The sequence below is a fragment of the Hypanus sabinus genome, chromosome 5, assembly GCF_030144855.1.
Source record: "Hypanus sabinus isolate sHypSab1 chromosome 5, sHypSab1.hap1, whole genome shotgun sequence".
Taxonomy (NCBI): domain Eukaryota; kingdom Metazoa; phylum Chordata; class Chondrichthyes; order Myliobatiformes; family Dasyatidae; genus Hypanus; species Hypanus sabinus.
In genome coordinates this window covers 153,234,935-153,307,023 of record NC_082710.1, presented here as the reverse complement: position 1 = coordinate 153,307,023, position 72,089 = coordinate 153,234,935, and the positions used below count along the sequence as shown (strand labels likewise).

The following is a 72,089-nucleotide window of genomic DNA, read 5'->3' as shown; positions in this document are numbered from 1 at the left end:
GTAGGCACTCTACAAATTCCAGCACCAATCAGATTTTTAAAATCTACTTGCATATTGAAATCCTCTATCAGTATTGTAACGTAGCCCTTATCACATCCTTTTTCTAACTCCAACTGTAATTTATATTTCACTTCCTGGCTACTGTTTTGAGGGCTTTATATAACTCATATTAGTGTCCTTTTACCCTTGCAGTTTCTTAACTCTACCCACAAATAACCTTCATCTTTTGAACTTATCTCACTTGTTTCTAAGGATTTGATTTCATTTTTTACCAATAGAGCCACCCTACCTGGTGGAGTGGCATGGCACTGCAGTGATTAGCACAAAACTTTAAAGTACTGGTGATCTGGGTTCAATTTCCACCATTGCCTGTAAGGACTTAGCACTTTCTCCCCATAGCCACGTGGATTTCCTCTGGGTGTTCTGTTTTCTCCCAAAAATGCACAGGTTGGCAGGTTAATTGGTCACTGTTAAATTGTCCCATGATTAGGCTTGCATTAATTGGCGGAATTGTTGGACAGCGTGGCTCAAAGGGCTACTCTGCACTGGATCTTAATAAATAAATACCCTGCTCCTTTGCCTACCTGCCTGTCCTTTTAATACAATGTGTATCCTTGGATGTTAAGCTCCTAACTATGACCTTGTTATCCATGAGTCAGTGAGGCCCACAACATCATACATACCAATCTATAATTGCACTAGAAGATCATTTACCTTAAGTCCCATATTCATCTCCTTTTTAATTTTGCCCCCATGTTACACTTCAGCTCATCCCACTGATTAGAATTTTGTCCCATCATCCGCCTGTCCTTCCTCACAGTATTAAAATTCAATGTTCAAAATTCAAAGCTCAAATTAAATGTATTATCAATGCAACATACAGTGGCACTAGAAAGTTTGTGAACCCCGTAGAATTTTCTCTATTTCTGCATAAATATGAAATAAAATGTGATCAGATCTTCAAGTAAGTCCTAAAATTAGATAAAGAGAAAACAACTAAATAAATAAAACAACAATATTACACTTGTTCATTACATGTATTTGTTGTAAAAAGTATGTGAACCTTTGCTTTCAATAACTGGTGTAACCCCCTTCTACAGCAATAACTTCAAACAAACATTTCCATTAATTGTTGATTAGCCCTGTACATCTGCTTGGAGAAGTTTTAGGCTCATTCCTCCTTAGTCTAACTTTGGGATATTGCTGAACTTCCTTGCATGAACTGCTTGCTTTGGGCCCTACCACTACACTTCTATAGGATTAAGATCAAGTCTTTGTCTCAGTCATTCCAAAACACAAATTTATTTCTTTTTATATCATTCTGTTGTTGATTTACTCTTGTCTTTTGGATCATTGTCTTGTCACATTATCCAACTTCGGTTAAGCTACAGGCAATGGAATGAAATTCTGACATCCTCCTGTAAAATTTCTTGGTATAGTTTTGAATTCATTGTTCCCTCAACAATTGCAAGCTGTTGAGGCCCTGAGTCAGCAAAATAGCCCTAAACCATGATGCTCCTTCTACTATGAGTCACAGTTGGGATGAGGTTTTGGTGTTGGTGTGTGATGTCCTTTTCCTCCCAAATATAGCAATGTGTATTTCTGCAAGATGTTCAACTTTTGTCTCATGTGTTCACAGAATGTCATCCCAGAAGCACTGTGGAACATCCAGGTGGACTTTTGCAATCTTGAGACTTGCAGCAATGTTTTTTTTTGGAGAGGTTTCCACCATGGTGTCCTTCCATGAACATCATTTTTGTTCAATGTTTTTCTTGTAGTGGGCACATTAACAGAAACTTTAGTAAGTTCTAGAGATTTCTGCAGGCTTTTTGGTATTACCCTTGGGTTCATTTTCACCTCCTTCAGCATTGCAAGCTGTGTTCCTGGTGTGATATCTGCAAGATGCCCATTCATAGCAGAAGTTGCTACAGTACTGAGTTTCCTCCATTTGTAAACAATTTCTCTATCTATGGACTGATGAATACTCAAGTCTTGAGAAATGCTTTTGTAGCCTTTTCCAGCCTCATGGACCTCTACAATCCTTCTTCTAAGGTTATCTGAAAGTTGTTTTGATTGAGGCACAGTGCACATAAACAGGTCTTGCTTGAGAAGGGCAGGCTCTGTCAGTAACCTTACATTGTGTGAATTTTTATCGGACAGGGCATCTCAACAACCCACACTTCCAATCTCATCTTATTGATTGGAATATCCGATTCCAAATAGCTTTTGTAGAAGGCATTACCCCAGAGGTTCACATATTTTTCCCAAAAATACATGGAATATTGGATCATTATTCTCAATAAATAAATAAATGAACGAGTACAATGTTCTTGTGTTACTTATTTAGTTGGGCTCATTTTAGGACTTACATGAAAATCTGATCACATTTTAGTCATATTTATGCAGAAATAGAGACAATTCTACGGGGTATTCTTCTGGTATTCACAGTAAGTAAAAGAAACACAATGGAATCAATGAAAGATCACTCCCAACAGAATGGAGGAACAATCAATCTGCAAAAGACAATTAACAAAATATAAAAGGAGAAGAAAATAATAATAAACAAATAAGCAATAAATCTTGAGAACATGAGATGAAGAGTTCTTGAAAATGAATACAGTTCAGTTGGGGCAAGTGAGGTTGAACGAAGTTATCCCCTCTGGTTCAAGAGCCTGATGTTTGCAGTGTAACTGTTCCTGAACCTGGTGGCGTGGATCCTAGGGCTCCTATATCTTCTACCTGATGGCAGCAGCAAGAAGAGAGCCTGACCTGGATGTTGGGGGTCATTGATGTTGGATGCTGCTTTCCTGCAACACCACTCCACGTAGGTTGCTCAGTGGTAGAGAGGGCTTCCCATGTGAAGGACCAGACCATATCCACTACTTTCTATAGGGTTTTCCATTCAACAGCATTGCTGTTTTCATACCAGGCTGTGATGACATGCACCCTAAAGTATATATCTTCACTGTCCAGACAATATACTCTTCTACACATATGTATAGAAGTTTGTCAAAGTTTTAGATGACAAACCAAAACTTCACAAACTTCTAGGAAGTTAGAGGCACGGCCATGCTTTCTTCATAATGACACTTATGTATTTGGCTCAGGACAGATTGACTGAAAGGATAATACTGAGGAATTTAAAGTTGGTGACACTCTCAACCTCTGACCTGATCCTCCAAAGAGAAATGACCGACAGTGAGAGCTTGTTATGGTGAGCCAAAGCAATCACCTTCCTATATGCTGATTCCTTACCACCTTTTAGTCAACCAATGACAATGGTATTGTCACCAAGTTTAAGTATGGCATTGAAGCTGTCACAGTCATAAGAACGAGGCAAACAGAGCAGGGGGCTAAGCATACAGCCCTGAGGTGCACCTTTGCTGATGGAGACAGTGGAGGAGATATTGTTGGCAAACCAAACTAACTGGGATCTGCAAGTGAGAAATTGAGCATCCGGTTGCACAAGGAGCTATTGAGGCCAAGGTCTTGATTATCGATTAGTTCTGTGGGGGTTATAGTCAATGATAAGCATCCTGCTGTATGCACCTTCACTGTACAGACGTTCCAGAGATGAGTGAAGAGCCAATGAAATGATATTTGCTGTTGACCTATTGTGATTGTAGGCAAATTGGAGCACATCTAAATAACTTCTCAGGCAGGGATTGATATGTTTCATCACCAAACTCTCAAAGCTCTTCATTGGACGTAAATGTAACTCGATGTTAGTCATTGAGGCAGGTTATCACATTCTCCTTAGGCACCTGTATAATTGAATTCTGCTTGATGCAGAAATGTACCGCATACTTACGAAGTGAGAGGTTAACGATTATCGGTGAACACTGCAGCCAGTTGATCAACACAGGTCTTTAGTACACGGCCAGGTATTCCATCTGGACAGTAAACACAAAATACTCCACAGGTTCATCTTGAAATGAATGCTAACATCGCATTTGCCTTCCTCACCACAGACTCAACCTGAAAATCAACCTTTAGGGGATCCTGCACAAGCACTCCGATGTCCCTTTGGACCTTAGTTTGTTGTATTTTCTCTCCATTTAGTCAGTGATGTAGCCAGTCGGAATGCTCTCTACGATACATCTGTAGGAATTTTCGAGTGTTTTAGGTGACATACCAAATCTCCTCAAACTCCTAATGCAATATAGCTGCTGTCTTGCCTCCTATATAACTGCATTGATATGTTGGGACAGGTTAGGTCCTCAAAGGTATCAATGCCCAGGAACTTGAGATTGTTCACTTCTGATCCTTCAATAAGGACTGTTGTGTGTTTCCTTGTCTTACCCTTCCTGAAGTCCACAATCAGCTCTTTAGTCTTGCTGATACTGAGCGCCATGTTGTTGCTGTGACAGCACTCAGCTAGCTGGTATATCTCGCTCCTGTGTGCTCTCTCATCATCATCTGAGATTCTGCCAATAAAGGTTGTATCATTAGCAAATTTATAGATGGTGTTTGAACTGTGCCTAGTCACACAGTCATGGGTGTAGAAAGAGTAGAGCAGTGGGCTAAGCGCACATCCCTGAGGTGTGCCAGTGTTGACTGTCAGCAAGGTGGAGATGTTATATCAAGATTGTGCTCTTCCAGTTAGGAAGCTGAGAATCCAGTTATAGAGGGAGATAGACGTCCAGGTTCAGGAGCTTTTTGATCAAGACTTTAGGAGTGACGGTTAAAATCTGATCTGTCATCAATAAACAACATCCTGACATAGGTATTTGTATTGTCCAGGTGATGCAAGGCCACGTGCGGAGCCAGTGAGATTGTGTCTGCTGTAGAATTATTGTGGCAATAGGGAAATTGCAGTGGGTCCAGCTCCTGGCTGAAGCAGGAGTTGATTCTTGCCATTACCAACCTCTCAAAGCACTTAATCACGATGGATGTTAGTACTACTGGATGAGACTACACTGATTGACCTAATCTCAAATAATAATGAGGCAGCCTACAGAGAAGAATACATCACCCTGACATAGTGGTGTCAAGAAAACAACCTCTTCCTCAATGCCACAAAAACAAAGCAGCTGGTTGTGGATGACAGGAGGAATGGAGACAGGCTAACCCCTATTGACATCAACGGATCTGGGCTGAGAGGGTGAACAACTTTAAATTCCTTGGCATACACATCACTGAGGATCTCATGTGGTCTGTACATACTGGCTGTGTGGTGAAAAAGGCATAACAGCACCTCTTTCACCTCAGTCGAAGAAGTTTGGTATGGGCTGCCAAACCCTAAAAACTTTCTACAGGTGCACAATTGAGAGCATCCTGACTGGCTACATCACTGCCTGGTACGGGAACTGTGCTTCCCTGAATCGCAGGACTCTGCAGAGAGTGGTGCAGACAGCCCAGCGCATCTATAGATGTGAACTTCCCACTATTCAGGACATCTACAAGGACAGGTGTGTAAAAAGAGCGTGAAGGAACATTAGGGACCGGAGTCACCCCAACCACAAACTGTTCCAGCTGCTTCCATTGGGGAAACGGTACCACAGCATAAGAGCCAAGTCTAACAGGCTCCGGGATAGCTTCTTCCAACAGGCCATCAGAATGATTAATTCATGCTGATACAATTGTATGTTTATGTTATATTGACCGTCCTGCTGTGCGTACTATTTATTATAAATTGTACATTGCACATGTAGACAGAGACATAATGTAAAGATTTTTACTCCTCATGTAGATGAAGGATGTAAGGAATAAAGTCTATTCAATAATCATTAAGGCAGCTCACACTGCTCTTCTTGGGCTCGAGTGTAACTGTTGCCCTTTTAAAGCAGGTGGGTACTTCCAACTGTAGAGATTGAAAGTGTCTTTAAACATCACCACTACTAGCTGCTTGGCACAGGTTTTTGGAGCCTTACTTGGTACTCCATTGGGGCCTGTTGCTTTGTGAGGGTTCACCCTCCACAGAGTTGCATATATTCCACAACATGGAGCCTGGCTAGATCAGTTCTCTTTACATCTCAGTGAAGAGGCTTCGTGTTTCTACTCTGCTGTGCACATAGCTTCATTTCCCAGAATGCATGAGAGTGGTGTCCAAATGGACATTGATCTACAATGAGTCTTGATGAAGGGTCTTGGCATGAAACGTTGCCTGTTTATTGTCCTTCATCATTGTGAGTGTTATTCTCTGTATTTTCTGCTTCTGCAAAATGTCTTGGGTTTATTGATCATCGCCATTCATTATTGATCAGTGCCTCCAGAGTATAGTGTGCACAGAGAGTCTGGGAGCAATCATACAACTCAGCAAGGACCAGGTTCGAGACTGACTTCATGTGCTGTCTGTATGTATAGTTTGCATGTTATTGCTGTGATCCCGAGTTGTTCACTCCCCAGAGTGCTCCAGTTTCTTTTCACAAAAACATGCAGATTTGAAAACGGTTCCTGCAAATTGCCTCTTAGTGTCGAGAAGAGCCAAAGGAATGAAAGGCAAATTGTTGGACATTGAGTAGGATAAAGTATAGGGAGATCAGGAATTGGACTTTGGGACTCTTTCACTGGGAGCTGGCATAAAAAAGCAATGAGCTATATAGTTTCCTTCCAATTTGTAATAAGGAAGCTAACAGAACAATTCTGTTTCTCTGTAACCCATCCAATACCATCAATTCCAACCCGCCCCCCCAAGATTCTACCAATGATTGATACACTAGGAAGCAATCCACAGCAGTCAATTAACTTAACAACGGGTGTAGAATGTGTCTGAATCTCTGCATGTCATGAGATAAGTAATTTTGCAATGATCATAAAACATTAAAGTTCAAAGTAAATTTATAATAAAGTACATATACTGTATGTCACCATATACAACCCTGAGATTCCTTTTCTTGTGGGCAATCACAGAAAATTCAAGAAACACAATAAAATCAAGAAATAAATAGATAGATAGATAAATAAATAAATAAATAAAGCGATTGTAACGAACCCCGTAACTGGGTGTCTTACCAGCAAAGATAGAAGTGTCCGTTGGAGTCTGGTGATACTATTTTCAACAATATTTATTAGCAAAAATATACAAAATAATATCAATGCAAATATACAGAGAATATACGTTAGCAATGCTAAACTTAAAAGTGCGGGTATAATAATAATCACTAATGAAACCAGCTCTATCGTTGTCTAGGGGATAATGAATTGTCAGATGGAAATATAAAGTTCAGTTCAGTTCATGCAGGCTGCGGTAGTTGTTTGTCGATGTGTTGCAATTGTTGGAGAGAGAGAGAGAGAGAGAGAGATCAAACAGTGACAGCCAGTCAAACCTTCCTTTACGATCTTGATCTGTCGATGTGTTGTTGTGGCCATTCAAGTATGACCCCTCTGTCCTTTAGCTAGACCGTTCTTCTATGGTGGACTCGTCACCCAGGCAAGGGTGGACACACACACAAGCCCCCACCGGCCTCGCTACAAAACACTGTGAGTTAAAATCTACCGGCCCTTCGTTCAGTATCCAGTCTCCCACCGTGTCTCGGGGGGTTCTGATGCTCACTAGCGTTACTCCTGGTGCGTCTGAGGGGTGTTACCCCAGACCTCACTTTTATCCCCACTCACGGGGTCTCAGGTGTCAATCAGGTTGGGATAACGTAACCCATCAAACAGCCCACTCTGGTTGCCCCCTGAGGGGTTTCAATGAATAGAACAGTACCAAGTAAACAATCCTTCTCCAAAAGACAATAGCAGTAATCAATGGTTCCGCTCTTCTTTTGTTAGTAGGAGCCGATCCACGTTGTGTATCTCTGAGCTGTGTGTGTCTCTCTCTCATTAACTTTCATGATCTGTTATCAATAACAACTGCCCTGCCCTGCCCTTCCTTGTTAGCAGCATCGAAATAGTAGCGATTTGCGATTCTCCAAAAGGGGGGGGGGGCATGGGTGACTTTGCACCCTTCTGCCATTAGAGTTGTTCATCCTTCGTAACACAATAAATATGAAAAGTCCTTGAAAGTGAGCCCAATGCAGTGGAAACAGTTCAGTGATGAGGCGAGAGAAGTTGTCCCTTCTGATCCTAGAGCCCGATGGTTGAGGGGTAATAACTGTTCTTGAACCTGGTGTTGCAGTTCCCTATGCTCTTCCTGACAGCAGCAGCAGTGAAAAGAGAGCAGACAGGATTGGAGGGGTCCTTAATGATGGATGCTACTTTCCTGCAACACCGTTCTGTTTAGATGTACTCATTAGTCTGAAGGGTTTCACCCATGATAGATTGGACCTTAGCCACTACACTTTGTGGACTTTTCCATTCAAGGGCAGTAGTGTTTCCATTCCAGGCCATGATACAATCAGTAAACATACTCTTCACTACTCACCTATAGAAGTTGGCCGAAGTTTTAGATAACATGCTGAATCTCCGCAATCTTCTAAGAAAGTAGAGACACTACTGTACTTTCTTTGTAATGGAAGTTACATGCTGTACCCAGGACAGATCCTGAAATGAAAACATGGAGGAATTTAAAGCTGCTAACCCTCTCCACCTCTTGGACCTCCGATTTCCTCCTCCTGAAGCCAATAATCATCTCTTTGGTCTTGCTGACATTGAGTGAGAGGTTGCTCTTATGCCATAACTCAGCCAGACTTTCAATCTCCTTCCTATACACTAATTTGTCACCACCTTTTTTTGGCCAATGATACTGGTGTTGTTGGCAAACTTAAATATGGCACTGGAGTTGTGCTTAGCCTCACAGTCATCTGTATAAAGTGAGCAGAGCAGGAGGCTAAGCACACAGCCTTGAAGTGCAGCTGTGCTGAGATTGTGGAGGAAATGTTGTTGCCAATCTGAACTGACTATGGTCTGCAAGCGAGGAAATCCGGCATCCAGTTGCACAAGGATGTACTCTAACCAAGTTCTTGAAACTTATTGACTCGTTTAGTGCTTTGTTGAAACTTTTTAGATATTTTGCAAGTTTATTATAAAATAATATGGGTAAAAAAGTCAGATGAAAGGGGATGGTTTTGGTTGGTTTTAGACATTTGCTAAAACCAAGTGTTTTAAAGCATGAGACAGAGCAGGGAGCCAGGAATCTTATCTTGCTCTGTCATTGGTGGAGGATTAAATGAAGACTGGAACTGGAGGACGACAGAGATATCATAGGATTGTTGGTACAGAGAAGGTTGTGGAGGTAAAAATGGCTACAGAAATTGTAAATAGTGGAAATAGTCTGGAAGGTTGTCAGAGGTTACAGCACAACATTGACAGGATGTAGAACTGGGCTGAGAAGCTGCAAATGGAGTTCAACATAGATAAGTGTGAAGTGGTTCATTTCCATAGGACAAATTTGAAGACATAATATATTAATGGTAAGACTCTTGGCATGTGGAGGATCCGCGAGATCTGGGGGTCCATGTCCATAGGACAATCAAAGCTGCTGTGCTGGTTGACAGTGTTGTTAAGAAGGCGTATAGTGTGTTGGCTTCATCAATCATGGGATTGAGTTCAAGAGCCATGAGATAATATTACAGCTATACAAGACCTTGGTCAGACCGCACCTGTTTTCAGTTCTGGTCACCTCACTACAGGAAGGATGTTGATACAAGACAGAGAGGGCAAAGGATGTTGCCTGGATTGGAGAGCATGCCTTATGTGATTAGCATGAGTGAACTTGGCCTTTTATCCTTGGGGCAACAGAGAATGAGAGGTGACCTAATAGTTGTGATGAGAGGCATTGATTGTATTGATAGCCAGAGGCTTTTTCCCAGGGTTGAAATGGCTAACACGTTGGGGCATAGTTTTAAGGTGTTTGGAAGTAGGTACAGGGAGGATGTCAGAGGTAAGTTTTTCCCTCAGAGAGTGGTGGGTGTCTGGAATGCACTGCCAGCGAAGATGGTAGAAGCTGATACAATAGGGTCTTTTAAGAGACTCTTAAGATAGGTACACGGAGCTTCGAAAAATAGAGGGCTATGCAGTAGAAAAATTCTAAGTAGTTTCCAGAGTTGGTTACATGGTCGGCACAACACTGTGGGCCGACAGGCTCGTAATGTAAATTTCGTAAATTTCTATGTTCTATAATGAAAATTTTGCGAATAGGAAAGTTGTGTGACATGTTTCGCAGCCTGGGTTATACACAATGGAAAATCTGCTCATTTAGAGAATGTCAGTTACAGATTCTGTAAGTAATTAGAAAGTTAAATGGATGAGGGGGATTTTGTCACAATCACGGATTTGGCAGCACAGCAGATTTGGCAATTGCGCTCATGAATATGCATATTAGCTAATTACCATTTCATTGTGATGGTATTTAACTCCATTCATTCCGTCGCAGTATTTGTCGAGACTTGGACACAGCAACGCTTCGCTGCCTGCTTGCATTCCGACTTGCCTGAGAAATTAAACTCTCGAGCTGACTGACTCTGAAGACTGGCAGTATTCGTTTTATTCTTAGTTTTTCTTTTCACCTGCAGTGTCGGTTTCGTTTTCCATTTGACAGTTTTAGTTAACGGCCCTGTTTGGCCTAGCATTTATTGTTTTCTCTGTCTTTAAAACTGTTCGCATTGAAGTCTGTGAACCATCAATCTGCTTCACTGTCCCTCATTCCGAGGTTGTGCCATATCCGAACCACAGTGACAAATTTATTGCAGAGAGAATAGAACGTAAGCACAGGAAACAGTGTCAAACAAGCACCTACACTCTTCCCAATTCTCCTCACCTCACACAGCCTTCACGCTGGAGTAGAGCCAGGCTTCAGAACCAATGGAAATCCATTCAAACTGTGGTGATTACACTATAGCAAGTTGGTTGGCTGACCCCCAGTACTTAGGCTGCACTTATACAGACAAAGCCAAGCTTGAAGCCATTATCAACTTGCTCACCAAAGCATAAGGGAAGAAGGGGCTGACATTCAATACTTACAGTAACACACACAAAGTGCTGGGTGAACCCAGCACGTCAGAGAGCATCTGTGGAGAGAAATGAATAGTCAATACTTTGGGGTGAGACTCTTCATCAGGACTGTACAGACTGCCCCATTGTACAAGAAAATAAAGACAAACCCTGAAGAAGATGGACTACTTCCCAAATCCCTGAATCCACCTCCCAACGACTACAGGCATCAGTCCACCAAGGTGCCCCACTGAATGCCACAGGGGATCCTTTCTTCCTGTGGCTATAAGACTCCACAGCTCCTTCTTCCAAGTATATAAGTACTGTATATGGTTTCATAGTGTAATAGTATTTTACACTATTATATTTTAATGCACATTTTGTATTTTTTCCATAACTCAATGTATTTCAAAGTATATATTTCTGGCTGAGCAAACTTGCAACAATAATTTTCTCTGGGGTAAGTAAAGTTTTATCTTATCTTATCAGTGGAAGAGTCCACGTGTTCCACATCGCTAACTGCAGATCCCACAAAATTGCAGTGGAATCAAGTCACCATCCATCCCCAGGGATTGTGTAGGAAGAGGGCAAGTAAGGTGTGCAGGAACATTGCAAAGGGGAGGAAAAAACTCAGAGAAAGCATACAGTTGTGCTGTACTCTGACCTGTACCATTGTACAGAGAGCGATGCAGGACAGAAAGAGGCTCTTTAAATCCATGCCAACCACAACACCTAGTTGCACTAATCCCAGGGACACAGGAGATACTGTAGATCCTGGAAATCTTCAGCAACACACTCGAAATTCTAGAGGAACTCAGCATGTTAAGCAGCATCCACCATAAGCAATCCCATCTGTTTTAGCCAATTTTACCCAATTCTATTGCATTTCACCCCTTCTCCTTCCATTGCCCACCCTTCCCTTTAGTCTTAGTGCAATGTTCTCTCCTATTGGGCTGCTTCTTCTTCAGCCCTTTACCTCTTCATCAATCATCTGAGCTTCTCATGGCATTGTCTTTCATCACTCCCCCCCCCCCCCCCCATCACCGCCTTCTCACATGGACTCACCTATCACTTGCCAGTTTGTCCTCCTCCCACTTGCTTTCTCTGGCTCTGTCCCCTTCCTTTCCAATCCCCTGAGTGATCTAGGCCCAAAGCATCAACTATTCATTTCCATTCATAGATACTGCCTGACCTTCTAATCTCCTCCACCACACGGTTGCTAAACTAATTCCATTCTTATATTCTCCCTACATTCCCATCAATCCCCACCCCCAAGTCCTACCACTGACCCACACTCTGGGAGAAATTTACAGTGGCCAACTAACTCATCAGTATGCATGTCTTTGGGATGTGGAAGGAAATCGAAGCACCCAGAGGAAACAGGGAGAAGGTGCATTGATGGTGCTGGAGTTGGGATTGAACCCAACTCTACAAGCTGAGCTGCTGTGCTGCTCTGTGGGGATTACCCTGCTTACTTTCCTTTCGGAGCGTGGGTATCACTGAAGGGTTCGGCATTTAGTGCCCATCCTGGGAACGCAGTGGGGAGCCACCAACTACGTTACAGCAGCAGCTTGTGTATGCCTCCATTGTGAAAAGGTGGGAAAAGAAATCTTCACAAGCCAGACAGTCTGGATGAAGACAAATATCAAATTTACTGCACAGTATAAATGCATGTAGAAAACATGTAAGCAAGAAAACAGCACACAATATTACCAACATTAATATTTAGAGAATTTTCCAAAACCCAAACAATGCAAAATTCACAGGGAACATCTACCAGGTGACAACACATGTCTTTAGACTCCTAGGAAACATTACACTACATTGAACATTAGTTGGGCAAAATGTATTCTGAGTTAAACTCAAGTTTCTCAATAGATGTTCTTATGATAGAGTATGTACACCTACCTGTGTTTAGTACTGAACTCTCCTCTTTTGCATGACTCTCGACAGCAGATTTGAACAGGGGTGAGACCTCTTCCCTAGTGCTGTGGGGTGTGTGTGTGCTGTGCTGTGCCTAAACACTCCATTCATTTGGTTTTTAAAAATTATGGGAAGGGTTGAGTTCCTCTTGTACCTTCACTTGCTAATCTCATGCATCTCAGTGCAGAAAACTTCCAGAGACCAAAGGCCCTGTCTAATGATAGCAACATATTTGTGTTTGCCACAACTGAAGGAAAAATGGGTGGGCCATCAAAGACGCCAAAAGAAAACCGCTTCCAGCAAAAAGTTTGTTAATTCTCCAATCAGCAATCATTTCCCACTGAGAATATATGTACACTATAATGGTGTCATTCAAATGGCCGGACTGATATGGTAGCTACAATTCCACTGACCAAATAAATGTAAAGCAAGATATCATCGACTTAGATGAAAGCCAGATGTGTTAACCCTGTATCTCTATCCAATGGATACCGTGAGACTTGTTCCATGTCACCATTATAACTTCAGTTTTGCAGCAGCTGTACTATTTGCTTTTGGACCAACTTTTAAAAGTGGACATTTCATGGGAAAATCTTCCATCAGTTAGGATGTGGAGTTCCTGGAATACAACATCCTTATTAAAGTGAGGTAAATGGGGGGAACATAACTCCGAGAGTTTTCACCTGCTTATGGTATGTATTCTAGATGTACCCCCAGTTTTACCCTCATTCCCCCAAGAATATACATGATTAAGGTGACAGGTGACATCCACACTGTGGCTGAGAATTCTTTCCAGAACCATCCTCTTGAGTGTGGACCTACTGATATATTATGACAGAGCATTATCAGTACAGTTTGGCAGGTACCCATCCAAAATCTTTTCAGCATTCAACCTTCCCTGTGGCTGCTCTTTTGAGTTAATCAACTAACTCTTTTCCTTCTCCTTCTCTGGAGATCTACAGGCCTTCCCTTCTCAAAGAGCATTTCCAATACCCTCTGGAAAGTGGCGTTGATTTGGCTCTTTGGGCCAAGCTTTTCTCATAATCGCCGCCCTCAGGTATTCTTGGGCTTGCCTGAAGGGAGGGTGGGAGGTTTCTCCCCGGAGTGGGTGTGCCTGTGTATCTCCAGGGAGGAGGAATAGGTGAAGCAGCGCTGGCAGAAGTCGCACTGGAAGCGCCTCTCCCCAGTGTGGGTGCGCTGGTGCTTGAGGAGGTCTGCCAGCTGCGTGAAGCCCCTGTTGCAGAACTCACACTTCAGGGGCTTGTCCCCCGTCGGGACGCACTGGTGCTTGAGGAAGTAGGACGAGCTGAGGAAGGCCTTATCACAGGCATCGCAGCGGAACGGCCTCTCCCCCGTGTGGATACGCCGGTGGATCACCAAGTATGACGCGCTGCAGAAGTCCCGGTCACAGGTCTCGCAGCGGAAGGGCCTCTCGCCCGTGTGGCTGCGCTGGTGGATGCGGAGGTAGGAGAGGTTGCAGAACACCTTGCCACAGGCGTCGCAGTGGAAGGGCTTCTCCTGGGCGTGGCCGCGTCGGTGAATGCGTAGGTAGGAGAGGCTGCCGAAGGCTTTGCTGCAGACCTCGCAGCGGAAGGGCCTCTCGCCGGTATGGAGGCGCTGGTGCACCACCAGGTAGGCGGCGCTGCAGAAGTCCTTGCCGCAGGTCTCGCAGCGGAAAAGCCGCCCGTTCTTGGGGGCGCACTTGTGCTCAGCCAGCCGGGCCGGCGCCGTGAATGCTTTGCCACACGCCTCGCACTTGAAGCCCCGGCCGCTGACGTGACTGCGCCGGTGCACCACTAACTGGGACTGCTTGGCGAAGCTGCTGCGGCACGTCCTGCACCGGAAGGGCTTCTCGCCCGTGTGCAGGCGCCAGTGCTGCAGGAGGGCGGTGGCCTGCGCGAACGCCTGCTCACACACCTTGCACTGGAAGAGCCGCTCGCCAGTGTGGACATGACGGTGCTTCACCAGGCTGGAGGAGTGGCTGAAACTCTCGCCGCACACTTCGCACCGGAACGGCCTCTCGCCCGTGTGCATCCGCAGGTGGGCAACCAGGTCGGAGGGCTGGCCAAAGGTCCAGCCGCACAGCTCACACTCGTATGGTTTCTTTCCCGTCGGCATATGGCGTGACATTGCAGCCACCGGGCAACTGCTCTGAGAAACCGAGCGGCGTCCTCACCGGGAGCCCTGGCGTTCATCGATGGCAGTCCACTCCCAGCGACTCTCCATCCCCCAATGCAGTCTGTAAACGACAACAAAAAATCATTCATTTACTGCTGGTGCAATACAGTATGGAATGGAGAGCTTTGATGTGCTTGGCTCATCTTGAACTAGAAACTCACCTAAGGTAGTCACATCTCCAAAGAGATATCACCTCAGCGTGTAGGCATTGAGACACAAAAGATTGCAGATGCTGGAATCTGGAGCAACAGACACTGCTAGCATAACTCTGTGGAGGGAATGGACAGTTGGTGTTTCAGGTCAAGTCCCCTCATCTGCATACTGAATACTGAATTCTCAAGTTTCCTTAATTGGTCCCCCTCTGTCCCTTCAATGTATACAAAATGCAGGCCAGGCAGCCCCTTTGGAAAAAAGGACAGTCGACATTTTGGGCCAAGATCCTTCAGCAGGACTCTGTCTCTTTCGCTGCTCCTCCTGATCCACATGCCCCTCTCCATCACTCGTTCTCTTTCCTTTCCTCATCCTCTCCATCTACCCATCACCCACACATGCCTATTTCATGCACCACTTTCCACTCCTGTCAGGTTCCAAAACTTCACCTCGTCATCACTTCCACCCATTGACTCCTAGTCATTAATGCCATTCTATTTCTGCTTTTCCTTTTCCCATTTCCCTGTCACTTCCCTCCCCTCACCTGCCAACTCTTGCTCCACCCCTTCCCTCTGCCTTTCAATACTGATTGCCTCCCTTCCTCTTCCAGACCAGTTGAGGGATCTCAACCTGAAACTTTTACAATCCATTCCCCTCCTCAGATACTCTCTGACCCACTGAGTTCCACCAGTGTTTTGTTTGTTGTTCTAAATTACAGCATCTGCAGTCTCTTTTGTTGCCATTTGCTAGTGTTTGGCTTATGTTCCCCTATATCACTCAAAGGGTCCACATCCTTCTTCTAATGGGGAAATTCTAGTCACTCCATTATAGGAAGAATGTAGGGCTTTGGGAAGGGTGCAGAAGATGTCCACCAGGTACTGCCTGGATTAGAGCGATGAGTCATAAGGAGAGGCTGGATGGAAAATGCTGCAGATAGTGGTGGATATGGACCAGCTCATTACCAGTAAAGGCTTCCCCACCGTTGAGCACATCTACATGAAACACTGACGCAAGAGACCAGCATCCATCATCGGGGACTCCCATCACGCAGGACATGATCTCTTTTTGCTGCTGCCATCAGGAAGGAGGTCAGGAGACTCAGGACTCACACAACCAGGTTCAGGAAGAGTTTCTACCCCTCAACCATCACGCTCTTGAACCAAAGGGGATAACTTCACTCGCTCCATCATTGAAATGTTCCCAACCAATGGACTCTCCATGTTATGTTCTCGATATTTATTTATTAATAAATATTATTATTTCTATCCTTTTGTATTTGCACAGTTTGTTGTCATTTGCACATAGGTTGAATGCCTCTTCTCATTTTCCTATCACCTCCCCCTGGGTCCCCTCCTCCTTCCCTTTCTCCTATGGTCCACCCTCTATCAGATTCCTTCCTCTCCTGCACTTTACCTTTCTAACACACATGGTTTAACCTATCACCTTCTAGCTATCCTTTCCCTCACCCCCCCCCCCCGTTTATTCTAGTGTTTTCCCCCTCCCTTTTCAGTCCTGAAGAAGGGGCTCGGCCCGAAACATCAACTGTTGATTCATTTCCATAGATACTTCATTGATTCTGTTATGGTTCTATAGAGTTGTTGAGTATGCCTAGAAGAAACTGAATCTCAGGGTTGTACAGGGTGACATATATGTACTTTAATAATAAATTTACTTTGAACTTTGATAACCTTGGGTTGTATTTTCTGGAGCAGCAGAGCCTGGGAGACCTTGTAGTTTATAAAACTATGATAGGTAGAAAGTAGGAATCACTTCCTTAGAGAAGAAATCTTAAGTCATAGAAGGCATGGATTTAAAGTGCGAAACTTTAAAGGACATGATTTTTCATACAGAGCATGGTAGGTTCTTGGAACAAGCTGCTAGAGATAGTGGTGAACTCAGTTTCAGTAACTGCACTTTAAAAAACTGTTAGATAAAAACAAGAATATCCAGGAGTAGAGGAATATGGATCAGTTGGAATCAGAAGAGAATTAGCTTAATTCGCTATCTTGTTTTACGCAGACACTGTGCTAAACCGTTCCTATCCCTGTACCCGTTCAGGTGTCCTTTTAAGTTTATTTTACCTGCCTCAAACACTTCCTCATATAACTTAGTCTATAACACACCACCCTCTATTACCTTGCAGATCTCTTTAAAATTGCTCACCTCTCTCTATTTTATTACTTCCTTTGGAAAGAAGATTGTGTGTGTACTCCTCACGATTTTATACCTCTCCCTAAGGTCACCCCTCAATCTCTTATACATCAAGGATTAAAGTCCTGGACTGCTGAATGTTCCCTACAACTCAGGCCCTCGAGTCCTTGCACTAGAGACTGCAGGTGGTTGTATGTGAACAACAAAAAACAACTGAAAGAACTCAGCAGGTTAGGCGGTGTCTGTGGAGGGAAATGGACAGATAGTTTTGACCTGAAACATCAACTACCTGGACTATCTCCCTCCACAGATGCTGCCTCATCCAGTGAGTTCTTCCCGCAACACAGACAAAATGCTAGAGAAACTCAGGAGATCAGACAGTCTCTATGGAAATGAATGAACAGTTGATGTTTTGGGCTGAGACCCTTCTTCAGGACTGAAAAGGATGTGGGAAAACACTAGAATAAACAAGTGGGGGAGGGGAAGGAGGATAGCTAGAAGTTGATATGTCAAGCCAGGTGCATGGGAAAGGAAAAGTGCAGAAGAGGAAGTACTCTGATAGGAGAGGAGAGTGGACCATAGGAGAAAGGGAAGGAGGAGAGGACCCGGGGGAGGTGATAAGCATTTGAGAAGAGTTAAGAGACCTGAGTGGGAAATAGAAGAGATGGTAGAGAGAGAAAAAAATATTTTTACCAGAAGGAGAAATCAATATTTATTGCAGTCAGAATGCAAGTATTGCTTCTCCTGAGGGTGGCCGCATATTGCCGCAAGAGGAGGCCTTGGACCAGCGTGTCAGAACAGAGACGGGTATCCGAATTCAAGTGTTTAGCTCCTGGGAAGTTCTGCCTTTGGTGGGTGGAGCAATGGTGCTCAAAGCTATCCCCCAGTTTACGACAGGTCTCATCAATGTAGACAACCCACCTAGAAGGATTGTATGGGGCCCTGAATGGAGGTGAGGGAGGAGGTGAATGGGCAGGTGTAGCACTTTGGCCGCTGGCAGGGTTAAGTGTCGGGAGGAAGATTAGTGGGGAGGGACAAATGGACAGGGGAATCCTTGCAGGAAGTGAAGAAAGTGTGGGGAGGGGTAAAGATATGTGTTAGATGTGGAGGCTTACAGGTGGGTAGTAGGTAAGGACAGGAGAAACTAGCACTGTAAAGGCAGTCGGAAGATGGGGTGAGAACAGATGTTCAGGAAATGGGGGAATTGCAGGTGAGGGCAGCATCAATAGCAGAGGAAGGGAAACCCCATTTTTTTGAAGGAGGACGACACCTCTGATGTCCTGGAAAGCAAAACCGCATCCTGAGAACAGGATGGAGATGAATGAACTGAGAAAAGGGAAAAGCAATTTGTTTGTTTATTTATTTATCTGTCTAGCAATCTTTCTATCCACTCAGTTTTTATTTTTTGAAATACAGTGCAGCATATGCCCTTCGAGTCATGCCACCTAGCAATCCACAAATTTAATCCTAGCCTGATCACGGGACAATTTACAATGACCAATTAACCTGCAATCCGGTATGTCCTTGGACTGTGGGAGGAAACCCATGCATTCATGGGGAGAACACACAAACTCCTTTGGGTGGGAAGAAGTACAGTCAAGATAACCATCATAAAATTCTTTCTGCAGCCTGTTTTCTACTTGTTTGATGAGTGACATAGGCTCACACAGTGGTACAGAAAGCTGCCTCACATCAGCTTATACTGGGGATTTCCATCCTCTGCCCATACATTTTTCCTTATTCCTACCTGGGATTATATTAATTACCAATATTTTTGATTTCTCGTGAAAAGGATTTGAGACAAGCGGATACATTCCATTCATTACCATTTTAAGAGGTTAAATGCAGGTAGATGAGAACAGTAGAGTTGGATATTTGATGGTCACTGTGGACAAGATGAGCTGAAGGGCTTGGATCTTTATGGTACAACTCTATTTTGATTTGGTCATCTCACACATGCACTCCTGCGTTGAAGATCCCCGGTGTTTAAAATCTTCCGTCAAGTTACAATCTCACAGCCATGTTAACCTTACTCTTTGTACACAATATAGAGATTACAATTAGACACAGAAGTTGAAAGTAATAAAAAGATTGCTGATGCTGGGAACACTCTGCAGGTCAGGCAGCACCCTGTGGAGAGAGAAGCAGGCCTAATGTAGCAGCTCAGAGAATGCTCAGATCAGTCCCCTCATTTTTCAACTGGTGTTCCCTCACTTGAATAGCCAACAAGCCAACAGCACAAATGTTGAGTTTTCCTATCTCTGGTAATCCTTTCTTCTATATTCCCACTGCTTTGCTCTCCCTCCTTCTAAAATCTCCTCCAGCCACCCCATTTTCATTTCCTTTGCCACCCTTACCAACCATGTTCATTTCCTCCCAGTTTGATGCATGGGTTAACCATATATTTCACCCACTGGCTCTCACCCATCTGGTCTGGTTCCACCCACCTTTCAGCTCTCCCAATGGTCCCCATTCTTGCCTTCGTTATTCATCTGGTAGTCTTTAGTGTTCCTGCTCATCACCTTCTAACCTCTTTTTCCATCTTCACCTGCCTCTTGCCACTCACAGCTGCATCTGCCTCTTTTTGTGTCTGCCTCCATCTAGCATCCACTTGCCTCTGTCAAGACAATAGACAGTAGGTGCAGGAGTAGGCCATTCAGCCCTTCTAGCCAGCACCGACATTCACTGCGATCATGGCTGATCATACACAATCAGTACCCCATTCCTGCCCTCTCCCCATATCCCTTGACCCCGCTATCTATAAGAGCTCTATCTAACTCTCTCTTGAATGCATCCAGAGACTTGGCCTCCACTGCCTTCTGGGGCAGAGCATTCCGCATATCCACCACTCTCTGGGTGAAAAAGTTTTTCTGCATCTCTGTTCTAAATGGCCTACCCCTTATTCTTAAACTGTGGCCTCTAGTTCTGGACTCACCCATCAGCGGGAACATGCTTCCTGCCTCCAGTGAGTCCAATTCCTTAATAATCTTATATGTTCAATCATATCCTCTCTCATCCTTCTAAATTCCAGTGTATACAAGCCCAGCCCCTACAATCTTTCAATGTATGACAGTCCTGCCATTCCGGGAATTAACCTTGTGAACCTACATTGCATTCCCTCAATAGCAAGAATGTCCTTCCTCAAATTTGGAGACCAAAACTGCACACAATACTCCAGGTGTGGTCTCACCAGGGCCCTGTACAGCTGCAGAAGGACCTCTTTACTCCTATACTTAATTCCTCTTGTTACAAAAGCCAGCATGTCATTAGCTTTCTTCACTGCCTGCTGTACCTGCATGCTTTCTTTCATTGACTGATGTACAAGAACACCTAAATCTCATTGTACTTCCCCTTTTCCTAACTTGACTCCATTTAGATAGTAATCTGCCTTCCTGTTCTTGTCACCAAAGTGGATAACCTCACAGTTATCCACATTAAACTGCATCTGCCATACATTTGCCCACCACCCAACCTTTCCAAGTCACCCTGTGTTCTCATAACATCCTCCTGACATTTCACACTGCCACCCAGCTTTGCGTCATCAGCAAATTTGCTAATGTTACTTTTAATCCCTTCATCTAAATCATTAATGTATATTGTAAACAGCTTCGGTCCCAGCACCAAAATTTGCGGTACCCCACTGGTCACAGCCTGCCATTCCGAAAGGGACCTGTTAATCACTACTCTTTGTTTCCTGTCAGCCAGCCAATTTTCAATTCATGTCAGTACTCTGCCCCCAATACCATGTGCCCTAATTTTGCCCACTAATCTCCTATGTAAGACTTTATCAAAAGCTTCCAACTTCACTCCTCCTCCAAAACTTGGCTCAAACTGTCCATCATCCAACCCACTCCTCCAATCACCTCTGAACATTGTCCTTTGTCTCACCTCTCCCCTCTGTAATGCCACTACTCCCAGTCCTGAAGCAGTTTTTTGACTCAAAATGTCAACAGTTGTTCCTCCTCCATCCCTCCACTATCTCTGCTTTAAATACAACCAATGACTTGGCCTCCACAGCCGCTTGTGGCAGCAAATTCCTTAGATTTACCACCTGCTGACTAAAGTAATTTCTCTGCATCTCTGTTCTAAATGGACATCCTTCAATCCTGAAGTCATGCCCTCTTGTCCTAGATTCCCCTACCATGGGAAAAAACTTTGCCATATCTAATCTATTCAGGCATTTTAACATTTGGAATGTTTCTATGAGATTCCCCCCCCCCCCCCTCATTTGCCTGAACTCCAGGGAATACAGCCCAAGAGCTGCTTGATCTGCTGAGTTCCTCCAGCAGGTTGTTTATTGCTCCAAATTCCAACATCTGCAGTCTCGAGTGTTCTGACTCCTTGAGTGTTTAGAGCATTTGTCATGGTTACAACAACATAACAGTACTCTTAATTGTGGATTAACCATGTTTAGCACCCTCTCTGTGAGAAATTAACCACATGATGTAATACTGATGTTTTATTAACCTGCTTTGCAATGTTGAATGATTTTTGGAAGATTTACATAATTGTATCTTACTCAGCTCCATCACCTGGAATCATTTTCCAAACTGTATGTGTATTTCTTCATCTCATACTGATCATATCACCCAAGAAAAACTTAATTGTTCAAGAAAGACTTAATATTGTCATAGATATTACAGTCACGATAATTACACTAACCAAGAAGGCACCTTCCACAAAGTTTAATTTCCAAATCATTTAAGTTCGAAATAACTATTAGTTCTGCACTCCAGCACTAAGCTGTAAAATCACCCAACTACTTACTAAATGTGCCAAATATGTACTTAATATTCTGTCCATGGAGAGTTAGACAACATGGAAAAAGGCCCTTTCGCCCAACTGATACATGCTGATCCACCTGAGCTATATTTGCCTGCACTTGGCTCATAATCCTCTAAACTTTTCTTATCGATGTACCTATCCAAATGAGTTTTAAGTATTACAGCTGCACTCACCTTCCCTCTAGCAGGACATTCCATATAGGCACCAACATCTGCGTGAAAGGGTTGCCCCTCAGGCCCCCATTAAATTTGTCTCCTTTCATATTTAAACTGTGCCCTCTGGTTTTAGATTCCCCTACTTTGAGAAAAAGACTACGCCCCTGATGATATTGTCAGCCTCTAAAAGGTCATCCATCAGCCTCTGAGTTCCAGGGGAAATAACCCAATTCATGTAACTCCACCCTTTTCAGCTGAATGGCATCTTTTTTATAGCATGGTGACCAGAACTCTCACAATATTCAGTATGCTCTCAGTTCATCTACCCAAATAAAGTGAATTAATAATCTTTAGATCATTGGCTACAGTTAATGATTTGAATTATGAGATTTGCTTTGTTTGTCACATACACATCAAAACATACAATTTGCATCAACTACCATCATAACTTGAAAATATACCGGGTGCAGCCTGCAAGTGTCACCATTGCCTCCAGCAGTAACGGAGCATGCTCACAATTTATTAACCCGACCCATTATGCCTTTGGGAATATGAAAGGAAACTGAAGAGATGCAGTCACAGGGACAAGGTACAAATTTCTTTCAGACAGCAGTACGAATTGAACTCTGATCTTCCAGTCACTGGTGTTGAAAAAATATTTGCTACTTTGGGGGGGGGGGGAAAAGCAGGCTGTTTACAAGGGCAACTGCAATGTAAACCAGTGTGATCCACACTCACTCCAGCCTGCCTGCAAGTTGAGAAATACTATCCTATGATCATGAAACTGGTCAGAGATCTAAAAAGCCTTGTCTTGAATATACAAACAAGACTTTACAAATTTGCAGTGTTGCATTTTCAACCTGAAACCTCCACAACTGTGATTAAGGCAGAGAGATACAACATGGAAATGGCTCGATCTGCTGGAAGAACTCAGTGGGTTGAGCGGTATCTGCAGAAAGAAAGGAAATGTTGAGCTTTCAGGTCAAAACCTTGCATCAGAACTCAATCCTTTCCTCTCGCAGATGCTGCTTGATCTACAGTGTTCTTCCAGCAGATTGTTCCCCAGATTCCAGCATCTGCAGTATTGTTTGTCTCCACAACATGGAAACTGCCTTTTGCCTCCCAAGCCTGCGCTGGCTATTTACTGATATAAACACCTATTTACTCTAATTAATTTTATTCTCCCCATATTACCACCTACTCACAGGGCAATTATAACCTACTAGCTCACACAGTCATACAGAAAATGTGCAACCTCCACATAGACAACACCTGAGGTTAGAATTGAACTTGGTTCTCTGATGCTGTGAGGAAGTGGTTCAAGTGCTCTGCCATTGTGCCAACCATTTGCTGCAGCTTCCATTCTGGATGAAACTGAACCTCACAAAGAAAGGCAAAGGATCTGTTTGCTTGTGGAGTTGAAATTTTCCATAGCTTACTGGGGCCTGTACATGGCTTCCTTCGATGCTCCCATGACCTGTGTCCATCATCTACACATAAAGCACACTCCACCTCCATGAGAAAAATCTAATTAACAGTAGTTTGAAAATCTTCCATTCAACACCCAGTGCCTGTACACAGACAGCTAATAATTCTAGTGCCTCAGAGCTATATAGCATGGAGATTGGCCCTTTTAGCCCAACTCATCCATTCCAACCAAGATGCTAGTTCCATGTCCTTCTACATCTTTTCCATCCATGTGCCTATCTATTGAACATAGTAACTGTTCCTACCTCTACAGCTTCCTCTGGCAGTTTGTTCCATATATCCTCATCAATCTGTGTGAAAAGCTGTCCCCTCAGACCCTTTCAAAATCTTTCTCCACACCATGACCTCTCATCTCAGATTCCCTCACGATAGGAAAACAGACTGTGGCCATTCACTTTATCTATGTTCATTATTTTATGGACCTCTAGAAGCTCACCCTCAGCCCTGTACACTCCTGGGAAAGCAATCCCAGCCTTTCCTTATAACTCAAGCCCTCCACTCCCAGTAAGATCCATACCCATCTCTGCTATACCCTATTTTTAGATTCCTGACACTCTTCCTTTAGCTGCCTATCTCATATGGGAGCTTCAGGTCCCAGGTATGTCCACCCTTTGTCTGCATGCTTGTGACCACGAGTTAAAGCCCAGCCCTAGATTGGGGAAGGCAGTAATGTCTAATTGACAACCCCTCCAAGTTAGTGGGAACTGGGAAATAGTTTGCTGTTACTGATCTTTGGCACATGCCATTCACTGTCTCTGGGCTATGATTAACACAATGTGTTAACTCTGCAACCTTGTAAAGTTAAAAACCGCACACCCAGGTCAGCCCACATTAGCTTCAAAATATTTCACAAATATATCAGAAAATCATTGAAAACATTGCACCTATACTGAATGGAAAACAGCAAAGTAACAGGCCCTTCAGCCCCTAAATTCCATGACGACTATTAGTCACCCATTTACATTACTCGTATCTCATTCTCCAACTGAAGTTTGATGGCGTTGTGGATAGTGTGGAAGCTTGTCATAGGATACAGTGGGACACTCAAAAGATACAGAGCTGGGCTGATAAGCAGCAGATGGAGTTCAATCTGGGCAAGTGTGAAGTGATACACTTTGGAAGATCCAAGTGAAGAAAGAGTACAAGATTAATGCCAGTATTCTCAGCAGTGTGAAGTAACAGTGGGATCTTGGGACAACATCCCAAGATCCCACTGTATAACCCTGAACAAGTGTATGTAAATATGAAGTAACAGAGTGCCACCTGGGTGGCAAATGTGTGGGAATGTAAAGACTGTAATGGAAACATTTGTAAAGTACTGACAGTCATTGAATGGTTTATTGTACATAATTTTATTTTTGAATAAAAATCTATTTTGATTTTTAAAAATCTTGGGACAACATCTATATAGATCCCTCAAAGTTGCTGTGCAAGTTGCTAGGGTGGTTAAGCATGTGTAGTCAGGGGATTGAGTTGAAGTCATGAGGGAATGTTGCAGCTCTATAAAACCTCATTTGGAATATTGTGTTCAATTCTGGTTCCCTCATTATCGGAAGGATGTGAATCTTTTAAGAGGGTGCTGAGGAGATTTTCCAGGATGCTGCCTGGATTAGAGAACGTGCCTTACGAGGAAAGGTTGAGCAAGCTAGATTGATTTTCTCTTTGGAGAGGAGGATGAGAGATGGCTTGATCGAGGTGCATTTACCTAAGGTGCTCTGCACTGTCAACAGATAACACATCACACCTGTTCCTGCCTAATCAACAACCTCCATCAATCTACCAGTTTGCAAATAAAGAAAATGCATCGACTTCCAGATATCACATTCATTCTGCCCGGTATATCTCACAGTTCCGACCCTTTCGCGTAAGAGCAACAATAGCGGCTCCAACCATGTCCCCACACCGCTCCGGTCCATGCATCCGACCATTCCTTCCCTCCCCCATCTCAGCCTCAGCCTCACCGTCTCCGCTCCGCTCATTTCGGCTGCTGGCTCTGGAACGAAAGGAGGCCGCTGCCGCTGCAAATGGGCGGTTGTTAACTGATTGGCAGATCAAACAGCCAATCCTGTTCAGCCTGCGCCCGAGTTGTCAATCACCCAGCAGATCTCGGTGGCGCCTGCAGTCTGAACTGAGGCTTGCTGCATTGCTGGGCGAATGTCCCAGCTGCAGGGAACCGGAGCATTGGTGGTTTTAGGGCAGCAGTGGTGGATCTGCAGCTAAATGTTCATGGGTGCTTGGTGCTCGGGACGGATCCGGTTTCCAAGCTATGACTAAAGAAGTGCCCTCTAAAACAAATAGAGTCTCCAAACAAAGACCAGAAAATTGCACACATTTTGGAATCATCACATTCCAAATGAAGAATGAGGGGTTATATTTTTGAGACATGTATGATGATGAGTGCATGAGAGGGTAGATATTGAGATGGTTCCCCTAGTGGGAGTCTGAAAGGTGGGAAAGTAATTAACTCTTTCACAGTGGGTGGTGAATTCTCCATCCAGGGGGATTTATAGAGGCTGGATCACGGGGGTGGGGGGGGGGGGGGGGTAACAAAGGGGAGGTTAGTTTATTGCCATATGCCTGCATACCAGGGTACAAATGCCATGAAAATTACTTACTTTAGCAGCGTACTGCAAATAAGACAAACAGGATACAGGATATTACAAACATTACAACATTGACATCAGTAGAGTTTTGAAAGAGAGGGAAATTGATGCCACAGACCTCCAGTGAAGGCAGTCTTCATGACAGTAATCTAGTAAATTCAGACTTCTGATGAGTACAAACCCGTAATGAACACAGTCCTCTAGTGAATACAGACATAGTGAATTGAGGAATGGCACAGAAGCAGAGATGAGACCTGGACAAGATCAGTGCTGATGGTAGAGACACAAGAAGCTACAGATGCAAAAATCTGGGGCAACAAACAATCCGTTGGAGGAACCCTGCAGGTTGAGTGGCATCTTTACTTATCTATCTCCTGCAGTTTTCTTCAACTTCCACTCCCCAGACCTCACTCCATCTGCCACTTTTTTCTGTCTACCACTACTTATCATTTACCTACCATTGCCTCCCAATGACATCCCCTTCAACACACGGGGTTCTGGACCCCCCCACTCCCCCTTGAGCACATGGGGCTGAGGCCCCCACCCACTCCCCCTCGAACACACGGGGCTGTGGCCCTCCACAGCCTAGTGCCTAGTCAGTTGTAAAGATTTGCACTGATCAATTGGCTGGAGTGTTCACCAAAATCTTTAACCTCTTGCTTCGACAATGAGGTATCCATCTGCTTCAAACAGGCCTCAATCATACCAGTGCCTAACAGGGAAATGGTAACCAACGTCAATGATCATTGTCTAGTAGCACTTACATCCACTATGAAGAAGTTGGTGATGAAACGTAAACTCCTGTCTGAAAAGGGACTTTGATCTGCTCCAATTTGCCTACTGGCACAACAGGTCCACAACATATGCCATTTCATTGGCTCTTCTCTCAACACCAGGACATCTGGACAGCAAAGACTCATACACCACAGATGTTCTTTATCAACTACAGTTCAGTATTTAATACTATCATCCCAACAAAAAATCTCTAAGCTTCAAAACCTTGACATCAAGTCTTCCTTGTGCAATTGTTTCCTCGATTTGTTCACTTGCAGATGCCATTCAGTTCATATTGGCAACAACATCTCCTCCATAATCTCCATCAGCACAAGGCTGTGTGCTTAGACCCCTACCCTACTTGTTTTATATAAATGATGAGATAAATGGTGAGGCTAAGCACAGCTCCAATGCCATATTCAAGTTTGTTGATGAAACCACTGTCACTGGCCAAATCAAAGGTGGTGACGAATCAGTATATAGGAGGGAGATGGAAAATCTGGCTGAATGGTTCCACAATAACCACCTTTCACTCAATGCCAGCAAGCCTATGAAGCTGATTATTCACTTAAGGAGGAGGAAACTGGAGGTCAATGAACCAGTCTGATTGGGGAATCAATGATGGAGATGGTCAGCAACTTTAACTTCCTTCTTTAGAGGACCTCTCCTGGGCCCAGTATGCAAGTGCAATTATGAAGAAAGTTTGCTTCCTTTGAAGTTTGCAAAGATTCAGCATGACATTTAATACTTTGACAAATGTGTATTGATGTGTGGTGGAGTGTATAGACTGGTTGCATCACAGCCCATTATGGAAACATCAATGCCCTTGAACAGAAGGTCCTACAAAAAGTAGTGGATACAGCCAAGTCCATCACAGGTAAAGCACTTCCCATCATTGAGCGCACCTGTACAGAGCACTGACTTAGGAAAGCAGCATCCATCATCTGGAACTCCCACCATCTCGATCATGTTCTCTTCTCACTGCTGCCATCAGGAAGAAGATACATGAACCTCAGGACTCACACTACTAGGTTTAGGAACAGTTACTACCCCTCAATCATCAGGTACCTCAAACAAAGGGTACAACTTCACTTGCTCCATCACTGAGCAGTTTCTGCACCCTATGGATTCACTTTCTAAGACTCTTCGTCTCATGTTCTTGATAATTATTGTTTATTTATTATACTATATCTATTATATTTGCAGTTAATTGTCTTTTGCACATTGGTTGATTGTCCGCCCTGTTGGGTGCAGTCTTTCATTGATTCTACAATGGTTCTTGGGTGTTCTGTGTTTTTTATGGATAGATATAGATATAGATATACTTTGATAATAAATTTACCTTTAACTTTCACCAGCCTCTCAGTCAGTGCATTCCAGAGTCCAATCACCCTTTGAAGGAAAAAAGTCTTCAGCTTCCCTCTAAACCTCCAGCCTCACCCTAAACCCATCATAGGTACATCTGCCATGGAACAAAGTTTCCCAGTATTTAATCTTCATGATTTTGTCTATTTGTTCCTACCTTAGCCTCCCCCACCCCAAGAAATGCAATCCCAGCCTCCCCTCATAACTGAAATGCTCCATCTCAGGTGAATCTGCTCTGTAAGGCTTCCCAAATTTTGAAAAGAGTGTCATTGTATTTGATCCTTTGATAAGTAAGTCGTTCAATGAATACATATTTTTCCCTTTAACCTAAATGACATGGTCACGTGTTGCACTGAGCATTTGCTCCTCTCCACCACAAATAGCAGATAGTCAACGAGTTCTGGCACGGTGAAGTAAGGAAGCACTGAGACAGGCAGTGAGAAAGGTGGATGGCGCGCTGGACTTCATTGGCTGCTGCACTGAGTGCAAGAATTGGGAAGTCAGATTAGAATTGTACAAAATGTTGGCTAGACCACAGAGTGTTGTGCGCAGTACTGCATCAAGTTAAAGAGCACGCATAAACAAGAACGTTAGATGTACTGGAGGACTTGAGTTATAGATACCAGATAAGCGGAGACGGTTTCCCTGGAACTGAAGGCCGAGAGGTGGCCTTATAGGGATGTATAAAATGATGAAGGACATAGATAAAGGGAATAGTTACAGTTTTTTTTACCCCAGGGATAGGTAAGTCTAAAACTAGAAGACATGGGTTTAAGAAGAAAGAGGACAAATCTTAAGAGGACTTTAGGAGCATTTTTCCCCACAGAGTGATGGGGATACAGAACGAGTTGTCAGTGAAACTGCTAGAGTTGGGTACAGGTGCAACTTCAAAAAGATAGGAGCATGGATCAGAAAGTTTTATGGCCAAATGCAGCCAAATAAGATTAATTAGACAGGATTTACGCTGGGCATTGAAGAGTTGGTTCTGTGCTGTATAATTCTACAAGGTTATGAAAAAAAGCAGGAATTGGCTATTCATTCCCAGTTTCCACACTCCCTCTCACATACTGGGGACCACAGTTTGCGCCTTCTCTCCAACATACTGGAGCCCAGTTTCCCCACCCTTTCCCTATCACACCGCAATCCTGGTTTCAGAACTGGGTTTATTATCACCGGCATGTGTCGTGAAATTTGGTAACTTAGCAGCAGCAGTTCAATGAAATAAATAATCTAGCAGAGAGAGAAAAAAAATAATAAATTATAGTAAATTAATAGATTAAACATTATTCAAAAACAGAAATAACATACTGTATATTAAAAAAAAGTGCGGTAGTGTTCATGGGGTCAATGACATTTTAGGAATCAGATGGCAGAGGGGAAGAAGCTGTTCCTGAATCGCTGAGTGTGTGCCTTCAGGCTTTTGTACCTCCTACCTGATGGTAACAGTGAGAAAAGGGCAGGCCTGGGTGCTGGAGGTTCTTAATAATGAACGCTGCCTTTCTGAGAAACCACTCCCTGAATATGTCCTGGGTACTTTGTACTTTGTAGGCTAGTACCCAAGATGGAGCCAACTAAATTTACTACCCTCTGCAGCTTCTTTCAGTCCTGTGCAGTACCTTCTCCACTCCATACCAGACAATGATGAGACCTGTCAGAATGCTCTCCAGGGTACATCTATAGAGGTTTTTCAGTGTTTTTATTGACATACCGAATCTCTTTAAACTCCTAATGAAGTATAGTTGCTGTCTTTTCCTCTGTTGCTGCATCGATATGTTGGGACCAGGTTAGATTCTCAGAGATCTTGACACCCAGGAACTTGAAACTGCTCACTCTCTCCACTTCCAATCCTTCTATGAGGATTGGTATGTGTTCCTTCTTCTTACTCTGCTTGAAGTCTACAATCAGCTCTTTTGTCTTACTGACGTTGTATCATAATGGGGGCATTGGGAGCGGACCCAAATGCAAGACACAGACACTGAACTACCAGGAACAGGTCTAGGCATGAGAAGGAAGCAAGGAAGAAAGGACGCTGGACATGACACAGGCCCTGGATGAGACAAGGATTCCAGGCCTGGGCTAGGACTTGACTAGGATAGCGGAAGCAGGACATGGAACTGGGAAGTAGGCGCCTGGGCTTGGACTCCGAGCCAGAGACTGGACAAGGACCCAGAACCTGGGTCTTGACTCGGGCTTGGACTCCAGAACTAGGCGAGGACATGATAAGGCTACAGGATGAGGAGAGGGAACAGGACTGGACGTGAGACCCCTGGACAGGACAAGTGAACCCCATTACAGGATGAGGGAACCCCAGCACTGGGCTGGGAAGGTACTCCTGAGCTGGGCAAGGCACACAGACAAGATGAGAACACAAAGCCATGGCTTGGACAGGACAAGGTTCTTGGACATGGCTAGGACTGGATGAGACCCTGAAGCCTTGACTTTGTTGAGGAAGAGACAGGAACGCAGAGCCTAGGTTGAGGGGGAGACAGAAACATGGAACACAGAGGTGGGATCCTTCCTTGGAAACAGGACAAAGGACCAGGACTCATTACACAACATGCAGAATATGACGAGACAGTTCCCAACACAAGGTAGCAGCAAACAGCCAGACCTACCTAGAGAAGGCGTGGATACAGAAACAGTTCAGAACAACAAAAGACAGTTCTTTCTCTTGCACCAGTGGTAGAACTTGACAGCAGTGAATGCAAGGCTCCAGGCAAAGGCAAGGGGAGGGAAGGCTCCAGGCAAGGCAAGGCAAGGTGAGGTGAGGCTCCAGGAGGAGGGTGAAGGGAAGGGATACAGACAGGGGGCTTAGACAGGAACAATCCAGCAGCCAGTGGCTGAATCCTGACGCTATTTATGAAGCCAGCCCAAACAAGAATCAGCTGCCTCAACAGAAACTGGGGGGAAACAGAAAACCTGGAATAAGGAACATGGATCGGACTGGGAATCGGAATGCAGATTTCACAGACCAGACCATGACACGTTGAGTGCTAGGCTGTTGCTGTGACAACACTCCACTAGCTGGCATATCTTGTGCACTCCCTTTAACACACACCAGGGTTTCATCCCTTCAATCCCTCTGTCACATGAGGATTGAAATCTGAAGAGAAAAGCAAACTGCTGGATAAATTAATCATTATCAGAATCTGGTTTATTATCATGTGTTAACTTAGCAGCAATTCAATGCAATACATAATCTAGCAGAGAGAAAAAAATATAAAAATAAACAAGTAAATCAATTACGTATATTGAATAGATTATTAAAAATGTGCAAAAACAGAAATACTGTATATTAAAAAAGTGAAGTAGTGTCCAAAGCTTCAAAGTCCATTTAAGAATCAGATGGCAGAAGGTATGAAACTGTTCCTGAATCGCTGAGAGAGTGCCTTCAGGCTTCTGTACCTCTTACCTGATGGTAACAGTGAGAAAAGGGCATGCCCTGGGTGCTGGAGGTCTTTAATAATGGACACTGCCTTTCTGAGACACTGCTTTCTGAAGATGTCCTGGGTACTGTGTAGACCCAAGATGCAGTAGACCTTCCATAACAGACAGTGATGCAGCCTGTCAGAATGTTCTCCACGGTACAAGTACAGAAGATTTTGAGCATATTTGTTGACACGCCAAATCTCTTCAAACTCCTAATGAAGTACAGCCGCTGTCTTGCCTTCTTTATGACTACATCTATATGTTGGGACCAGGTTAGATCTCAGAGATCATGACACCCAGGCACCTGAAGCTGCTCACTCTCTCTACTTCTGATCCCTCTATGAGGATTGGCATGTGTTCCTTCGTCTTACCCTTCCTGAAATCCACAATCAGCTCTTTCGTCTTAAAGATGTTGAGTGCCAGGTTGTTGCTGCGGTACCATTTCAGTAGTTGGCATATCTCACTCCTGTACGCCCTCTCGTCACCACTTGAATTTCTACCAACAACTCAGCAGGTCAATCAGAATCTGCCTGGGGAAATGAACGATTTGTTTTTCATTATAGGCGGGAACTTGCTCGGCATGGACATCTGACTTTGCGAGTCCAACTGCAACTTAATTACCATAATCGCGAGCTTCAGATGTTTTCTCTTTCACTGTCTTGCAGACTGGGGTCATTGCATGTCAGGATGTAGATTTTCTTTCTACAGCAACGGTGGACACGTTGCTATAGCAACAGCTTTTGCCTTCTCCAAAGATCACCAACTCCTGACGATTCGACCAACACAAGCACACCTCACCACCCAGAGAGCTGATAGGCGGATTCATGAACCCTGCAAACAGAAACATAGAAAATCTACAGCGCAATGCAGGCCATTCGGCCCGATTTCAAACGCTGCATGAAACTTTCCCCATCAAATCCGTGGTTTCGGTGAATGCCTTGCACAATTAATTTTGCCTTCCGGCGGCACCTGCTAGAAATTCAGACTCTGCACAATCCAGCGCTGTCTTATGTTATAGAGCGACCAAACCAGCCTCATTCAAACAGCTTTCCCGTGTGTCGTGAGACTGACGTCCTGTACTCAACAGCGACAAGGTCTTTACCGTGCATATTACCTCGCATCACTGTCCACACAGGATTGTCGCGTTGCGTTCAGGAAAACTTGCGTCCCACTCGATCACCATGGTGAATGTATCCCGAAAAGTTCATTGCGGGATATTTCAGCTACAACACGTCCTGGCGCCAAACACAAAAGCCCGGGTAACAAATTCCTGAAAAATATTAATAAATGCAAAAGGCGGCATCGATTATTAAGGACGCCCATCAACTAGACCATGCCCTCTTCTCATTGCTACCATCAGGGAGGAGGTACAAGAGCCTGAAGAGACACTCAAAGCTTTGGGATGGCTTTTTGCCCTTCGCCATCAGATTTCTTAAAGGACGATGGCATGGGCATGGACATGGGCATTTGCTCAGTGTCGTCCCCTCTAATACCCCCAACTTATTTACTTTATTTTATATATACTTATTGTAAATTATAGTTACGTTTTGCAATGTTCTGCTGCCGGGAAAAAAATCCACGACAAGTAGGTGATAATTAAACTTGATTCTGATTTTTCAATCCTCCTCGATATACCTCCCTGGTCTCTTTCTCTCCCTTACCCTTCTCCCCTTTGTACCCGCTATCATCCTTATCCCCTCTTCATCCTGACGCAAGGGGTCTTTCCCCCCACGGACTCTGCTCAACCCTGCTGCGTTCCTCCAGTAGTGTTTTTTTTGCCTGAGAATGTGGAGCTGTCTTCAACGTTTCACCATAAGGAATCGCAGGGTAAACACCCAGGGACTTGTATGCATCCTTTCCAGAGGGAGAGGCTTCCTAGAGAAAAATATTTCCCACGAGAAATTAGTTTTCACCACAGCGAAGAAACTGAGAAGAATCATCTGGGAATCTGCATTTCTTGGGTCATCACGTGGTATATTAATTTTACAAGTTAGCCCGCAAAACTCAGCCCAGCTTCAATAAACTTACAGTATCAGCTTGAGAGTTTAGCACAAATCTCAAAGTAGGCAGTCTGGATGTTTTCACAGAACCCGAAGCGCGTTTCCAGTGCCTCCCTATTCTCCTGGACATTGCTGGGTGTTTTACTATTTAAAAAAAAAGCAGCAGAAACTTTCCACTGAACCCTTTCACGCTCACTTTGTTTCCAGACACAGGAAAGAACTGAATCTTAAACATGAGAAATTCTGCAGCAGATGCTGGAAATCGAAAGCAATACACACAAAACTCAACAGGTCAGGTAGCGTCCATGGAAATAAACAGTGGACGTTTCGGGCTGAGACCCCGCTAGAGGAAGGGGGTCACCTGATTGGCAGATATCTTAACCAATCAGCGGCACTGGTTATTATGTAATCGCAACGACCAACTAATCAAACGCTGATATGACCAGCTTTTGTTCAATTTAGCAGCAACACATACGAAACGCTGGAGAATCTTGGCGGTTCAGGCAGCATCAATGGAATTGAATGAGCATTTGCCGTTCGAGCCGAAACCTTTCATTAGGACTGTTTATTCATTTCCATTGCAGCTGTGAGTTTCAATGTGTTGCCAAGCATTTTGAGTTACACGAGTGCGAAATGCTGCACTTACTGAAGTTAAACAAAGTTAGAACTTTATAGTGCATCGTAGCTTTGTAGAACAAAGGGACTGAGGTGAGCGGGTACATATTTCTCTGAAAGTGCCGTCTTTGGTAGATAAAAGAGTCGAATAACGTTTTGACATATTGGCCTTCATCAGTCCGCACACTGGGTAAAGGACGTTATGCTGCATTTGTCCGACTTGGTGATTTTATATAAGCTCATCCCTCAGCCTCCTACGCTCCAGTGGAAAACGTCTTAGCCTATCCTGCATCTCCTTATAACGCAAGCCCTCCATTCCCGGCAACATCCTTGTGAATCTTTACTGTACCGTTTCCAGCTAGGCAACCAGAAATGCACACTGTACTCCAAGTGAGGTCTCACCGATAACTTATTCAGTTGTAACATGGCACCCGAGCTCCTGTACTCAGTGCCCTGACTGATAAAGCAAACTACAACACCTGACTACCTGTGTCTGCACTTTTAGATAACAACATACCTGTACCCCTGGACTTTACCTTCTTCATTCTCCAAGCATCAGCATTTAATGTGTAAGTCCTGCCTTACTTTATCGTCACCTTCACTGGCTGTGTATTCCACGCTCCCATCACTCTCTGTGTGAATTGATCTGGATCTATTGTAATCTTAGATAATCCTCTTCACTGTACACTACATTTGATATCATCCGCAAACGTAATTGGTTGAAAGTCAGTGTGAAAAAGATCAGTTTGATTCTCTATGACTGAAGTATATTCAGCATTACTCATCATTGCCAACTGTGACAGATAATTCCATACGTTCACCATTCCATGAATTTGGTTGTAAATAGCCTACCTCACAGACCTCCGTTGATACCCCTGCCCCCCCCCCCCCCTTACCCCATCCCTATCTATAATTTTAGTCTGGTTTTCTTTCTCTCTTCCCCAGCCCTACCTTTCTTTCTCTTTTATTTCCCATAATTCTCCACCTTCCCCCTAGCCAATTTCCCTCCAGCCTATCACTACCCAGATCTCTACTTCATCCCTCCCCCCACTTCTTATCCCCCTTCGACCATCCCATGTTACTTCACTCCTGATGAAGAGTTTCGGCCCGAAACGTCGTCACTACCTCCTCCCACATATGCTGTCTGGCCTGCGGAGTTCTGCCAGCATTTTGTGTCTTAAAGGACAAAAATGAGTTGAGAAAATAGCTGGGATTCCCTGCATTTATTTGTGATATATCAGCGGGGAAGAGAACAGAGTAAAAAAATTAAATCACAAACCCTACTTTCGAACAGCCTCGCCCCTTTATTAGTGGTGCAGCTAATTAATTCAGTACAGAACATCGAGGAAAATTGTATCATATAGACTCATTAAAACCCTGGGCAGTTGTACCTTAATCCTGAACCATCTTCCAAGCGCTGTCAGCATATTACTAAACGTTAATAAAGTTCAAAAACAATCATAGGTCTTGGCAAAAGGTCTATGTGTATTGTATAATCCCTCGCATAATTTCATACACTTCTATCAGGCTGCCCCTCAACATCCGAGGCCCGAGACAAAAAAAAACTGGATTCTAACTTCTTATAGCCAGTACCTTCTAATCCAACAATATGTTGCCGCGCCTTTCTGTTAGTTTCTGTTTCTCAAACTGTGCGCGTCAAGACTGCCTGGTAACTGGTGATCAGATCTCCTTAAGCCTCTAATTGGCTGTTTGTATAGGAAACGCTTTGTTTTTTTTAAAACAAGCTTTGGACCGAGAACCCGGAAATGAAGCAGTAGGGCGATGTGGATAAATTTGTCGGTTTTCATTTTAATTTTTATACAATTTTATTCTGTGTCCCGCCCGGGCATTAAGTTTGGGGGATGTTGCTGATACTGTGCGCCCTGTGTCTTTCTATTCGTTCGGTTTGCCCAGGTAAGTGGCGGTTTTATCATCTTTGCCTCCATTGCTGTCCCGGGAAACACTTCGTTGATAATCTTAGACTATGATTAGGGTTTGAAAAGGGTGATATTTAATTCTTGCCCGAAAAAAGACTCCAGTGAAGGATCCCTCTTTAACTTTCCTAACAATAGGGCGCATACTTACAGAACCGGGGAGGTCGTAAACGGGGAGCAGACGTTACAGTGATTCGTTTTAAATAGGAATAGGTGTGATCTGCGCTCCTCCAGAAAGGCTGAGTTCCATTGTCGTTGTGTCATGGCCCATCAAACATGCAGCACACAGTGTGCTTGTTATGCCCCCTGTTGTCGAGGATTGTCCGTGTCTCTGCTCTTTCCCGGAAGGGTGGAATCAACCCCGTTATCCCCCCTCTAGCTCCACAACTTTATGGAACTCCGTGTTTGGATCACTGCAGTCGATTTGCCTCAGGGCACAAGTATTTTAAAAAAAAAAGCTGTGGCTTGAAGGACGTGGGGGTGCTGCAAATGGTGACATTGCTCTTTAAATCGGCCCAGGTTCAACGCTGACCTTCCGTGTTTGTTCAGCCTAATCCACTTTAAGTCCTTGATTCTGTCCCAGATCTAATGTCTCAACCCCCTGATAATTTTTCTGCTTCCTTCTAAGTCCTTCTCGTCTGCAGGCCTCTAAAAATGATTGTCAGATATTCAAAGTTCAAAGTAAAATTTATTATCAGAGTACATACATAGCACCACATACAACCGGGAGATTACTTTCCTGCAGCAAATCTATAAAACTGTAACTGTAAATGGGATCAATGAACAACAAACTGTGCAAGTACAAACATAAATAGATAGCAATGAATAACAAGCATGAAATAACAAGTTTAAGAGTCTTTAAAGTGAGATAGTCTGTTGTGGGAACACCAGAGATAGAATGGGTGTAGAATGGCCCCTTTTCAAGAGCCTGATGATTGAGGTAATGGTGGTAACTGTTCTTGAACTGGGTGGTGAGAGTCCTGAGGCACTTATACCTTCTACTTGATGGCAGCAGCAAGAAAAGAGCATGGCCTGGGTGGTGAGGATGATGTTGATAGATGCAGCTTTTGTATGGCAATGTTTCATGTAGATGTGCTTAATGGTTGGGTGGGTTTTACTTGCTGAATCCACCTTTTGTAGATCTTCAGCTGAAAGGCATTGGTGTTCCCACACCAGATCATAATGCAGCCAGTCTGCACACTTTCCACCACACATCTATAGAAGTTTGCCAAGGTTTTTGATGACATGCTGAATCTCCGCAGATTCATGAGGAAGTGCTTTCTTTACAATAATATTTCAATGATGGGTCCAGGACAGGTCCCCTGATATAGTGATTCACAGGAATTTAAAGTTACTGACCGTCTTCACCTCTGGTCCTCCATGATTGCTGGCTCATGAACCTGGGGTTTCCCTCTCCTGAAGTCCACAATCAGTGCCTTGGAATTATTGACATTGAGTGAGAGGTTCAGTTATTACACCACTCAGCCAAATTTTCAATCTCCCCACTGTATCAGGTTCATCACCAGCTTTGATACTGCCCACAACAGTGGTATCCTTAGTGAACTTGTATATGATATTGGAGCTGTACCAAGATGCGGTGGGAAACTTTGTTATGTGTGTTGTTATTGTAGATAATTTCAAAACATAAGTAAATCAGAGTAGAACAAAGAGAAGAGGAATAAAATAATGCAGATTATTGTATAATATTTTCAGAGAATAAGGTGCAAGTGCCATAACAATGTAGGCTGTAAGGTCGATGGTTCAAATGTATTAAACTACAGGTCTATTCAAGAGCTTTCTGACAGCTGGACCAAAGCAGTCCTTAAAGCAGCTGGTTCCTGTTTTCAAGTTTTGAATCTTCTCCCAGTAGGAGTGGGGAGAACCAAAAAATGATCTGGGTGCAAGGGGTATGTTGTCTGCTTTCCTGAGGTAGGGGGAAATTTAAACAGAGTGATGGACTATGCTGTGTCCTCAGCTCCCTGCAATTTAGAACATTACGGGAATAGATCCTTTGGCCTACAATGTTGTGAAGTAATTAAATTGGTAATTAAGAGCTTTACTAAATTCATCCCTACTGTCTGAATAAACTTGCCTTGCACATCTCCTTTGAATTTACCCTCACTCCCAGCTTAAATGTATGCCCTCTAGTATTAGACATTTTAGCAATAAAGATACTGGGTGCTTCCTGTATCTATGCCCCTCATAATTTTATCAGAAACAAGTTTAATATCACTGGCATATGTCATGAAATTTGTAGTTTTGCAGCAGCAATACATAATAATAAAACTATAAATCACAATAATAAGTGTATAAATATAAGATTAGTAGTGGAAAAAGTTAGGGAAAAATGACTGTGGTAGTGTTTGTGGACTCATTGTCCATTCAGAAATCTGATGGCAGAGGAGAAGCTGTTCTGGAAACATTCAGTGTGTGCCTTCAGGCTCCTGTACCTCATCCTTGATGGTAGCCATGAGAGAAGGCATGTGATGGGATAATGATGGATGTAGCCTTCTTGAGTCATCACTTTTGAAGGTATTCTGGATGCAGGGGAGTCTACTGACCACAATGGAGCAGGCTGAGTTTGCAACTTTCTGCAGCTTTTATCGATCCTGCGCAGTGGAGCCGCCATACCAGATGATGAGGCAACAGGTTAGAATGCTCTCCGAGATACATCTGTAGAAATTTGTGAGTGTCTTTGGTGACATACCAGTGCTATCATTAAGGACCCCCATCACGCAGGACATGTCCTCTTCTTATTGTACAGAAGTCTGAGGGCACACACTCAGTGATTCAGGAACAGTTTCTTCCCATCCAATTTCTGAATGGATATTGAATCCATGAACACTATTTCACCACTTTTCTTTTTGCACTACTTATTTAATTTATATATATATATATATATATATGTATTGTACTCTGTGGCAAAGTTAACCAATTTCACGACATATGCCAGCGATATTAAACCTGATTCCGATTCTGATTCTCCTCAAACTCCTAATGAAATATAGCCACTGTCGTGCCTTTGTAATTGCATCAATATTTTAGGCATAGGATAGATCCTCAGAGATGTTGACACACAGGAACTTGACACTGCTTGCCCTTTCCACTTCTGATCCCTCACAGAGGACTGGTGTTTGTTCCCTCTGTTACCCCTCCGGAAGTTCACATTTAGTTCCTTGGTCTTAGTACCTTTGAGTGCAAGTTTGTTACTGTGACTCCACTCTACCAACTGATCTGTCTCACTCCTTGTCACCAGCTGAAATCCTTCCAACAATATTTGTGCTGTCTGCAGATTTATAGATGGGTTTGAGCTGTGCCTGAGCACACAATCATGGGTGAAATGCTACTTCTGATCCTCATAGGAACTCAAGGATACAGATGCAGAAGGAGGTACAGAGGCCCAGGTTTTGGAACTTGTTGGTTAGAACTGAGGGTATGATTCTGTTGAATACTAAACTGTAGTCAAGTCCGAGCAGAGAGCCGGTGAGATTGCATCACTGTAGACCTATTGCAGCAGGTCCAGGTCCTTGCAAAGGCAGCAGTTGATTCTAGCCATGACCAAACCCTCAAAGCACTTTATCACAGTAGATGTGAGTGCCACTGGATGATAGCTTTTGAGGCAGCTTACCCTGCTGTTCTTGAGCACTGGTATGATTGTCACCCTTTTGAAGCCGGTGTGAACCTCTGCCTGCAGTAATGAGAGATTGAAAATGTCTTTGAATACTCTCACCAGCTAGTTGGCACAAGTTTTCAGAGCTCTACCAGGTACACCACTGGGGTCTGATGCCTTGTGAGAGTTCACCCTCTTGAAAGATTTCCAAGACAGAGATGACAGGGTCATCAGATGCTGCAGGGATCCACACAGGTGTAGTTTTATTCTCCCATTGAAAGCATGAATAAAGGCATTGAGCTGATCTGGGAGTGGAATGCACAGTCATACATGATATTAGGTTTCACTTTTTAAGCAATGGCCTGCAAGCTCTATCAGGCTGAAGTGCATCCAATTGCATCTCTAACCTCAATGAAAGTTGGGTTTTTTTTGCCCTTCTAATAGTCTTCCATAAGTCATACCTGGACATTTTTTTTATAGTTATGGACACACCACAGCCTCTGCAACTGCAGAGAATAAAACAGCACAAGTTTGATCAAACTCTCTGTACAACAGATGCCCGCGGATACAATCAGCATCTTGGTGAACCTCCACTGCACTTGCTCCAAAGCATTCTCATCCTTCTTGTAATGGGGCAGCCAGAACTGAATGAAATATTCCAAATAACCAGAGTTTTATAAAGCTGCAACATAACTTCCTGACACTTGACCTCAGAAATTCCACTAATGAAGGCAAGCATGAATACGCTTTCTTTACCAACATATCAACCTGTGTTACCCCTTTCCGGGAGCTATAGACATGGAACCCAAGCTCCCTCTGTACATCAACACTGCTAGGAGTCTTGCCATTAATAGTGTAATGACTCTTGTGGTCTTTGGCAGAGTGGTTGCAATCTGTGATCACACACAAAATGCTGGAGGAACTCAGCAGGCCAGGCAGCATCTACGGAAAAGAGCACAGTCAATGTTTTGGGCTGAGGCACTTCAGCAGGACTAGAGTGAAAATGCTGAGGATAAGATTTAAAAGGTGGGATGAGAGGAGAGAGAAACACAAGGTGATAGGTAAAAGAGATAAAGGGTTGGGGGAGGTGGAAGTAGGATAAAAAAGGACAGAAGGCCATGGAAGAAAGAAAAGGTGGGGGGGGCAGCAGAGGGAGGTGATGGGTGGGCAAGGAGATAAGGTGAGAGACAGAAAAGAGAAAGGGGATGGGGAATATTGAAGGCAGGGCAGTACTGGAAGTTCGAGAAAGTATTTCATTTTCAATCTTTTTTTATGGAAGTTCGAGAAATCGATGTTCATGCCATCAGGTTGGAGGCCGTGCAGATGGAACTTAAGGTGCTGTTCTTCCAACCTAAGTGTGGCCTAATCATGAATTATGGGAATGGGAAGTGGAATTAAAATGGGTGGCCACTGGGGAGGTCCTGCTTTTGTGGAGGACAGAGCACAGGTGCTCAGTGAAGCGGTCTCCCAATCTATGTCAGGTTACAATATACAGGAATTCTCGACCTTCCAGTAATGCCTGCCCCCTCCTTCACCAGTCCCCACCCCCTTTTCCCTTCCTCACCTTACCTCCTTGCCCACCCATTGCCTCACTCGGGAGCTCCTCCCCTTCTTTGTTTCTCTGTGGCCTTCTATCTCTTTTACCAATTAACTTCCCAGCTCCTAACTTCATCCCTCCCTTTTCAGGTTTCACCCATCACCTTGTGTTTCTCTCTGTCCTCCCCCCACCTTTTAAATAAACTCCTCAGATTTTTCTTGCCAGTCCTGCTGAAGGATCTCTGCTCGAAACTTTGACTGCACTCTTTTCCGTAGCTGCGGCCTGGCCTACTGAGTTCCAACAGCATCTGCAGATTTTCCCTTGGTTGTGTCTGAATACGATGCCTGCTATGGTGCAACTTTATAATGGCACAATGATTCAGCAAGAAGAGCAGTGCAAGTATCAAGCACTGAATCATTGTGCTGCTCTAGTGTTCATGGTATGAAGCTGTGGGAAATGGCTGATTGCATCAAGAAAGAATCATCTCTGACAATAATCAGTGGAGGAACTTCTTCACTTAGAGAGTGCTGTGGGTGTGGAACAAGCTGATGGCAGAAGTGGTATATGCAATTTTGATTGTAACATTAAAGAGAAGTTTGGATTGGTACTGTATATCGATGAGAGGTACAGGTGGTTATGGTCAGGATGCTGTTAGATGGTCCTAGGCAAAAGACCAGGCTGGCATATACTGGATGGGCCAAATGGCCTGTTTCTGTGCTGTAGTGCTCTATGACTCTAAACCATCTCCCTTAACAGCTTCCAGAATTACATAGCGCAGAAATTGCCTTCAGTTCACCATATACATGTTGACTATTGAATACCTTTCCATAGTAACTCCATTTACTAGCGTTTCATCTACAGCTTCTGTGCATTAGTGATTTAAGTGCTCACTCAGATGCTTCAGTGTTGTGAGAGTCTCTGGTCCACCACCCTCTCTGACTGTTTGTTACAGAATCCAACCACCCTCTGGATAAAAATTGAGTTCCCCAAATCCAGTCTTACCTTTTCCTTATACCTCAGCCCTTTGGTTTCCTACGATCTGTATTATTTGTGTACCAGTTTTGTATCAGGTCTCCCCTGGGCCTCGCTGCTGCTAGGACAATGAATCCAGTCAGATTACACATGCCATGGGTGCTAGCGTGTACTCTTCATTTTGCTGGATGTCAAATCCACCACCCTGAACATTCACTCCTTATTCATGAGTGGATGGTAGCTGCAGTTTGTACCATCTATGAAATCCATCACAGTCCCTCACCAAAAACTTATGACCACCACCAGGAGGGTCAAAAGCATAATTGGCATGGGAACACTACTACCTGCAGGTTCCTCCCACCATCCAGAGTTGGAAATATATTGCCACTCCTGCATGTTCATTGGATGTAAGTCCTGGCATACGGTACCCCACTCCAGTGGCTTATTATTGTAGAACTGTCACCAGAAGGACTCCAACAGATCGAAGAAGATGGTTCATTGTCACCTTCAACAGGGCAATAATGAAGGGCCAATAAATAATGTCTCTCCTGTCGATGAGTAAAAGAAAATGTTCTCAGGGCCAAGGTGGACGCAGAGGCATTAATGTGCTTTCCACTTTCCCTACACTCCATTTTATTCACATTGAGACACATTACAGAAACAGGCTGGCCATCAAGCATTCATCTACACTAGTCCAAGATCCAACACCCTGCCCCCCTGCCCCCACTGGATGTCAGGGGGAGAACGTACAAATCCCTTACTGGCAGCAGTGGAGATTGAATTTGGGTTGCTGCTACTGTAAAACATTGTGCTAACCACTATGCTGTCCCTGGATCATCTGATCCAGCACATAAAGTCGCAAAATAATGTTAGCACAATCCCTGAGTGGCATGGTGTGAAGATTGATGTGCATGTTTATGTAAGACATTATAATGTTACTATACCAGATGGTAATTCAGCTGATTAGGACACTCTTCTTGGTGTTTCGGTAGAAGGTGGTGAAATTGAGGAGGGGGGGGGGTCAATGTAGGGAAGGTGGGGAGGTAGGAGAACTCCAGTCATGTGCACTCCAAGAAACTTGGTGCTTCTGACTCTCTCCGCAAAGAAGCCCTTATGTGCAGTATGAAGTTGTCAGCCTGCATCTTCTTGAAGTCCAACATCATCATTGTCAACATTGAGATTTATGTTGCTATATTTACACCTGTCCACAAGCGACACTACCTCCTCCCCGCTGTTCCATCATTGTTGTTTATGAGGACAACCACTGTTGCATTGTCAGTGAACCTAATGATGTAGTTAGAATGGATCTGGCAATGCAGTTGTGTGTTAGTGTTATGAGCAGCAGTAGGTTGAAAGTACAGCCCTGGGGAGTTCTAGTGCTTGGTGTGATGGTATCAGAGATGTTGCTGCCAATAGGGGGAATGTGTGGCCTCTTCATCAGGAAGTTCAAGGTCCAGTTACAGAGGCAAGTATTGGGAACGAACATGGACAATTTTCCAACCAATATCTGGGGAATCCTTGTATTGAAAACAGTTCTGACATCAATCAACAGCATTTTGACACAATTGACACTCTCAGAGAGAATGGATAATCTCTGGAATTCCCTATCCCAGAGGAAGCTGATTCATCTGGGATATTTAAAAAAAAGAAAGTAGGCAAATTTTGAAATGAGAGAGTCATACATTCACAGAGCATAGTAACAGTCCCTTCTGACCATCATTGTGTCCTCATTTATAGTAGTTCTATTTGCCGGCATTTAGTCCTTAGCCACACAGATCAATTATATGTAAGCTATATGACAGTGGATAGAAATGAAAAAAATGTGCAAAAAGGAGACATTATTCCAAAAAAAACACAATCAACAATAAAAGCATGGTAGGCCTAGTGGTGGTCTACCACCATTGCTGAGGTAGATTGGTGTCGTGCAAGTCAGTTCAAGAACCACTTGGTTGTAGCAAAGTATCTGATCCTGAACCTGATGATGTGGGATTTCAGTCTTCTGTACCTCCTCCCCAATGGCAGCACCCAGAGGAGGGCATGACCAAGATTGAAAAGATGCTGCTGATAGATGCTATCTTCTTGGGGCAGCACCTCCTATAGATACTGTCAGTGGAGGGGAGGACTGTGTCTATTTTAGGCAAAGCTATGTCCACTACTCCCTGCCATATCTTGTGTTCTTTTGCATTGGAATTGCCATACCAATCATGAGGCCTCCAGTCAGGATACTTTATAGTACTTCTGTAGAAGTCTGTTTTCATTTTTGGTGCTTTGGCAAATGTTAACTTTCTCAGAAAGCAGAGATGTTGATGTACATAGAACATAGAATAGTACAGCACATTACAGGCCCTTCGGCCCACAATGTTGTGCCGACCCTCAGACCCTACCTCCTGTATAACCCCCCACCTTAAATTCCTCCATATACCTGTCTAGTAGTCTCTTAAACTTCACTAGTGTATCTGCCTCCACCACTGACTCAGGCAGTGCATTCTATGCACTAACCACTCTCTGAGTAAAAAACCTTCCTCTAATATCCTCCTTGAACTTCCCTCCTCTTACTTTAAAGCCATGTCCTCTTGTACTGAGCAGTGGAGCCCTGGGGAAGAGGCGTTGGCTATCCACTCTATCTATTCCTCTTAATATCTTGTACACCTCTATCATGACTCCTCTCATCCTCCTTCTCTCCAAAGAGTAAAGCCCTAGCTCCCTTAATCTTTGATTATAATCCATACTCTCTAAACCAGGCAGCATCCTGGTAAATCTCTCCTGTACCCTTTCCAACGCTTCCACATCCTTCCTAAAGTGAGGCGACCAGAACTGGACACAGTCCTCCAAGTGTGGCCTAACTAGAGTTTTATAGTATCATTACATCGCAACTCCTAAACTCTATCCCTCGATTTATGGAAGCTAACATCCCATAATCTTTCTTAACTACCCTATCTATCTACCTGTGAGGCAGCTTTCAGGGATTCTTCTGCTCCTCCACACTACCAAGTATCCTGCGAGTTACTTTGTACCCTGCCTTGGAGTTTGTCCTTCCAAAGTGTACCACCTCACACTTCTCTGGGTTGAACTCCATATGCCACTTCTCAGCCCACTTGTGCATCCCATCAATGTCTCTCTGCAATCTTTGACAATCTTCTACACTATCTACAACACCACCAACCTTTGTGTCATCTGCAAACTTGCCAACCCACACTTCTACCCCCACATCCAGGTCACTAATAAAAGTCACGAGAAGTAGAGGTTCCAGAACAGCTCCTTGTGGGACACCACTAGTCACAAACCTCCAATCTGAATGTACTTCCTCCACCACGACCCTCTGCCTTCTGCAAGCAAGCCAATTCTGAATCAACCTGGCCAAACTTCCCTGGATCCCATAACTTCTGACTTTCTGAATAAGTCTACCGTGTGGAACCTAGTCAAGTGCCTTACTAAAATCCATGTAGATCACATCCACTGCACTGCCCTCATCTATATGCCTGGTCACCTCCTCAAAGAACTGTATCAGGCTTGTTAGACACGATCTTCCCTTCACAAAGCCATGTTGACTGTCCCTGATGGGACCCTGATTCTCTAAATGCCCACAGATCCTATCTCTAAGAATCTTTTCCCACCACAGATGTAAGGCTCACTGGTCTATAATTACCCGGACTACACCTACTACCTTTTTTGAACAAGGGGACGATATTCGCTTCCCTCCAAACCTCTGGAATCATTCGCATGGACAACAAAACCTTTTTAATGATTTCATTTATGTGCCATGCTCATGAAACATCTCTGAGATATTGACAGCCAGGAATTTGAAGCTGATTACTTTCTACTCTAACCCACCCATGAGAACCTACTGTTGCCTACTGAATTTAGACACTTTTATGTCTTTAAGATTACCTATCCACACCTAAAAGTGTGTTTTACAAATTGCAATCAAAGTTCAAAATTCAAAGTAAAATTATTATCAAAGCATGACTATGTCTCCATATACTACCCTGAGATTCATTTCCTTGAGGGAATTTACAGTAAAAGAAACACAATAATTAATGGAAAACTACACATATACAATTATAAACAACCAATGTGCAAAAGAGACAAAATGTACAAATACAAAAGAAAAAAACCAAATAATAATAATAATTAAATAATACAGAGAAAATTAGATATAGAGTCTTTGACAGTTAGTCCATAGGTTATGGAACCTGTTCAGTGTTGAGGTAGGAGCCTGATGGTTCAAGGGTAATAACTTCCTGAACCTCACCTTCTGGGTGAAAACATTTTCGTCGATACCCTCTCAACTTCCTCTCTCCTTAAACCTACATTGTCTACTTTGGGGAAAAGGTTCTCATTATCTACTCTATGCCTCTCATAATTTGACCGACCTCTTTTGGGTCCCTCCTCAACCTACTCTGCCTCAAGGAAAACAAACACAGTCTCTCCAGTCTTTCCTTATAAACAGAATATGCCATTCTTCTTTGCACCCCTCCAGTGTGGTCACATGTATCCTGTAGTGTGACAACTAGAACTGGACTTGTTTCCCTTCCATCTATCTGTTTTAGTGATTTACTTCAAACACTAAGTTGAATATGTTCATTTTTGAGCTTTGTCTGCACATTACTGATGACTAGCAGGGCAGAAGGTGAGGAAGGAGAGAGATGGGAAGGAGTGTCACCATGATATGTGATCTCATTATGAAGTTGTGGTTGTGTTGTATTTGGCAGAGACACACACACTGCAATATTTTTACACCTCGATGACCGGAGATGAGGATTTTCCTGAGTTTGTACATGTTGGACTTTTGGATGATGTCCAGATAACCTACTTTGACAACAGAGTTATGAAGGACATTTCAAGACAGACGTGGATGAACGGAGAACTAGATGATGACTACTGGAAGAAGGAGACCCAGAGGCTAATTAATCGGCACAAGCTGTCCATGGCCAACCTCCAGATAGCAATTCAACGAACCAACAGAAACATGACAGGTACGTGCATCATTATGCTTGTAAAGTGAACGGGCTTCACAGTGTATACAGACCCACTTTGTTTGTATAGGAGCCATGTGTGAGGTTGATTGAGAAGGTTCATTCACTTAAGTTGAGATAGTAAACTGGATGCAACATTGGCTTCATGAGAGAAGCCAGAGGGTTGTAGTAGGTGTTTGCCTTTCTGACTGGAGGCCTGTGATTAGAGGTGTGCCGCAAGGCTCGGTGCTGCATCCACTGATTTTCATCTTTATTAATGATCTGGATGATGATGTGTTAAACTGGATTAACAAATTTACAGATGACCCCAAGATTGGGAGCATAATGGACAGTGAGAAAGACTATCAAAGCTTGTGCAGGATCTGGACCAGCCGTGGTGGGTGGGTGGGGGGTGGGGAGGAAAGACTGAAAAGTGACAGATAAATTTAACGTAGACAAATGTGAGGTATTGCACTTTGGGAGAACTAGGGTAGGACATACGGTACGCAGTGATCAGCAGGCCACTGAGGAGTGTGGTAGTACAGAGGGATTGTTAATACGTATCCATATCTCCTTTAAAGTGACGTTACAGATAGATAGGGTCATAAAGAGAGCTTTTGGTATATTAGATTTCATAAATCCAAGTATTGAGTACAGGAGTTGGGATGTTATTTGAAGTTGTATAGGATGTTGGTGAGGCCAAATTTGGGGTATTGTGTGCATTTCTGGTCACCTCCTGTACCTACAAGAAAGATATTGTTAACGTTGGAAGAGTGCAGAGAAAGTTTATAAGGATGCCGTCCGGACTTTAGGACTTATAAGGAACTGTTGAGCAGGTTAGGACTTTATTCCCTGGACCGTAGGAGAATGAGCAGAGATTTGATAGTATACAAAATTATGAGTATTATAGATTGGATAAATATAAGCAGGGTTTTACCGTTGAGGTCGGGTGAGACTAGAACTAGATATCATAGGCTAAAGGGGAAAGATGAAGTACTCTGGTGGACATGGGTGGCTGCGAATGTGGAATGCACTGCCAGTATGTGCAGTGGATGCAGGTTTGATTTCAACATTAGTGAAGTTTAGATAAATACCTGGATGGCATGGTTATGGAGGGCTATAGTGCCGGTGCAGGTTGATGTGGCTATGCAGAATAATAGTTTGGCATAGACTAGGTGGGCCAAAGGGCCTTTCTCTGTGCTGCAGTGTTCAATGGGAATGGACTATCCCAATGGGAGAGCAACCCAGTGGTGTAATGGAGAGAGGACAGCGATGTGAAAATGTTGGGAAATGGTAAGTGGACAGGCACAGTGGGTAAGCATTCCAGGCTAAGTAATGGTGAGCAGTCAACCATGTTGGGAATGTCATGAATAGGAATGATGTTTGACTCAGAATGAGGAATGGCAGTGACTGCAAAGTTAGGACTAATGGGAGGACAGTGATGAGTTGACATCAGTGTTGGAGAGAATGAGTGGATAATGATCAGTGATAGCCATGTAGATGTGTAATGAGTGTGTAATGGTGAGCAGATGGGTGTGTAGAACTGTAATGAGCATGTAAAAGGGAGTGAATGGCTGTGTGGGAGTTCAGAGGTGGGTAATGATGAGTGATTGTAATCTGGGTGTTTAAAGAGTGGGTAAAAGTGAGTAGATGGCTGTATTCAAATGTAATGGGTGGGTAATGGCTGTGTGGGACTGTTGTGAGTGGATTCCATATGGAAATATAACGGTGAGTGGTTGGTTGTATGAGAGTGAAAAGTGTGGGTAATGGTGAGTGATGGCCATGTGGGGATGTAATAGGTGGGTAATAATGTGTATATGGCCATATGGGAATGTCATGGTGTAACAGTGAGTGTAATGGCTGTGCGGGAGTGTAATGGTGAGTGGATGGCTGTGTGGGAGTGTAATAAGTGGGTATTGGACACTGAGCGTGTAATGGACAACAATGGTTAATGGACATCCATGCCCAAAGAGGTTCCACTTTGTTGTACGAGATGTAGGTGTGACCTGAGGCCAGGTTTTGATAGTCTTCTCCTTCTCCAGAGCTGAACTACCTGCAGTACACATCAAGCTGCCAGCTGATTGATAACCACACGGTGAGTGGGGTCCGCCAGTTTGCCTTCAATGGCCAAGACCTAATCAGCTTTGACCTTGAGCACGCCACCTGGGTCACCACCTCCCCCATCGCGATCTCCACGAGGGACAAGTGGAACAGTGACAACAGCAACAATCTCTACAAAAAGCATTACACAGAGCAGATCTGTGTCAAGTGGCTCAAGAAGTATCTTGAATATGGAGCCCAGACACTGTCTCGCAAAGGTAGGTCAGGCTAAACATCTGCCATTCAACATCTGATCAGTTCCCTGCCGCCAATGTCCTCCTGCACATTCCACATTGCCCCTACTAATTCCATGGTGTTAGTTTGTACTGGAACCAAAAGCATGAGTCATGAGGAAATGCCCAGGACTTTGTTTTTAGGGTCAGAATTGGGATCAGGTTCATTATCGCTGTTATACACTCAGTGACCACTTAATTAGTGTAAGGAAAGAGTTAAAAGTAATTCCACCCAAACCACACCATGTGGCACCAACAATTCCAACAAGTCACAGTCAATTAGATCACATTTCTTCCCCATTATGTTTTGTCTGAACAACTGAACCTCTTTTCCATGTCTGCCTGCTTTTACTGTCACATGATTGGCTAATTAGATCTTTGCATTAACGAGCAGGTGTACAAGTGTACCTAATAATGCAGCCACTGTAAGTTGTTGTTACCGCAAACACATAGCGAATTATTCTACATGAGAAATGAACTGAATTAACAGAGCAAACAGACAATTAGTGAGATGTTCATGGGTTCATGGACTCTCCAGCAATCTGATGGCAGAGGGGAAGAACCTTTTCCTAAAATAGGAAGGTGTGCTGGTCTGCAGGTATGATTGAGATATGGAGCCCTTAGACTCCTACTTCCACCTATCTTGCTGGTGAATGTACGGTCTTGGGAAATAAAATGAAGACCTCACAGCAACATTGTAGTACTAGAGGGACATCAGGGACTTCTGCGTACTTTGCTTCATTGAAACATGGTTCATCCTGCCTGTGGGTTTCACTATTCACCACGAAGACAGGATAGCTGAGACTTTTCATTGTGCTGTTCAGACATAGCAGTTCTGTCTCAAGCCTATTCACCCAGCATGGAACATCTAGTGGTCAAGTGTTACATTTTATTTGTGAGGGTGTTTTCTGTCGTCATCCTGGTAGCGGTACACATTCCACCTCTGGCTGCATCATCGTCTGGTATGGTGGTGCCATTGCACAGGATCAGAAAAAGCTGCAGCAAGTTGCAAACTTAGCCAGCTCCATCATGGGCACTAGCCGCCCCTTCATCAAGGACACCTTCAAAAGGCAATGCCTCTTCAAAAGTTGGTATCCATCAAAAAGGACCCCCATCACCCAGGACATGCCCTCCTCTCATTGCTACCATCGAGGAGGCAATACAGGAGCCTGAAGACACACACTCAATGTTTCAAGAACAGATTCTTCCCCTCTGCCATCAGATTTCTGAATGGACAATGAACCCATGTACACTCTCTTATTACATTTCTCCCCTTTTTTGGCTCACTTTTTGCACCACTTATCTAATCTTAACTTTTTATATATATTTATTATTGTAATTTGTAGTTTGTGTTTACTATGTATTGCAATGTACTGCTACCACAACGACAAACTCCACAACATATATGCTAGTGATATAAAACCTGATTCTGAATGCACTGTCAGACCTGCTTAGAGTTGTGGAATGTAGAAACATCATCGGTGTTCATCTAATCTGTGAGTAAATTACAAGATAGTTGTGGAGGCTTTGGAGAGGGTGCAGAACAGGTTCACCAGGGCACTGTCTGGATTAGAGTGCTTGAGCTATAAGAGGTGTTTGGATAAACTGGGGCTGTTTTCTCTGGATTATCAGATGCTGAAGGGAGACCTGACAGAAGATTCTAAAATTACCACAGACATCATATCCCCAGACATGCTTATCTGATGCCACGTGCCTGCTGCATGTAAGTGCTCAATGCACCTGTGCTTACATGTCCTTGTCCACATGACAATAAACTCAACTTCAACTTTGACTTTGAGGTATTTAAGGTGAGGGGGGTAAAGGGCACAGGAGAGTATATGGAAAATGTCTTTTTACAACGATGGTAGTAGATGCCTGGAACGGGCTGCCAGTGGTGGAAGCAGATGAAAGTGTGGCTGAGAGAGAAATGATAATGCAGTGAATGTAGGGATATGGATCATATATTCAGTACAGATATTGTCGGCCAAGGGACCTGATCCTGTGCTGTCCTGTTCTATGAGTAAGATTCTGAATACATGCTGCTTGGAAAGTATTAGGTGGTGTAGTTCACAAAATAAGAATTATCTACAATCATTACTTTACAAGTGCTTTCCTATTGGACAAATTTGATGTAAGTTATTATTAAGCATGCAAGGAATTATCCATAAATTCCTACTGCAAAGAAGCAGGCCATTCAGCTCAACATGCCTATGCTGGCTCTATGAGTGAGATATCCAATTAGTTATCATGCTTTTTTTCCATGGACTGCATTTTTTTTGTTACTTGCTGACCTAAATCTTGGTCTAGCAATCAAGTTGAGCAACAGTGAGATCTGGCGAGTGATCACCATTGGCAGATCTTATTAGAACCAGTTGTAACTGTATCGGTTGATGTCTCCTTTCCAACTACAGCACTTTGTTGATGATCAGGAGTGGATTAATGAAGTAATAGCTGGTTGGCTTTGTTTGGTCCCACTTTAGAGAACAGGAGGCTCCTGGGGAATGATCTATATTGTTTGACGGCTCTGGGAATATTCTCACTGGAATTTAGAAGAATGAGGGGGAATCTCATTGAACCCTGTCTAATATTGAAAGGTCCAGGTAGAGAGGATGTGGAAAGATGTTTCCTATAGTGGGGAAGTCCAGGACCAGAGGGCGCAGACTCCGAATACAAGGATGCACCTTTAGATTAGAAGAAGGATGAGGTGGAACTTCTTCTGTGGAATTCATTGCAACAACAGATGTGTAGACAAGACCTTTGGTATATTTAAAGTGGTAGTGGTTCTTGATCAGTAAGGGTTTCAAAGGTTATAGTGAGACAGTAACGAGAATGGGGGTAATAAATCAGCCATGATGAACGGTGGAACAGACTCAATAGACTAATTCTGCTAATATGTCTTATGGTCTCACAGTTGTATTGTTGGGTAGATACCAGTGATGTTAGCTGGACTGGAACAACTTGGCCAAGGACACGAAGAGTTCTGGAGACACAGGTCTTCAGTACTGCTGTTGAAGTGTCATTTGGGCACAGAGCACTTGCTATATCGTCATATTGGTTAATGCTTTCTGTCCAGTTATAGCACCGTTTCACAATATATTGTAAGAACATCCACATTACAACAAGTGGTGCGCTGATGGTTGCTGAACCTGTGAGTAAATATTTGCTGGCTTTTTCTCAGGCAGTGACTGTGCTGCCTATACTCTAGCAAGTCACTGGTCAAAACCTGACTGTGTGACCAGGCCTCATAACCTTGGCTGGAGTATACTCGAACAGGTACACCTACTTGTTAATGCAAACAACTAATCAGCCAATCATGTGGCAGGAACTCAATGCATAAAAGCATACAGACATGGTCAATAGGTTCAGTTGTTGTTCAGACCAAATGTCAATGCGAAGTAAATGTGATCTAAGTAATTTTGACCGTGGAGTGATTGTTGGTGCCAGATGGGGTGCTCATCTCTTGGGATATTCATGCACAACTGTCTCTAGAATTTACTGAGAATCGTGCAAAAAACCAAAAAAAAAAACAAATTCCAGTGAGACGCAGTTCTGTGGGCAAAAACACCTCGTTAATAAGAGAGGAGAATGACCCAACTGGCTAAAGCTGACAAGAAGGTGTCAGTAACTCAAATAACTGCATGTTATAATGGTAGTGTGCAGAACAGCATCTCTGAATGCACAGCACATCAAATCTAGAAATGGATGGACTGCAGCAGCGGAAGACCCCACTGGGTTCCACTCCTATGGACACTTTATTAGAAACATCTCTTTACCTAATAAATTGGCCATTGAGTATTGAAAAGCTATTTTATTCTCCCCATGTTCCTATCAATTATCTCCGTCCTTCACCCTAACCCTGCTTCTGTCACTCATCTAACTACTGAGGGCAGTTCACAGAGGATAATATTGATGACCAGCCTAACAGTATGCATGACTTTGGGATGTAGGTGAAAACAAGAGCAACCAGGAGAATTCCACAAACCCACACAGTCACAGTGAGAACATGCAGACTCCATAAACACAGTGCTGGAGGTCAGAATCAAACCAGTTCTTTAGAGCAGTGAGGCAGTGGCTCTTGTCAGCTCTGTTACTGCCTGTCTCTCTTGCTCGCTCTCCCTCTCAATTGCTTGCTCACACTCATTATCACTTGTGTTCTCTCTGTTTTGCAGTTTCTTTCTCTCTCTAAATCTCTCGCTCTCTGTACCACGCTCCCTCTCTTTACAATGCTCCCTATCACTCTCTCTCACTCTCAATCACTCCCTTTCTTGATCTCCTCGCCCTCTCTCACTCGATTGCTTTCCTGCCCTCTCTTGTTTGCTCACTATCATGCACACTCCCTCTCTAACATTGTTTCTCCTCCCCCTCCCCAACACTCACACTCCCACACTCACATACTCACACAGCATGTACAGTACATTGGGCCAAAGGGCCTGTCTCCATGCTGTTTATCTCTAACACTAACTGTCTTCTCTCACAGCTGTCCCAGATGTGAAGGTCTACTCCAAGATGACTCCAGATGGGGAAAGCCTCTTTCTCCATTGCCTGGCCACTGGATTTTACCCACAGGCCATCACTGTGACCTGGCTCAGGGATGGCCAGCCTCTTCCCCCACTCAAAAACTCTGGCATTTTACCCAACCACGACAACACCTACCAGATAAAGGTGTCCTTGCTGTTGGAGCCTGGGGAGAGACGGCAACACGTCTGTCGTGTGCAGCACAGTAGCCAACCGGAAGGAGTGGATTTCACCTGGGGTAAGTCATGGATGAGTAAATCATGTGGTGAAAGGGTGGAGAAGGTGTTGTGGGGTGTAAGATATCAGTATTTATACTGGTTTATTACTGTCATATTGAATCATAGAGCATTACTGGGCAGAAACAGGCCATTCAGCCTGGCTTGTCCATGCCAGCTTACTCTTCCGCCAAGTCCTATCTACCTATCTAAGCTTTCAAATGTTACAATTGAACCTCCATCTACCACTTCCCCTGGCAGCTCATTCCACATTCGCCTCTGAGTGAAGAAGATCGCCCTCTGATTACTTGTTCATGTACCAAAATATAGTGAAAACCATTTAGTTTGTGCACCCTTCAGAAAGATCATTCTGTACATAAGCACATCAAGGTAGTAAAAAGAAAACAATGTTGAATATAGGGTTGAGTAACATAGAAAGTGCAGTGCAGGTAGCCAGTATGATGCAACGGCGACGTTGCTGTGGATTGTGAGGTCAAGGTTCTGTCTTCAAGCATAAAAGAGGACTGCTTTTCAAGGATCTGATAGAAGCTATCCTGGATCCTGGTTATATATGCTCTCAGGCTTTTATATCTTCTGTTCAGTGGGAGGAGGGATAACGGAAAATACCTGGGTAGGAGGGGGAGAAGAGAAAACTGACTGGTGTGGGATGGGTCCTTGCTTATGTTGCCTGCTTTCCTGAGGCAGCAGAAAGTGTGGACAGAGTCAACGGAGTTGAGGCTGGGTTCTATTCACAACTCTGCAGTTTCTTGTGGTCTTGGGTAGTCAAGTTGCCAAAAAAAGCTCTGATGTATCCTGATATGGTGCATCAATTAAAAATTGGTGAGGGTCAATGGGGACATGCTAAATTTCCTTTGTCTCTGAGATGCTTATTTATTTTTTCGTAAGTGTTGCTTCCTCAGAATTTTGTTTTTGTTTATGCTTGAAGCTAAACACAAATACCGTTTCAGACTATTTGTATCACAGAGGAATTTGGAGAAACTGGAAATTAACTTTTATTGATGGTAATATGTTAAATTGCATAACTGTGCTGTCACTTTGCAGTAGTTCAGTTTGTTGATGATTTTCATGTGATCTCAGTGTCTGAGGCTTCGTGCTTAAGTGTCCAGCAATAATCAGCCACCATTCATGGATTCCAGTTCCCTGATACAATTTCTCGATGTCCACAATGTCCTACTGAAACCTTTCAACATGCTCCACACTGACAGTGCCAAGATTTGCTGGGAAGAAGTCTAAATGGGAATGCAGGAAGTGAATCTTTAGTGACATGTTGCACTTCATGGTTTCATCTGCTTGAAACATGTTGTTAACCATCCGCACATAGTTTGTTGCTCTGTAGTTCCCAAGAAAAATTTCAGCAGCATTCTTGAATGCCTTCCATACGATTTTCTCCAGTTCCACTGAAGTTCTTTGAATTTCCTGTCATTGATGACCTGTTTGATTTGTAGGCCAACAGAAATTCATTCCTTAATCTGGGCCTTAGTTATTCTGACTTGGATTGAGAATTGAAATAACAAATATAGGCGATATCAAAAAAATGGTGTGTCATAGGGATATTTCATGATGATTTTCACAATCAGCAGTCTGAAATCCATAAGATACACCCAAAAGTATTCAGGAAGCAAAATCTTTGTTGTCCAGTGTTATTTATTATTATTATTAATGTTTTGTTTTATTTTCTTTGTCCAATTTGTCTGCAGTTTTTCATTGATTCAGTTATGTTTCTTTGTACATGCTGTTAATGTATGTAAGAAAATGAATCTCAGGGTGGTATATGGTGACATATATGACTTTAATAATAAATTTGCTTTGAACTTTTTTAAACTTTGAGATGCAGAGGCACAGGTGAGTTTTCTCGGCTGTGATGGTAACGTACCTGGACCTGGCCAGATTGTTGGAGATGTTTGCACTGAGGAATTTGAAGCTCTCAACCATCTACCAGGAGTTTTCAAGTGCCAAGACCACAGCCGGACTGAGACTGGGTAGTAAGGTCAGGGGCCTGGTATATGTGGGCAGATGTGGAGATCAGGATGGTAGGTTGCTTCTTGTGACATGTTCAAAGATGTCCCTGAACTGCTAGACACCAGGCTCGCAAGGGAAGGCACAGTGGTACTGATGATGGAGCTGGTTTCCAACAGCACCAGAAATATCACAGTCTATCGTAGACAAAGCCCTTTCCACCATTGTGCACATCTACAAGGAGAGCTTCCACAAGAAAGCAGCATCTATAATCAAGGACCACCCCCCCCCCCCCTCCTCCACCACCCCCTTCCACCATTCAGGTCATATTCTCTTCTCTCCACTGCCATTGGGGAGGAGGTGTAGGAGCTATAGGTCCCAAACCAACAGGAACAGAAACAGTTATTCCCATCAGGCTATTGAACCAGCATGGTTCACTTCATTCACCCGAACTCTGAACTATTTCTACAACCTATGCTCTCACTTCCAAGGACTGTACAACTCATGTTCTCATTATTCTTTACTTACTTTTTTACTTTTACTGTTGCCTTCTTTGTACGTTGGTTGTTTGCTAGGCTTTGTGTGTAGCTTTTCATTGATTCTACTGTATTACTGTGAATGCCTGCAGGGAATTGAATCTCAATGTAGTGTATGGTGTCTCCAGGTAGAATATATATACTCTGATAATAAATTTACTTTGCACTTTCATTCAAACCTGTCCTCACAGTCTGTGCGGCAAGGGACTGGCCAGAATGTCCTTCCTTTGAGCTGATATGGAATGGCCTTCATCTATGCTGCAATTATTCTACTGTTTGTAAGGAATAGGGGGAGCCTAGTGTAAGGCATGGGAAGAGTGCAGGTGGACTAAGACACAGCACAGCAATCTGGTAACAATTCTCTCCTTGCTTCATTAGAGCCAGGCAGTGGAGTATCTACATTGCTGATTGTCCTTATCCTACTGCCGATAGTTATCACTGCTCTGGGAGCTGGCATCTGGTTGATATACAACAGACGCTCATGCAGAGGTAAGACTGAGTGCTGTACTTCCGTTTTCATGCCAAGCTCATGAATGGGTCGCTCACAGTTGGTGCATGGTTTGATTCACCCGAAGCACCTCTTGGCCTATGTGCTGAGATGACACCAGTGAAATTGTAGGCTGCAGAACTGTATGGAAGTTCTGCAGAGATGATGATCCATAGTCTGTCACGAGGGACAGGCCACTCATTCTCCAAATCCACACTAACCATCAAGCACTCTCTCATTTCCTTGTCTAGCAGCACGTCCTCATTTTCTTTAAAAAAGAAATGTATTTCAAGTACTACATCTCTGCAACAAAACACTAAACAAGAACAACTGATGAAGATCAACTGAATTAAAATATTCATACGCTCATCTAGGATGCAGTGTATGTCCTGTGGGGACATACCTTGTATGTTTCTGGACTAACTATATGGTGCCTTCTGTGCAATGTATCTTATTTCTGCATGGATAACTGGGTGTGAATGTACCCTTGGTGGATCGCCAGGCAGTCAGTCTGGGTGGAGCCCTCAGCTATCTACCTGCAGGATCCAGTGATAGTTAACTTGGCCAACCCAAGGAACAAGTTAACCAGGCATCCTCTTCCTGTCCCGTGTCCCCCTGCACTAGCTGACCAAATATAAAGAGGGTGGAGCTAAAATCCAGCCAGAGGGCGAGGAGATGCTCCCTGAGACACTGTATTTGAATTGGGATTGCACCCACACACAGTCTATGTACATGTAGACATTGTGCCTTTCAGCCTAAAGAAGCAACAAGTGGCCGGGAGATCTGTGTTCAGTCTTATAACCTTATTGCAAGATAGTGTTGTGCAGCACTCCTCCTTTCCCCTGTCTGGCAGTCTGGTGTTGCCTCTCGCTCTTGCCCCCATCCGGGGGCCCAGTGCTGGCTCTTGCTCTCGTCCCCGTCCGGGGGCCCAGTACTGGCTCTTGCTCTTGCTCCAGTCTGATGGCCCAGTGCTCCCTCTGGCCCCTGTCCAGTGGCCCAGTGTTCCCTCTCACCCCTGTCAGGCAGCCCGGTGCTCCCTCTCACCCCCAGCCCGGAGCTCCCTCTCACCTCCAGCCTCCCTTATCCTCTGACCATCTGTTCTGGATGTGATTAGTCCTCAAGGATGCCTTTTCATAAACTGACCAAAGACATTTCTCAAACCATCCCACATTCATGTGCCATTGTTGTTGAGCTATCTTTGGTCACTTTTAAATGAAAATGTTTTAAGAAGTTCAAAACAAGCCAACAAGTTTTGTTGGTGGCATTTCTCAACAGCTAACGTGTGCATCTTTCTTTGTTTAGGATCCAAGGGGTCTATATCTAAATCAGGTCAGTATCAAAATGCCAATATGCTGTACTATGTAGGGTTTTGCCAGCGTGGATGTGGCATCCCATTGTATATGATTCATGATTCCATCTCGTTACTTTTCCTGCCAGCTCTATACCGCATGTGGAATGACTGGAAACATTACAGTCTTTGCATTGAGATCATCCCCTACTTCCGTGTCTGAAATACCACACTCAAGGGAGATATTGCTAGTTTCATTCTCAAATCCCACAGGAACAAATCGTGGCTCAAAAGAGGGGAGCCATGAAGTCATAAGTAGCTAGCCATTTGGACACAAGCTGAGGTCTGATCAGCCTCAGCTGGGTCACCTGGAGGAGGGTATATGATGTTGAAAGACCTGAAACACCCAATGATTCCAGGAACATCACTGACAATGTGTCCAGAGGCATCAGTAGATCTATGTACACAGCTTATGAACACTGAGGCAAATAACATGGTTTTAATGCACAGGGACCAGGATAAACACTTCGTTTAGAATCACAAGGTAATTCAGCATGGATATAGGGCCTTTGTCCCATTGTGTCCATGCAAGCACGGTGCCCACTCATCTAGCTGCAATTTCATGCCATCAGCCTAATCCCTCCAAGCCCTACCCTTCTTGTGGGACAGTGGCCCTGTGTAGACTTTGTGTGTATGCGTAATGTGAGGACGTTATTTCGGATTATTTCTTACCATCAAGAGTTGTTTTATTATAACTTTTGTCCAGAATCTTCACTCATCTTGTGACTTTCTGTTATAGATTCTGGTAGCGAACAATCAGCGCAAATGATGCCAAGACAAGAAGGAAATTGCAGTAGTGAGAATGGAAAAATGCTTGTGTAATGAAGTGTCTGATCAGAGACTCTGCTTAAATTGCACTGGTTGACTCGCAGTGTGTAATCAGGAAGGGGAATGAATTACAGTATACAAAGATTAAATCTAAATTAGATTCACTATTTGCTTACCTTTTATGTTCAAAAGTCAGAAGTGTCCAATTGAGATCATAGAGGCTCAAAACATGGAAGCCCACTGAGTCCACATCAACCACTATGTGCCCATTTACACAACAATCCCCTCGATACTCTCCCATATTCCCATCAACTACCCCGGATTCCACCACTCACACCAATGTGAGTTCCAATTTTTTTTATTCTTCCCACACTCCTGCAACTTGCACTGGAGACAATTTATTCTGGCCAAAAAACCAGATATCTTCAAGATGTGGAGGAAAACTGGAGCATCCAGTGGAAACTCAGCCAGTCACAGGAAGACTGTGCAACCTGCATACAGACAGTGCCAAGTGACTCCATCCCCTGATATCTCAGGATATGGTCATTTGACTGACCAAATGGCTCTGAGTTCATTGTTCTGACATTTTATCCAGAGTTCACTTCCTGTCATCCATATTGTGCCTACGGCACAATACAGGCCCTTCGGCCCACAATGCTGTGCTGAACATGTCCTTATCTTGGTGCTGACTCCGTGACTCCTACAATTTTGTCTGGAATTGGCTGAAAGAAAGCATGTGACTTCACTTGCTTGAGTTTAGCATGAGAAGCGTGGCAGTAGTGTAGGCAAGTCAGCTCTTTTAGGATCAACCGGGCCAAGCTCAACTAGATTGAACTGATTTGAAAATTGAACAAGAGTGAAAAAGATTGAAAAAGAACATTGTTATGTCAGGTTTGAGCTGCAAAAAACCTGTAAATCTAAACGCTAATTTTATTGTGGATTGTCTGGGTTACCATTATGGCCCATGCCTTTGTAATATTGTATGTGTTGTAAATATTTTTACTAGATTTGTTGCAAATGCTAATACAACCCATGGGTGAAAGAGATGAGATGTGACTGCTCTCCTGTGTCATTCCTTTCCTTCAGGTGCTCCCTTGCTACTCCAACTGTTTGTTTTGTCCACGAACCTGTGACTTTTGTGTGGGAAAAGCAATGAAACTATATGAAATAAAAACAGAAAATTTTGTAAACATCCAGTAGGTGAGCTGGTGTCTGTGGAGAGAGAAACACCATAATGTTTTGGGCCTCAGATCCTTCAGTGCAATGTGAAAAGAGAGAAAGAAACAAGTTAAAGGCAGAGAAGGTGGAGTAGGGTGGGATGTTGGAGTCACACAGCATGGGAACAGGCCACTCGGCCCTCTGTGTCTATGTTGACCAGTGTGCCTGTCTATATTAATCTCATTATGTAGCACTTGAACTGTTCCCAAATTTCCAATCATATTCATGCTTGCTGCTGACACCACTGTCATTGGCTGATTCAAGGGTGGTGATGAATCAGCTATCCAGGAGGAAGATTGGAAATCTGGCTGAGTGGTGCCACAACAACAAACTCTCACTCAATGTCAGCAAGACCAAGGAGCTGATTATTGACTTGAGGGGGAGAAGACTGTGGAGGTGCATGAGCCAGTCATCGTTGGGGAATCATATAACTATAGATTTATAACCATAACCATATAACAATTACAGCACAGAAACAGGACATCTCGGCCCTTCTAGTCCATGCCGAACGCTTACTCTCACCTAGTCCCACCTACCAGCACTCAACCCATAACCTCCATTCCTTTCCTGTCCATATATCTATCCAATTTGTTTTTAAATGACAAAATCAAACCTGCCTCTACCACTTCTACTGGAGGCTCATTCCACACAGCTACCACTCTCTGAGTAAAGAAGTTCCCATTCATATTACCCCTAAACATTTTCCCCTTAGCTGTCAACTCATGTCTTCTTGTCTGAATCTCTCCTACTCTCAATGGAAAAAGCCTATCCACATCAACTCTATCTATCCCCCTCATAATACTAAATATCTCTATCAAGTCCCCCCTCAACCTTCTATTCTCCAAAGAATAAACACTTAACTTGTTCAACCTTTCTCTGTAACTTAGGTAATGAAACCCAGGTAACATTCTAGTAAATCTCCTCTGTACTCTATTTTGTTGACATCTTTCCTATAATTCGGTGACCAGAGCTGTACACAATACAAATTTGGCCTCACCAATGCCTTGTACAACTTTAACATTACATCCCAACTCCTATATTCAATGGTCTGATTTATAAAGGCCAGCATACCAAAAGCTTTCTTCACCACCCTATCCACATGAGATTCCACCTTCAGGGAACTATGCACCATTATTCCTAGATCACTCCATTCTACTGCATTCTTCAATGCATCTGCCATCTTTTAGCCCACTCTTCTAGAATCCGAGGTGGAGATAGCAATTTTAATTTCCTCAATATTATCATTAAACAAGAAATGTCCTGGGCTCAGAACGTAAGTGCCATTACGAAGAAAGCAGGGCAGCATTTCTACTTCCTTATAAGTCTGCGAAGGGTAGGCATGACTCCTAAAACTTCGACCAACTTCTACAGATGTGTGGTGGAGGGTATGGTCTGGTATGGCAGCACTAATGCCCCTGAATAGAAAAACCTACAAAAATAGTGGATACAGTCCAGTCCATCATGGGTAAAGCATTCTCCACCATTGAGCACATCTACATGGAGTACTGTTGCAAAAAAGCAGCATGCATCCTCAAGGACCCCCATCACCTAGAACATGCTCTCTTGTTGCTCATGCTATCAGGAAGAAGGTACGGGAGTGTCCAGAGTTGTTACCCACAACCATCAGACTCTTGAACCAGAGAGGATAATTTCACTCACCCCATCAGTGAGCAGTTTAATAACCTATGCAGTTTAATAACCTTCAAGGACTCTTCATCTCATGCTGTCCCTGCCTCTTTAGTTAACTGAAAAGACACAAGAGACTACCGTTGTGTGAATCTGGAGCAACACACAAAATACTGGAGGAAAGGAACAGGGTCAGACAGCAGCTATGGAAGGAAATGGACAGTCATCTTTTCAGGCCAAATGTTACCTTTAGACTGGAAAGATAGAGGGGAGATGGCCATGTATGTTTGGTTGGATATGGGTAGATTTAACTGCTTCCTGAGGATCTGGACTTCCTGCCAATTCACCAACTGATTTACAGCAGACACAGTCTCAACGGCTCTTGCTTTGGTTTTGCAGCACCTAGAAAACAGCAGCACATATGTTAGGCTGCTGTTTTATTAACTACAACTCAAATTTCAACACCATCATCCTCTCTGTACTAATAAATGAGTTCAAAACCCTCACCACTGTGCCTACCTCTGCAACTGGATACTAGACTTCCTCACCAGCAGACTATAGTTGGCATGGATAGATAATAACATCTCTTCTTTGCTGACAGTGAACACTGTCAATCTTCAAGGATACATACTCAGCTCATTGCTCTACAGTCATGACTGTGGCTGGTCACAGGTCAAACACCCACTATAATTTTTTTGTTGTTAGTAAATTTTGGATGTCCTTGAGGAGGCATACAGGAGTGAAATATTGGGTTGGTTGAATGGTGTCACCACAACACTCTTACACTCTATTTAGCAAGATTTATAAATTGATTTTGAGAACTTCATGATGGGGAAGTCAGGAGAACACACACCAGTCCTCATTGAAGGGTAGTAGTGTGAGGGTGAACAGTTTTAAAGTTGTGAGCCTCAACATCTTGGAGGATCTATCCTGAGCCCAACACATTGATATAATTGTGAAGAAGGTATACCAGTTGTTCTATTCTGTTAGACATTTGAAGTGATTTGGTATGTCACCAGAACCTCTTGTAAATTTCTATAGATAACTTGTGGACAGAATCCTGACTGATGTCTCAAGTTCAACGTTTTGAGAGCATCTTACAAAACCTCTAAATATACTGAACTAGTCTCACTGCAATCTGCAGCCTGTAATTTCCCTTAAAGTAAAGCACTTTTGAACCATCTTAATAAACTAGGGATTTCATGATCTTCTGAAGGATTTGGCAGGCTTAAGAATGTACATAGAGGTCCCGTAAGCAGACAAAGATACATCACCATGACCTTAAGAGAGGGAGGAAGGGAGGACTCCAACCAAACAAAAACACTAGGGCATGAAACTTCCTCTGAGTATCTTGTTAGCAAATGTACAGTTGCTGTAGAAAAAGGTTGAGAACCTAAGGGCAAGATTGCTGTATCAGAGGGAATTGAGGATTTTCTGTATTCTGTGTTTCATGGAGACATGGCTCATTCCAGACATGCTGGATTCAATGATCAGACCTGAGGGCTCGATAGACATAGGATGGACCAGACTGCTGATTTGGCGAAGGCAGAAGGTGGGTGTCTGTGCTAAGTGATAAACTCTTTGTGGTGCTTGGATGCAGCAGTCTTGCTCCCCCAAAATGGAACATCTAATGATAAAGTGCTAACTGTTCTACTTGCCAAAAGAGTTCTTCTCCGATCCTTACCACAGTTTACATCAGCGTTTCTCAACTGGGGTTCTGCGAGAGATCGCTAGGGATTCTGCGAGGTCATTAATAAAAAAAATCATATTGGCGTGATGCCAGCACTCAAGAGTGGTGGGCAGTGACCAAGCAGCTCCATTAGTAATCTCATTAGATGTCTCTTAGCCCAGATTAGCAGTGTGCGTTTGGGCCATGCTTATTTAGTTGAGACCATTCTCAGCGAGATAGGGAAGGCTGTTGACAACTGGTGAGCACTATATTGCACAGAGGGGAAGATGGTAGGCTGATGAGGAGCATGAAGTGTGTTTTCCGAGCATTGAATGGATTCACCCAACCTGGGTTGTGACATCAGCCTCTCCCTCCCAAATTACTTCCCCTTATGTGCCACCAACTGACTTATGGGAACAAACACACTCTACCAGTTTGTAGTCAAAAGTTGGAGGGAAATTTTCATTCTAAAGGTAGTCCAATGTGGTGATTGTTTGAAGAGGAAGTGTGAGATAGAAGGTTCTAGGTCTAGGCCCATGGACAATTCTGCCAAGGTTACAACCATCCGAGTCATTTCACTGCACTAGTGCAACCACGGACACAAAAAAGTCTGTTTTTACAATGAAAGCTGCTTATCAATAGGTTTTACATGGACTGAGGATCAAAGTTGTCCTAATCTACTGTGCCTAGTCTGTGGCAAACAACAAGCAGAGAGTTTAACACATGGTAGGCCAATATCTGAGCCTGATCATGACACTTGCTAAGAAAAGGTGTTTTCAAAAAACTTGTATAAAATTGAGTCTGAGGTTATAATTTTATTCATACTGTTTTGGCTTATAGTTTTTAGTAACTTTACTATTCAACATTGTCAATAAATTTTCATGTTGTAAATAGCATTAACTAAAATCAATTTACAATCTTTATTTAAATTAAACCTACCAAGCCTACCTTTAGAAAAATTAAATCCCATTTTGGCTTAAGCCTTTTATTTAACAGAAACTTACTATGTTTGCCTTATAAGTTTTTAAAATTTATGAATGAGAAACAGTTTAATTTCAAGAAAACTAAACTAAGTTTAACTACCTGTTTCTTTTCCAAGAAAGGTTGGCTAAAAATTCATTGCTTACTCAATGGAACATTGACAACTATTTTTGGATGATTATATCTACAACTTACTGATCATACTAATGTACCGTGAGCTATAGATATAATAATGTTTATGCAGGGGTTCCCTGAGACCTGAAAATTATTTCAAGGGTTCTTTCAGGGCAAAGAGGTTGATAAAGGCGGCTTTACATACTGTTAAAGCCAATGTTAAGCAGGCAATTGATGAACTGAATGCTGCTATCAGCAAATAAGAAACAGCCTATCCCAATGTCTTTCAGATCATTGCTGGGGAATTTAGTTCGGCTGGTATGAAGAAATTTCTGCCCAATTAACATCAACATATCACCTGCAGCACCAGGGGTCCCAACATACTCAGCCACTGCTAAACTACCATAAGGAAGTTTAGACAGCATTAGACAGCATTAGAAAACTTCAGACAACATTTTTGGAAATCAGGCTTTATAAAAACAGTTATAGACAAGGGTGTCCCCACAAAATCATTCAGAGTCTTCCTCAACCAGAAGCCCTGGATGAGATCCACAATCTTATGAGGGCCAGATCAGTGACATTCAGGACAGGCATCCAAATAAAATAAAAGAGATCTAGGTATGATCTCCAGTAAGCCATCTCACATGTACAGTGGCAATTCTAGACCAAACCTGAATCAGTGAAGGATGCTCAACAGGTGTGGCAGGGTTCGGAAGCTATTACCTCCTACAAGTGAAAACAAACCACACAGGTAACAACAAGGCCTTGCTGCCAGATAAGCTTATTGCCTTTTATGCTTGCCTTGACCATGGAGGCACCTTTACAAACTCACAGCTCCTGATGACCCTGTGATTTCAGTCTCTGAGGTCAACATGAGAACATCCTTTATCAGGATGGACCCACAGCAAGTATCTGGCCCAGATGGGGGTACCTGCCTGAGTACTAAAGATCTATGCTGATCAACTGGCTGGAGCATTTACCAATATCTTTAACTTCTTGCTTCACCAGTCTGTGATATCCACCTACCTCAAATAGGCTTCAATTATACCTGTGCCAAAGAAGCACATAAAAACCTGCCTCAATTCTATTGTCCCTTTGTACATACATCGTCTGATGAAGTATCAAGGGGACCCCACCACCAAGCACTTCATTCCACCCCCCACCACCAAAAACATCATTCCACCGCCCACCACTAGGCTCATCATTTCACCACCACCATCAGCGAGTACATCATTCCACCCCCAACAACACCAAGCTCATTCTACCCCCCCACCATCACCACTCATCATTCCACACCCCCACCAAGCACATCATTCTACCCCCCCACCATCACCACTCATCATTCCACCCCCCCACCATCACCAATCATTCCACCCCCCCACCATGACCAAGCTCATCATTCTACCCCCCCCACCATCAACAAGCTCATCATTCTACCCCCCCCCACCATCACCACTCATCATTCCACCCCCAACACCACCAAGCTCATTCTACCCCCCCACCATCACCACTCATCATTCCACACCCCCACCAAGCACATCATTCTACCCCCCCACCATCACCACTCATCATTCCACCCCCCACCATCACCAAGTACATCATTCCACCCCCAACACCACCAAGCTCATTCCACACCCCCACCATCACCAAGCACATCATTCTACCCCCCCCACCACCACCACTCATCATTCCACACCCCCACCATCACCAAGTACATCATTCTACCCCCCCACCACCACCAGGCTCATCATTCCACCCCCCCACCACCACAAGGCTCATCATTCCACCCCCCCCCCCACCACCACCAGGCTCATCATTCCACCCCCCCCACCACCAAATTCATCATTCCACCCCCCCACCACCACCAAACTCATCATTCCACCCCCCACCACCACCAAACATCATTCCACCCCCCCACCACCAAACTCATCATTCCACCCCCCCACCACCACCAGGCTCATCATTCCACACCCCACACGACCAAACTCATCATTCCACCCCCCCCACCACCAAACTCATCATTCCACCCCCCCACCACCACCAGGCTCATCATTCCACACCCCCCACCACCACCAAACTCATCATTCCACCCCCCATCACCAAGTACGTCATTCCACCCCCCCACCACCAAACTCATCATTCCACCCCACCCACCACCACCAGGCTCATCATTCCAACCCCCCCCCCCCACCACCACCAGGCTCATCATTCCACCCCCCATCACCAAGTACGTCATTCCACCCCCCACCATCACCAAACTCATCATTCCACCCCCCCCACCAAGCTCATCATTCCACCCCCCACCACTACCAAACTCATCATTCCACCCCCCCACCAAGCTCATCATTGCACCCCCCACCACTACCAAACTCATCATTTCACCCCCCCACCAAGCTCATCATTCCACCCCCACCACCAAACTCATCATTCCATCCCCCCCACCAAGCTCATCATTCCACCCCCCCCACCAAGCTCATCATTCCAACCCCCACCACCAAACTCATCATTCCACCCCCACCAAACTCATCATTCCACCCCGCCACCAAGCTCATCATTCCACCCCCCCCACCACCAAACTCATCATTCCATCCCCCCCACCAGGCTCATCATTCCAGCCCCCCACCAAGCTCATCATTCCACCCCCCCCACTACCAAACTCATCATTCCACCCCCACCACCAAACTCATCATTCCACCCCCCCCCCCCACCACCAAACATCATTCCACCCCCCCACCACCAGGCTCATCATTCCACCCCCCCACCACCAAACTCATCATTCCACCCCCCCACCACCACCAAACTCATCATTCCACCCCCCACCACCACCAAACTCATCATTCCACCCCCCACCACTACCAAGCTCATCATTACACCCCCCATCACCAAGTAAGTCATTCCGCCCCCCCATCACAAAATACGTCATTCCACCCCCCACCATCACCAAACTCATCATTTCCCCCCCCACCAAGCTCATCATTCCACCCCCCACCACTACCAAACTCATCATTCCACCCCCCCACCCTCATCATTCCACCCCCCCACCACCAAACTCATCATTCCACCCCCCCACCACCACCAGGCTCATCATTCCACCCCCCACCATCACCAAACTCATCATTCCACCCCCCCCACCAAGCTCATCATTCCACCCCCACCACTACCAAACTCATCATTAAACCCCCCCCACCAAGCTCATCATTCCACCCCCCCACCACTACCAAACTCATCATTCCACCCCCCACCAAGCTCATCATTCCACCCCCCCACCACCAAACTCATCATTCCATCCCCCCCACCAAGCTCATCATTCCACCCCCCCACCAAGCTCATCATTCCACCCCCCCACCACTACCAAACTCATCATTCCACCCCCCCACCAAGCTCATCATTCCACCCCCCCACCACTACCAAACTCATCATTCCACCCCCCACCAAGCTCATCATTCCACCCCCCCACCACCAAACTCATCATTCCATCCCCCCCACCAAGCTCATCATTCCACCCCCCCACCAAGCTCATCATTCCACCCCCCCACCACTACCAAACTCATCATTCCACCCCCCCACCAAGCTCATCATTCCACCCCCCACCACTACCAAACTCATCATTCCACCCCCCTCCAAACTCATCATTCCATCCCCCCCACCACTACCAAACTCATCATTCCACCCCCACTAAGCTCATCATTCCACCCCCCACCACTACCAAACTCATCATTCCACCCCTCCTCCAAACTCATCATTCCATCCCCCCCACCACTACCAAACTCATCATTCCACCCCCCCACCAAGCTCATCATTCCACCCCCCCACCACTACCAAACTCATCATTCCACCCCCCTCCAAGCTCATCATTCCACCCCCCCCACTACCAAACTCATCATTCCACCCCCCCCACCAAGCTCATCATTCCAACCCCACCACCAAACTCATCATTCCATCCCCCCCACCACTACCAAACTCATCATTCCACCCCCCCCACCACTACCAAACTCATCATTCCACCCCCACTAAGCTCATCATTCCACCCCCCACCACTACCAAACTCATCATTCCACCCCCCCACCAAGCTCATCATTCCACCCCCCCACCACTACCAAACTCATCATTCCACCCCCCTCCAAGCTCATCATTCCACCCCCCCACTACCAAACTCATCATTCCACCCCCCCCACCAAGCTCATCATTCCAACCCCACCACCAAACTCATCATTCCATCCCCCCCACCACTACCAAACTCATCATTCCACCCCCCACCAAGCTCATCATTCCACCCCCCCACCACCAAACTCATCATTCCATCCCCCCCACCAAGCTCATCATTCCACCCCCCCCACCAAGCTCATCATTCCACCCCCCCACCACTACCAAACTCATCATTCCACCCCCCCACCAAGCTCATCATTCCACCCCCCCACCACTACCAAACTCATCATTCCACCCCCCACCAAGCTCATCATTCCACCCCCCCACCACCAAACTCATCATTCCATCCCCCCCACCAAGCTCATCATTCCACCCCCCCACCAAGCTCATCATTCCACCCCCCCACCACTACCAAACTCATCATTCCACCCCCCCACCAAGCTCATCATTCCACCCCCCCACCACTACCAAACTCATCATTCCACCCCCCTCCAAACTCATCATTCCATCCCCCCCACCACTACCAAACTCATCATTCCACCCCCACTAAGCTCATCATTCCACCCCCCCAGCACTACCAAACTCATCATTCCACCCCCCCACCAAGCTCATCATTCCACCCCCCCACCACTACCAAACTCATCATTCCACCCCCCTCCAAGCTCATCATTCCACCCCCCCCACTACCAAACTCATCATTCCACCCCCCCCACCAAGCTCATCATTCCAACCCCACCACCAAACTCATCATTCCATCCCCCCCACCACTACCAAACTCATCATTCCACCCCCCCACCAAGCTCATCATTCCACCCCCCCACCACTACCAAACTCATCATTCCACCCCCCCACCAAGCTCATCATTCCACCCCCCCACCACTACCAAACTCATCATTCCACCCCCCACCAAGCTCATCATTCCACCCCCCCACCACCAAACTCATCATTCCATCCCCCCCACCAAGCTCATCATTCCACCCCCCCACCAAGCTCATCATTCCACCCCCCCACCACTACCAAACTCATCATTCCACCCCCCCACCAAGCTCATCATTCCACCCCCCCACCACTACCAAACTCATCATTCCACCCCCCTCCAAACTCATCATTCCATCCCCCCCACCACTACCAAACTCATCATTCCACCCCCACTAAGCTCATCATTCCACCCCCCACCACTACCAAACTCATCATTCCACCCCTCCTCCAAACTCATCATTCCATCCCCCCCACCACTACCAAACTCATCATTCCACCCCCCCACCAAGCTCATCATTCCACCCCCCCACCACTACCAAACTCATCATTCCACCCCCCTCCAAGCTCATCATTCCACCCCCCCCACTACCAAACTCATCATTCCACCCCCCCCACCAAGCTCATCATTCCAACCCCACCACCAAACTCATCATTCCATCCCCCCCACCACTACCAAACTCATCATTCCACCCCCACTAAGCTCATCATTCCACCCCCCACCACTACCAAACTCATCATTCCACCCCCCCCACCAAGCTCATCATTCCACCCCCCACCACTACCAAACTCATCATTCCACCCCCCCACCAAGCTCATCATTCCACCCCCCCACCACCAAACTCATCATTCCATCCCCCCCACCAAGCTCATCATTCCACCCCCCCATCAAGCTCATCATTCCACCCCCCCACCACTACCAAACTCATCATTCCACCCCCCCACCAAGCTCATCATTCCACCCCCCCACCACTACCAAACTCATCATTCAACCCCCCCTCCAAACACATCATTCCATCCCCCCCACCACTACCAAACTCATCATTCCACCCCCCACCAAGCTCATCATTCCACCCCCCACCACTACCAAACTCATCATTCCACCCCCCCCACCAAGCTCATCATTCCACCCCCCACCACTACCAAACTCATCATTCCACCCCCCCACCAAGCTCATCATTCCACCCCACCACCACCAAACTCATCATTCCATCCCCCCCACCAAGCTCATCATTCCACCCCCCCACCAAGCTCATCATTCCACCCCCCACCACTACCAAACTCATCATTCCACCCCCCCACCAAGCTCATCATTCCACCCCCCCACCACTACCAAACTCATCATTCCACCCCCCTCCAAGCTCATCATTCCACCCCCCCACTACCAAACTCATCATTCCACCCCCCCACCAAGCTCATCATTCCAACCCCACCACCAAACTCATCATTCCATCCCCCCCACCACTACCAAACTCATCATTCCACCCCCCACCAAGCTCATCATTCCACCCCCCCACCACCAAACTCATCATTCCATCCCCCCCACCAAGCTCATCATTCCACCCCCCCACCAAGCTCATCATTCCACCCCCCACCACTACCAAACTCATCATTCCACCCCCCCCACCAAGCTCATCATTCCACCCCCCCACCACTACCAAACTCATCATTCCACCCCTCCTCCAAACTCATCATTCCATCCCCCCCACCACTACCAAACTCATCATTCCACCCCCCCACCAAGCTCATCATTCCACCCCCCCACCACTACCAAACTCATCATTCCACCCCTCTCCAAGCTCATCATTCCACCCCCCCCACTACCAAACTCATCATTCCACCCCCCCCACCAAGCTCATCATTCCAACCCCACCACCAAACTCATCATTCCATCCCCCCCACCACTACCAAACTCATCATTCCACCCCCCCACCAAGCTCATCATTCCACCCCCCACCACT

At 44.6% G+C, this 72,089-nt stretch overlaps 2 protein-coding genes across 3 annotated transcripts; one reads left to right on the top strand and one right to left on the bottom strand.

Moving 5' to 3' along the window:
• Positions 1-12,461: 12,461 nt before the first annotated feature.
• On the bottom strand, positions 12,462-25,675 carry LOC132393793 (zinc finger protein ZFP2-like). Of its 2 annotated transcripts, XM_059969188.1 has the most exons (3): positions 25,607-25,635; positions 15,078-15,184; positions 12,462-14,977 (listed from the first exon to the last, which is right to left on the bottom strand). In XM_059969188.1, exon 3 carries the CDS (start codon positions 14,866-14,868, stop codon positions 13,792-13,794), a length of 1,077 nt encoding a protein of 358 aa, XP_059825171.1. In that variant the 5' UTR covers positions 14,869-14,977; positions 15,078-15,184; positions 25,607-25,635; the 3' UTR covers positions 12,462-13,791. The 2 variants fall into 2 exon arrangements, with proteins under 2 accessions (XP_059825171.1, XP_059825170.1); XM_059969187.1 differs by lacking the exon at positions 15,078-15,184 and having other exon boundaries at positions 25,607-25,675.
• A 10,483-nt stretch (positions 25,676-36,158) lies between these two features.
• On the top strand, positions 36,159-60,664 carry LOC132394466 (class I histocompatibility antigen, F10 alpha chain-like). Its single transcript, XM_059970660.1, has 7 exons — positions 36,159-36,345; positions 47,197-47,460; positions 49,482-49,757; positions 54,250-54,525; positions 57,394-57,504; positions 58,805-58,831; positions 59,590-60,664. The coding sequence occupies exons 1-7, from the start codon at positions 36,294-36,296 to the stop codon at positions 59,670-59,672; spliced, it is 1,089 nt and encodes a 362-aa protein (XP_059826643.1). The 5' UTR covers positions 36,159-36,293; the 3' UTR covers positions 59,673-60,664.
• The last annotated feature ends 11,425 nt before the right edge of the window (positions 60,665-72,089 follow it).

Bases quoted from the DNA above. Each gene is read 5' to 3' on its own strand.
- LOC132393793 (XM_059969187.1), bottom strand. From the start codon at position 14,868: ATGTCACGCCATATGCCGACGGGAAAGAAACCATACGAGTGTGAGCTG.
- LOC132394466 (XM_059970660.1), top strand. From the start codon at position 36,294: ATGTTGCTGATACTGTGCGCCCTGTGTCTTTCTATTCGTTCGGTTTGC. The intron at 36,346-47,196 runs GTAAGTGGCGGT...TGTATTTGGCAG, and splicing joins TATTCGTTCGGTTTGCCCAG to AGACACACACACTGCAATAT. The intron at 47,461-49,481 runs GTACGTGCATCA...CTCCTTCTCCAG, and splicing joins AACCAACAGAAACATGACAG to AGCTGAACTACCTGCAGTAC.